General features: G+C 42.6%; 3 non-coding genes across 3 annotated transcripts; 2 read left to right on the top strand and 1 right to left on the bottom strand.

Moving 5' to 3' along the window:
- Positions 1–25,302: 25,302 nt before the first annotated feature.
- On the bottom strand, positions 25,303–25,416 carry LOC140288061 (U5 spliceosomal RNA). Its single transcript, XR_011911964.1, has one exon. It is a non-coding gene; the product is annotated as a U5 spliceosomal RNA (small nuclear RNA).
- Positions 25,417–49,592: 24,176 nt separating this feature from the next.
- LOC140288062 (U5 spliceosomal RNA) lies at positions 49,593–49,706 on the top strand. Its single transcript, XR_011911965.1, has one exon. It is a non-coding gene; the product is annotated as a U5 spliceosomal RNA (small nuclear RNA).
- A 316-nt stretch (positions 49,707–50,022) lies between these two features.
- On the top strand, positions 50,023–50,213 carry LOC140288060 (U2 spliceosomal RNA). Its single transcript, XR_011911963.1, has one exon. It is a non-coding gene; the product is annotated as a U2 spliceosomal RNA (small nuclear RNA).
- The last annotated feature ends 2,290 nt before the right edge of the window (positions 50,214–52,503 follow it).

Raw genomic sequence — 52,503 nt, 5'->3', positions numbered from 1 at the left:
TACTTCACTGTGGTTGTTAACTGTGTGGTGTGTCCTGAAATGTTATATGTTTGGGCTGTGTGGACATGCTTAATGCTTGTCAGTAGCTACCCCACTTATTCATATATAGCAACTGACAAACATAAGAAAGTCTGGACATACTTTGATAGTAGTTGTAGAAGTATCCTTATTGATAATAGATAAACTAATTCATAGTGATAGAACAGTAGATGAACAGGTGCCTGCACGTCTCACGAAAATAAAAATGGGTGTATGATTGCTGACGGCAGAGCAATACTGCCAAAACTTATGAGTTTCTTGTGGCAAACTTGATTCAGTGTCTTGACGTGTATACGCTGTTTTCGCTGACTTGATTGTCACAAGAAACAAAGTGTGTTTGATAAGATCCGACCATTTTATTACGGGAGGATCAGTATGTATGGATTCTGATGTGACTGATAAACCCATTCGTATCTTAAGCATAATCTCATACGTGGAGACAACGCCCCTGGCACACAATCAAAAAAAAAAAAGAGAGAGCGGTTTTTGTGTCCCCCACAGTCCCATAATGTAGAAAAGAGAGAAAAAAAGCCTTTTCCTGATTTTGGTGTGTGTGCTCATAGTGCAGAGTGTAGAGAAAAGAGAGAAAAGAAAAACCGTTTTTGGTGTCCACGGGGTGTTGTGACTTACACACACACATTTTCTGAATTGAGAAAAAGAATTTGTTGATAGGCATTCATTTATTTCTTCACTTCTGATGAAGTTTTCAACAATAAACAAACAAACTTTGTATTATGAGAAAGAAACCAGACTCATTTCTTCAGGAATCCGAAAATAAGCACGAATTCGGATTCTCCTATAAAAACGAATTAATTAACTCAAACCAAGTTTAAGACTGCTTTTGTCCCTTCATATTTATTCATGTCTAATCAAGTTTTCAACGATAAACAACGTTTGTACTTTGTAGAATGAGAAAAGAACTTTCTTCAGCAATAAGCATCTCTCGACATATGACGAAGTACAGATTTTTGCTATAAAATTAATTTCTTCTATCAGCGTGACTTAAAACTGTTTTGTCCTCCTTATTTATCCACTTCAAATCAAGTTTCAACAATTAAAAAAAAATTGTAGTTTGAGAAAGAAACAACTTAATCTTCAGCAATACGTATAAAAAGAGGGTAACAAAAGGTGCAAATGCCAACCATACATCACTAAAAGGTGGAGCGGAAGTATTCAGCTGCAAGTAGGTGTGAATGTTCGACCATAATTTGTAAAAAGTGGGTAAGAAAAGGTTCGAATGCCCGACTAAATATTAACAAAAGCGGGAGGAGAGGTCTTCAGATGAGAGTGGGTGAGAATTTCCTACCATACAAGTATGGTGGAGAGGAAGCTGTGATTGGCCGACAATAGTAAAAAGCAGGTGAGAAAAGGTGCGAATGTCAAAACATACATGATCAAAACAGGGAGCGGAGGTGTTTGGCTGCGACAAGGTGTGAATGTCCACCCATAATTAATGAAAAACGGGCAACAAGTAGGTTCGAATGCCCAACCATACATCATCAAAAGCAGGAGTGGATGTGTTCGGCTTCAAGAAGGTATGAATGTCCATCAATAATTGCTATAAAACATGAAAGAAAATTTTCGAATATCAAACCGCACATAATCATAAGCGGGAGAGGAGGTTTTCCGCTGCAAGAAGGTGTGAATATCCACCCATAATTACTGAAAAATGGGTAAGAAAAGGTGCGAATGCCCAACCATACATCATCAAAAGCAGGAGTGGATGTGTTCGGCTCCAAGAAGGTTTGAATGTCCGACCATACTTTGTAAAAAGCGGGTAAGAACAGGTTTGTATGCCCGACTGTACACAATCAAAAGAGGGAGCGGAGTTGTTCAGCTACAAGAAGGTGTGAAAGTCCGACCATGGTTTGTAAAAAGCGGGTAAGAACAGGTTCGTATGCCCGAATATACACCATCAAATGCGGGAGCGGAGGTGTTCGGCTGTGAGTAGGTGTGAATCTCCAACCATAATTGCTGAAAAATGTGTTAGAAAAGGTAAGAATGCCGGTCCATACATCATCAAAAGCGGGAGAGGTGGTGTTCGGCTGCAAGTAGGTGTGAATGTCCAGCCATAATTACTCACAAATGGGTAAGAAAAGGTAGTATTGCCAGACCATACATGATCAAAACAGGGAGCGGAGGTGGTTAAGCTGCAAGAAGGTGTTAATGTCCGACTAAGGTTTGTAAAAAGCGGGTAAGAAAAGGTGCGAATGCCCGACAATGTATGATCAAAAGAGGGAGCGGATGTTTTCGGCTGAAAGAAGGTCTGAATGTCCAACCATAATTTGTAAAAACCGGGGAAGAAAAGTCTCGAAAGCCCGACTATACACCATCAAAAGCTGGAGCGGAGGTGTTCAGCTGCAAGAAGGTCTGAATGTCCATCAATAATTGCTAGAAAACATGAAAGAGAATTTTCGAATATAAAACCGCACATGATAATAAGCGGGAGAGGAGGTGTTCAGCTGCAAGAAGGTGTGAATGTCCACCCATAATTACTGAAAAATGGGTAAGAAAAGGTGCGAATTCCCAACCATACATCATCAAATGCACGAGTGGATGTGTTCGGCTACAAGAAGGTTTGAATGTCCGACCATAGTTTGTAAAAAGCGGGTAAGAAAAGGTTCGAATGCCCAAACATACACCATCAAAAGAGGGAGCGGAGGTGTTCCGCTGTAAGAAGGTGTGAATGTCCGATCATAGTTGGTAAAAAGCGGGTAAGAAAAGGTTAAAATAACCGACTGTACACAATCAAAAGAGGGAGCGGAGTTGTTCAGCTAAGAGAAGGTGTGAAAGTCCGACCATGGTTTGTAAAAAGCGGGTAAGAAAAGGTTAAAATACCCGACTGTACACAATCAATAGCGGGAGCGGAGTTGTTCGGCTACTAAAAGGTGTGAAAGTCCGACCCTGGTTTTAAAAAGCGGGTAAGAAAAGGTTCGAATGCCCGAACATACACCATCAAAAGAGGTAGCGGAGGTGTTCCGCTGTAAGACGGTGTGAATGTCCGATCATAGTTGGTAAAAAGCGGGTAAGAAAAGGTTAAAATACCCGACTGTACACAATCAAAAGAGGGAAAGGAGTTGTTCAGCTAAGAGAAGGTGTGAAAGTCCGACCATGGTTTGTAAAAAGCGGGTAAGAAAAGGTTCGTATGCCCGAATATACACTATCAAAACCGGAAGCGTAGGTGTTCGGCTGCAAGAAGGTGTGAACGTCCGACCAAAGTTTGTGAAAAAGCAGTTAAGAAAAGGTTCGAATATCTAACCAAACATAATCAAAAGCGGGAGCAGAGCTGTTCGACTGCAACTAGGTGTGAATGTCAGAGAATAATTTGCAAAAAGCTGATGAGAAAGGGTGAGAAATCCCGACTATACACCATCAAATGCGGTAGCGGAGTTGTTCGGCTGTGAGTAGGTGTGATTCTCCAACCATAATTGCTGAAAAATGTGTTAGAAAAGGTAAGAATGCCAGTCCATACATCACCAAAAGCGGGAGAGGTGGTGTTCGGCTGCAAGTAGGTGTGAATGTCCATTAATAATTGCTTTAAAACATGAAAGAAAATTTTCGAATATCAAACCTTACATGATCATTAGCGGGAGAGGAGGTGTTCAGCTGCAAGAAGGTGTGAATATCCACCCATAATTACTGAAAAATGGGTAGGAAAAGATGCGAATGTCCAACCATAAATCATCAAAAGCAGGAGTGGAGTTGTTCAGCTACAAGAAGGTATGAAAGTCCAACCATGGTTTGTAAAAAGCGGGTAAGAGAAGGTTCGAATACCCGAATATATACCATCAGAAGCGGAGGTGTTCGGCTGCAAGAAGGTGTGAACGTCCGACCAAAGTTTGTAAAAAGCAGTTAAGAAAAGGTTTGAATATCCAACCGAACATAATCAAAAGCGGGAGCAGAGCTGTTCGACTGCAAGTAGGTGTGAATGTCAGATCATAATTGCTGAAAAATGTGATAGAAAAGACTAGAATGCCGGACAATACATCATCAAAAGTGGGAGAGGTGGTTTTTCGGCTGCAAGTAGGTGTGAATGTCCAGCCATAATTACTCACAAACGGGGGAAGAAAAGGTAGTATTTCCAGACAACACATGGTCAAAACAGGGAATGGAGGTGGTTCAGCTGCAAGGTGTGAATGTCTGACTAAAGTTTGTAAAAACCGTGTAAGACAAGGGGCGAATGCCCGACAATGTATGATCAAAAGAGGGAGCGGAGGTTTTCGGCTGCAAGGTCTGAATGTCCAACCACAATTTGTAAAAATCGGGGAAGAAAAGGCTCGAAAGCCCGACTATACACCATCAAAAGCGGGAGCAGAGGTGTTCAGGTGCAAGAAGGTCTGAATGTCCGACCAAAAATTACTGAAAAATGGGTAAGAAAAGGTGCGAATGCCAAATCATACATCATCAAAAGCAGGAGCGGATGTGTTCGGCTACAAGAAGGTTTGAATGTCCAACCATAGTAAGTAATAGGCGGGTAAGAAAAGGCTCGAATGCCCGACTATATACCATCAAAAGCGGAAGCGGAGGTGTTCGGCTGCAAGACGGTGTGAACGTCCGACCAAAGTTTGTAAAAAGCAGTTAAGAAAATGTTCGAATATCCAACCAAACATAATCAAAAGCGGGAGCAGAGCTGTTCGACTGCAAGTAGGTGTGAATATCAGATCATAATTTGTAAAAAGCGGGTAAGAAAAGGTAAGAATGCCCAACCATAAATTATCAAAAGCGGCAGCAGAGTTTCGGCTCGTATTTATCAATGTCTAGATAGATTTCAACAAAAAACAACGTTGTACTTTGCAGTAAAAGAAAGTGCAAATCAAAAGTTTTAGGAATCCGAGAATAAGCTTATTTTCATGAGTTCTGCACGATTTCGGATTTTATGTATAAAATGAATTCCTTCACGCAAACTAAGTTAACACTGCTTTGTCCTTCATATGTACCCATTTCTACATATATTTCAAGCATAAACTTTCTCATACTACCCTGAATGAGAAAGAGCCAAACTTGTGATTAAGCCATACGACCCTTTTGAGGAGTTCTGCATGGTTTGGGATTTTATCTATAAAATTAATTCCTTCACTCAAACTATGTTAAAACGGCTTTTACCTTCATATTTATCAATGTCTCGATAGATTTAAACAAAAAAACAACGTTTTACTTTGCAATAAAAGATAGAGCAAATCAAAAGTTTTAGGAATCCGAGAATAAGCTTATTTTCATGAGTTCTGCACGATTTCGGATTTTATGTATAAAATGAATTCATTCACTCAAACCAAGTTAAAACTGCTTTTTCCTTCATATTTATCAATGTCTAGATCGACTTCAACAAAGAACAACATTGTATTTTGCAGTAGAAGAAAGAGCAAAACTGAAGGATCAGGAATCCGAGAATAAGCTTCTTTTCATACGTTCTGCATGATTTGGGATTTTATGTATAAAATGAATTCCTTCACTCAAACTAAGTTAACACTGCTTTGTCCTTCATATGTACCCATTTCTACATATATTTCAAGCATAAACTTCCTCATACTACTCTGAATGAGAAAGAGCCACACTTGTGATTAAGCCATACGCCCCTTTTGAGGAGTTCTGCATGATTTGGGATTTTATCTATAAAATCAATTCCTTCACTCAAACTATGTTAAAACGGCTTTTACCTTCATATTTATCAATGTCTCGATAGATTTAAACAAAAAAAAAACAACGTTGTACTTTGCAGTAAAAGAAAGAGCCAATCAAAAGTTTTAGGAATCCGAGCATAAGCTTATTTTCATGAGTTCTGCACGATTTCGGATTTTATGTATAAAATGAATTCATTCACTCAAACCAAGTTAAAACTGCTTTTTCATTCATATTTATCAATGTCTAGATCGACTTCAACAAAGAAAAACATTGTATTTTGCAGTAGAAGATAGAGCAAAACTGAAGTTGCCTGAACTGATCAGGAATCCGAGAATAAGCTTATTTTCTTATGGGCAAGTGGGAACTGCTTTGTCCTTCATATTTATCAATGTGTAGATGGATTTCAACTTCTTCAAAGTCCAATGTTTTTCTTTGTTGAAGTCGATCTAGACATTGATGAATATGGAAGGACAAAGCAGTTTTAACTTGGTTTGAGCAAAGCAATTCATTTTATAGCAAAATCCGAAATCGTGCAGAACTCATGAAAGCAGGCTTATACTCGGATTCCTGAAACTTTAGATTTGCTCTTTCTTTTACTGCAAAGTACAACGTTGTTTTTTTGTTTAAATCTTTGTAGACATGGTAAATATGAAGGACAAATCAGTTTTAACATAGTTTGAGTGAAGTAATGCATTTTATAAGCAAAATCCCAAATCATGCAGAACTCACGAAAAGCTTTTTCTCGCTTTTCACTGCTTTTTACAAACTTTGGTCGGACGTTCACACCTTCTTGCATCCGAACACCTCCGCTTCCGCTTTTCATGATGTATATTCGGGCATTCGAACCTTTTATTACCCGCTTTTTACAAACCATTGTCGGACTTTCACACCTTCTTGCAGCCGAACACCACCTCTACCGCTTTTGATGATGTATGGTTCAGTATTCTTACCTTTTCTAACACATTTTTCAGCAATTATGGTCGGACATTCACACCTACTCACAGCTGGACACCTCCGCTCCCACTTTTGATCATACAATGTCGGGACATCGCTCCTTGTCTTACCAGCTTTTTACAAACTTTAGTCGAACATTCACACCTTCTTGCAGCTGAACACCTCCGCTCCCGCTTTTGATGATGTATAGTCGGGCTTTCAAGCCTTTTCTTAACCGGTTTTTACAAATTATGGTTGGACATTCAGACCTTGCAGCCGAACACCTCCGCTCTCTCTTTTGATCATACATTGTCGGGCATTCGCACCTTGTCTTACCCGCTTTTTACAAACTATAGTCAGACATTCACACCTTGCAGCTGAACCTCCGCTCCCTGTTTTGATCATGTATGGTCTGGCAATACTACCTTTTCTTCCCCCGTTTGTGAGTAATTATGGCTGGACATTCACACCTACTTGCAGTCGAACAGCTCTGCTCCCGCTTTTGATTACGTTTGGTTGGATATTCGAACCTTTTCTTAACTGCTTTTTACAAACCATGGTCGGACTTTCACACCTTCTTGTAGCCGAACAACTCCGCTCCCGCTATTGATTTTGTACAGTCGGGTATTTTAACCTTTTATTACCCGCTTTTTACCAACTATGGTCGGACATTCACACCATCTTACAGCGGAACACCTCCGCTCCCACTTTTTATGGTGTATAGTCGGGCATTCGAACCTTTTCTTACCCGCTATTTACAAACTATGGTAGGACATTCAAACTTTCGTGTATCCGAAAACCTCCGCTCTCTCTTTTGATCATACATTGTCGGACATTCAGACCTTTTCTTACCCGCTTTTTACAAACCATGGTCGGACTGTCACACCTTCTTGTAGCCGAACACATCCGCTCCCGCTATTGATTGTGTACAGTCGGGTATATTAACCTTTTCTTACCCGCTTTTTACCAAGTATGGTTGGACATTCACACCTTCGTACAGCGGAACACCTCCGCTCCCTCTTTTGATGGTGTATGTTCGGGCATTCAAACCTTTTCTTACCCGCTTTTTCCAAACTATGGTCGGCTATTCACAGCTTCCTCTCCACCATACTTGTATGGTGGGATATTCACACCCACTTGCATCCGAAGACCTCCGCCCCAAATTTTGTTGATATTTAGTCGGACATTCGCACCTTACCCGCTTTTGGCAAACTATGGCCTTCTTGCAGCCAAACAACTCTGATCTTGCTTTTGATGATGTAAGGTTGGGCATTCAGACCTTGCTTCACCTGCTTTTCACCAAATATAGTCGGACATTCACACCTTCTTGCAGCCGAACACTTCCGCTCCACCTTTTAGTGTTCTATCACACCTTTTTTTTCACCACATTTTATACATTATGGTTGGAAATTTTCAACCACTCTCATCCGAAGACCTCTCCTCCCGCTTTTGTTAATATATTTGAACTTTAGTTTTACATTCAAACCTTCTTGCAGCTGAACCACCTCCGCTCCCTGTTTTGATCATATATGGTCTGGCTACTACCTTTTCTTACCCGTTTGTGAGTAATTATGGCTGGACATTCACACCTACTTGCAGTCGAACACAACCTCTCTCGCTTTTGATGATGTATGGACCGGCATTTTTACCATTTCTAACACATTCTTCAGCAATTATGGTCGGACATTCACACCTACTCACAGCCGAACGACTCCGCTTCCGCATTTGATGATGTATAGTCGGGCATTCTCACCCTTTCTCATCAGCTTTTTGCAAATTATGATCTGACATTCACACCTACTTGCAGTCGAACAGCTCTGCTCCCGCTTTTGATGATGTATGGTCCAGCATTCTTACCTTTTATAACACATTCTTCAGCAATTATGGTCGGACATTCACACCTACTCAGAGCCGAACACCTCCGCTCCCGCATTTGATGGTGTATAGTCGGGCATTCTCACCCTTTCTCATCAGCTTTTTACAAATTATGATCTGACATTCACACCTGCTTTTGATAATGTATTGTTAGGCATTCGCACCTTTTTTTTTACCCATTTTTCATGAATTATGGGTGGACATTCACACCTTCCTGCAGCCGAACACCTCCTCTCCCGCTTATGATCATGTGCGGTTTGATATTCGAAAATTTACTTTCTTGTTTTAAAGCAATTATTGATGGACATTCAAACCTTCTTTTTGATGGTGTATAGTCGGGCTTTCGAGCCTTTTCTTCCCGGTTTTTACAAACCATGGTCGGACTTTCACACCTTCTTGTAGCCGAACAACTCCGCTCCCGCTATTGATTGTGTACAGTCGGGTATTTTAACCTTTTCTTACCCGCTTTTTACCAACTATGGTCGGACATTCACACCGTCTTACAGCGGAACACCTCTGCTCCCGCTTTTGATGGTGTATAGTCGGGCATTCGAACCTTTTCTTACCCGCTTTTTACAAACTATGGTGGGACATTCAAACCTTCTTGTATCCGAAAACCTCCGCTCTCTCTTTTGATCATACATTGTCGGACATTCGCACCTTTTCTTACCCGCTTTTTACAAACCATGGTCGGACTTTCACACCTTCTTGTAGCCGAACACATCCGCTCCCGCTATTGATTGTGTACAGTCGGGTATTTTAACCTTTTCTTACCCGCTTTTTACCAAGTATGGTCGGACATTCACACCTTCGTACAGCGGAACACCTCCGCTCCCTCTTTTGATGGTGTATGTTCGGGCATTCAAACCTTTTCTTACCCGCTTTTTACAAACTATGGTCAGCTATTCACAGCTTCCTCTCCACCATACTTGTATGGTGGGATATTCACACCCACTTGCATCCGAAGACCTCCGCCCCAAATTTTGTTGATATTTAGTCGGACATTCGAACCTTACCCGCTTTTGGCAAACTATGGCCTTCTTGCAGCCAAACAACTCTGATCTTGCTTTTGATGATGTAAGGTTGGGCATTCAGACCTTGCTTCACCTGCTTTTCACCAAATATAGTCGGACATTCACACCTTCTTGCAGCCGAACACTTCCGCTCCACCTTTTAGTGTTCTATCACACCTTTTTTTTCACCGCATTTTATACATTATGGTTGGAAATTTTCAACCACTCTCATCCGAAGACCTCTCCTCCCGCTTTTGTTAATATATTTGAACTTTAGTTTGACATTCAAACCTTCTTGCAGCTGAACCACCTCCGCTCCCTGTTTTGATCATATATGGTCTGGCTACTACCTTTTCTTACCCGTTTGTGAGTAATTATGGCTGGACATTCACACCTACTTGCAGTCGAACACAACCTCTCTCGCTTTTGATGATGTATGGACCGGCATTTTTACCTTTTCTAACACATTCTTCAGCAATTATGGTCGGACATTCACACCTACTCAGAGCCGAACACCTCCGCTCCCGCATTTGATGATGTATAGTCGGGCATTCTCACCCTTTCTCATCAGCTTTTTACAAATTATGATCTGACATTCACACCTGCTTTTGATAATGTATTGTTAGGCATTCGCACCTTTTTTTTTACCCATTTTTCATGAATTATGGGTGGACATTCACACCTTCTTGCAGCCGAACACCTCCTCTCCCGCTTATGATCATGTGCGGTTTGATATTCGAAAATTTACTTTCTTGTTTTAAAGCAATTATTGATGGACATTCAAACCTTCTTTTTGATGGTGTATAGTCGGGCTTTCGAGCCTTTTCTTCCCGGTTTTTACAAACCATGGTCGGACTTTCACACCTTCTTGTAGCCGAACAACTCCGCTCCCGCTATTGATTGTGTACAGTTGGGTATTTTAACCTTTTCTTACCCGCTTTTTACCAACTCTGGTTGGACATTCACACCGTCTTACAGCGGAACACCTCTGCTCCCGCTTTTGATGGTGTATAGTCGGGCATTCGAAGCTTTTCTTACCCGCTTTTTACAAACTATGGTGGGACATTCAAACCTTCTTGTATCCGAAAACCTCCGCTCTCTCTTTTGATCATACATTGTCGGACATTCGCACCTTTTCTTACCCGCTTTTTACAAACCATGGTCGGACTTTCACATCTTCTTGTAGCCGAACACATCCGCTCCCGCTATTGATTGTGTACAGTCGGGTATTTTAACCTTTTCTTTCCACTTTTTACCAAGTATGGTTGGACATTCACACCTTCGTACAGCGGAACACCTCCGCTCCCTCTTTTGATGGTGTATGTTCGGGCATTCAAACCTTTTCTTACCCGCTTTTTCCAAACTATGGTCGGCTATTCACAGCTTCCTCTCCACCATACTTGTATAGTGGGATATTCACACCCACTTGCATCCGAAGACCTCCGCCCCAAATTTTGTTGATATTTAGTCGGACATTCGCACCTTACCCGCTTTTGGCAAACTATGGCCTTCTTGCAGCCAAACACCTCTGATCTCGCTTTTGATGATGTAAGGTTGGGCATTCAGACCTTGCTTCACCTGCTTTTCACCAAATATAGTCGGACATTCACACCTTCTTGCAGCCGAACACTTCCGCTCCACCTTTTAGTGTTCTATCACACCTTTTTTTCACCGCATTTTATACATTATGGTCGGAAATTTTCAACCACTCTCATCCGAAGACCTCTCCTCCCGCTTTTGTTAATATATTTGAACTTTAGTCGGACATTCAAACCTTCTTGCAGCTGAACCACCTCCGCTCCCTGTTTTGATCATATATGGTCTGGCAATACTACCTTTTCTTACCCGTTTGTGAGTAATTATAGCTGGACATTCACACCTACTTGCAGCCGAACACAACCTCTCTCGCTTTTGATGATGTATGGACCGGCATTCTTACCTTTTCTCACACATTTTTCAGCAATTATGGTCGGAGATTCACACCTACTCACAGCCGAACAACTCCGCTCCCGCATTTGATGGTGTATAGTCAGGCATTCTCACCCTTTCTCATCAGCTTTTTGCAAATTATGATCTGACATTCACACCTACTTGCAGTCGAACAGCTCTGCTCCCGCTTTTGATTATGTATGGTTGGATATTCGAACCTTTTCTTAACTTCTTTTTACATATTTTGGTTGGACGTTCACACCTTCTTGTAGCTGAACACTTCCACTCCTGCTTTTGATGATGTATGGTTGGGCATTCACACCTTTTTTTTGCCCATTTTTCAGGAATTATGGGTGGACATTCACACCTTGCAGCTGAACACCTCCTATCCCACTTATGATCATGTGCGGTTTGATTTTCGAAAAGTTTCTTTCATGTTTTCTAGCAATTATTGATGGACATGTAGACCTTCTTGCAGCTGAACACCTCCGCTCCCGCTTTTGATCATACATTGTCAGGCATTCGCACCTTGTCTTACCCACTTTTTACAAACTTTAGTCGAACAGTCACACCTTTTTGCAGCCGAACACCACCTCTCCCGCTTTTGATGATGTATGGTCCAGCATTCTTACCTTTTCTAACACATTCTTCAGCAATTATGGTCGGACATTCACACCTACTCAGAGCCGAACACCTCCGCTCCCGCATTTGATGGTGTATAGTCGGGCATTCTCACCCTTTCTCATCAGCTTTTTACAAATTATGATCTGACATTCACACCTGCTTTTGATAATGTATTGTTAGGCATTCGCACCTTTTTTTTACCCATTTTTCATAAATTATGGGTGGACATTCACACCTTCCTGCAGCCGAACACCTCCTCTCCCGCTTATGATCATGTGCGGTTTGATATTCGAAAATTTACTTTCTTGTTTTAAAGCAATTATTGATGGACATTCAAACCTTCATTTTGATGGTGTATAGTCGGGCTTTCGAGCCTTTTCTTCCCGGTTTTTACAAACCATGGTCGGACTGTCACACCTTCTTGTAGCCGAACACATCCGCTCCCGCAATTGATTGTGTACAGTCGGGTATATTAACCTTTTCTTACCCGCTTTTTACCAAGTATGGTTGGACATTCACACCTTCGTACAGCGGAACACCTCCGCTCCCTATTTTGATGGTGTATGTTCGGGCATTCAAACCTTTTCTTACCCGCTTTTTCCAAACTATGGTCGGCTATTCACAGCTTCCTCTCCACCATACTTGTATGGTGGGATATTCACACCCACTTGCATCCGAAGACCTCCGCCCCAAATTTTGTTGATATTTAGTCGGACATTCGCACCTTACCCGCTTTTGGCAAACTATGGCCTTCTTGCAGCCAAACAACTCTGATCTTGCTTTTGATGATGTAAGGTTGGGCATTCAGACCTTGCTTCACCTGCTTTTCACCAAATATAGTCGGATATTCACACCTTCTTGCAGCCGAACACTTCCGCTCCACCTTTTAGTGTTCTATCACACCTTTTTTTTCACCGCATTTTCTACATTATGGTTGGAAATTTTCAACCACTCTCATCCGAAGACCTCTCCTCCCGCTTTTGTTAATATATTTGAACTTTAGTTTGACATTCAAACCTTCTTGCAGCTGAACCACCTCCGCTCCCTGTTTTGATCATATATGGTCTGGCTACTACCTTTTCTTACCCGTTTGTGAGTAATTATGGCTGGACATTCACACCTACTTGCAGTCGAACACAACCTCTCTCGCTTTTGATGATGTATGGACCGGCATTTTTACCTTTTCTAACACATTTTTCAGCAATTATGGTCGGAGATTCACACCTACTCACAGCCGAACAACTCCGCTCCCGCATTTGATGATGTATAGTCGGGCATTCTCACCCTTTCTCATCAGCTTTTTGCAAATTATGATCTGACATTCACACCTACTTGCAGTCGAACAGCTCTGCTCCCGCTTTTGATTATGTTTGGTTGGATATTCGAACCTTTTCTTAACTTCTTTTTACATATTTTGGTTGGACGTTCACACCTTCTTGTAGCCGAACACTTCCACTCCTGCTTTTGATGATGTATGGTTGGGCATTCACACCTTTTTTTTGCCCATTTTTCAGGAATTATGGGTGGACATTCACACCTTGCAGCTGAACACCTCCTATCCCACTTATGATCATGAGCGGTTTGATTTTCGAAAAGTTTCTTTCATGTTTTCTAGCAATTATTGATGGACATGTAGACCTTCTTGCAGCTGAACCACCTCCGCTCCCGCTTTTGATCATACACTGTCAGGCATTCGCACCTTGTCTTACCCTCTTTTTACAAACTTTAGTCGAACAGTCACACCTTTTTGCAGCCGAACACCACCTCTCCCGCTTTTGATGATGTATGGTCCAGCATTCTTACCTTTTCTAACACATTCTTCAGCAATTATGGTCGGAGATTCACACCTACTCAGAGCCGAACACCTCCGCTCCCGCATTTGATGGTGTATAGTCGGGCATTCTCACCCTTTCTCATCAGCTTTTTACAAATAATGATCTGACATTCACACCTGCTTTTGATAATGTATTGTTAGGCATTCGCACCTTTTTTTTTACCCATTTTTCATGAATTATGGGTGGACATTCACACCTTCTTGCAGCCGAACACCTCCTCTCCCGCTTATGATCATGTGCGGTTTGATATTCGAAAATTTACTTTCTTGTTTTAAAGCAATTATTGATGGACATTCAAACCTTCTTTTTGATGGTGTATAGTCGGGCTTTCGAGCCTTTTCTTCCCGGTTTTTACAAACCATGGTCGGACTTTCACACCTTCTTGTAGCCGAACAACTCCGCTCCCGCTATTGATTGTGTACAGTCGGGTATTTTAACCTTTTCTTACCCGCTTTTTACCAACTATGGTCGGACATTCACACCGTCTTACAGCGGAACACCTCTGCTCCCGCTTTTGATGGTGTATAGTCGGGCATTCGAAGCTTTTCTTACCCGCTTTTTACAAACTATGGTGGGACATTCAAACCTTCTTGTATCCGAAAACCTCCGCTCTCTCTTTTGATCATACATTGTCGGACATTCGCACCTTTTCTTACCCGCTTTTTACAAACCATGGTCGGACTTTCACATCTTCTTGTAGCCGAACACATCCGCTCCCGCTATTGATTGTGTACAGTCGGGTATTTTAACCTTTTCTTACCCGCTTTTTACCAAGTATGGTCGGACATTCACACCTTCGTACAGCGGAACACCTCCGCTCCCTCTTTTGATGGTGTATGTTCGGGCATTCAAACCTTTTCTTACCCGCTTTTTCCAAACTATGGTCGGCTATTCACAGCTTCCTCTCCACCATACTTGTATGCTGGGATATTTACACCCACTTGCATCCGAAGACCTCCGCCCCAAATTTTGTTGATATTTAGTCGGACATTCGCACCTTACCCGCTTTTGGCAAACTATGGCCTTCTTGCAGCCAAACACCTCTGATCTCGCTTTTGATGATGTAAGGTTGGGCATTCAGACCTTGCTTCACCTGCTTTTCACCAAATATAGTCGGACATTCACACCTTCTTGCAGCCGAACACTTCCGCTCCACCTTTTAGTGTTCTATCACACCTTTTTTTCACCGCATTTTATACATTATGGTCGGAAATTTTCAACCACTCTCATCCGAAGACCTCTCCTCCCGCTTTTGTTAATATATTTGAACTTTAGTCGGACATTCAAACCTTCTTGCAGCTGAACCACCTCCGCTCCCTGTTTTGATCATATATGGTCTGGCAATACTACCTTTTCTTACCCGTTTGTGAGTAATTATGGCTGGACATTCACACCTACTTGCAGCCGAACACAACCTCTCTCGCTTTTGATGATGTACGGACCGGCATTCTTACCTTTTCTAACACATTTTTCAGCAATTATGGTCGGAGATTCACACCTACTCACAGCCGAACAACTCCGCTCCCGCATTTGATGGTGTATAGTCGGGCATTCTCACCCTTTCTCATCAGCTTTTTGCAAATTATGATCTGACATTCACACCTACTTGCAGTTGAACAGCTCTGCTCCCGCTTTTGATTATGTTTGGTTGGATATTCGAACCTTTTCTTAACTTCTTTTTACATATTTTGGTTGGACGTTCACACCTTCTTGTAGCCGAACACTTCCACTCCTGCTTTTGATGATGTATGGTTGGGCATTCACACCTTTTTTTTGCCCATTTTTCAGGAATTATGGGTGGACATTCACACCTTGCAGCTGAACACCTCCTATCCCACTTATGATCATGTGCGGTTTGATTTTCGAAAAGTTTCTTTCATGTTTTCTAGCAATTATTGATGGACATGTAGACCTTCTTGCAGCTGAACACCTCCGCTCCCGCTTTTGATCATACATTGTCAGGCATTCGCACCTTGTCTTACCCACTTTTTACAAACTTTAGTCGAACAGTCACACCTTTTTGCAGCCGAACACCACCTCTCCCGCTTTTGATGATGTATGGTCCAGCATTCTTACCTTTTCTAACACATTCTTCAGCAATTATGGTCGGACATTCACACCTACTCAGAGCCGAACACCTCCGCTCCCGCATTTGATGGTGTATAGTCGGGCATTCTCACCCTTTCTCATCAGCTTTTTACAAATTATGATCTGACATTCACACCTGCTTTTGTTAATGTATTGTTAGGCATTCGCACATTTTTTTTACCCATTTTTCATGAATTATGGGTGGACATTCACACCTTCTTGCAGCCGAACACCTCCTCTCCCGCTTATGATCATGTGCGGTTTGATATTCGAAAATTTACTTTCTTGTTTTAAAGCAATTATTGATGGACATTCAAACCTTCTTTTTGATGGTGTATAGTCAGGCTTTCGAGCCTTTTCTTCCCGGTTTTTACAAACCACGGTCGGACTTTCACACCTTCTTGTAGCCGAACAACTCCGCTCCCGCTATTGATTGTGTACAGTCGGGTATTTTAACCTTTTCTTACCCGCTTTTTACCAACTATGGTCGGACATTCACACCTTCGTACAGCGGAACACCTCCGCTCCCTCTTTTGATGGTGTATGTTCGGGCATTCAAACCTTTTCTTACCCGCTTTTTCCAAACTATGGTCGGCTATTCACAGCTTCCTCTCCACCATACTTGTATGGTGGAATATTCACACCCACTTGCATCCGAAGACCTCCGCCCCAAATTTTCTTGATATTTAGTCGGACATTCGCACCTTACCCGCTTTTGGCAAACTATGGCCTTCTTGCAGCCCAACACCTCTGATCTCGCTTTTGATGATGTAAGGTTGGGCATTCAGACCTTGCTTCACCTGCTTTTCACCAAATATAGTCGGACATTCACACCCACTTGCATCCGAAGACCTCCGCCCCAAATTTTGTTGATATTTAGTCGGACATTCGCACCTTACCCGCTTTTGGCAAACTATGGCCTTCTTGCAGCCAAACACCTCTGATCTCGCTTTTGATGATGTAAGGTTGGGCATTCAGACCTTGCTTCACCTGCTTTTCACCAAATATAGTCGGACATTCACACCTTCTTGCAGCCGAACACTTCCGCTCCACCTTTTAGTGTTCTATCACACCTTTTTTTCACCGCATTTTATACATTATGGTCGGAAATTTTCAACCACTCTCATCCGAAGACCTCTCCTCCCGCTTTTGTTAATATATTTGAACTTTAGTCGGACATTCAAACCTTCTTGCAGCTGAACCACCTCCGCTCCCTGTTTTGATCATATATGGTCTGGCAATACTACCTTTTCTTACCCGTTTGTGAGTAATTATGGCTGGACATTCACACCTACTTGCAGCCGAACACAACCTCTCTCGCTTTTGATGATGTACGGACCGGCATTCTTACCTTTTCTAACACATTTTTCAGCAATTATGGTCGGAGATTCACACCTACTCACAGCCGAACAACTCAGCTCCCACATTTGATGGTGTATAGTCGGGCATTCTCACCCTTTCTCATCAGCTTTTTGCAAATTATGATCTGACATTCACACCTACTTGCAGTTGAACAGCTCTGCTCCCGCTTTTGATTATGTTTGGTTGGATATTCGAACCTTTTCTTAACTTCTTTTTACATATTTTGGTTGGACGTTCACACCTTCTTGTAGCCGAACACTTCCACTCCTGCTTTTGATGATGTATGGTTGGGCATTCACACCTTTTTTTTGCCCATTTTTCAGGAATTATGGGTGGACATTCACACCTTGCAGCTGAACACCTCCTATCCCACTTATGATCATGTGCGGTTTGATTTTCGAAAAGTTTCTTTCATGTTTTCTAGCAATTATTGATGGACATGTAGACCTTCTTGCAGCTGAACACCTCCGCTCCCGCTTTTGATCATACATTGTCAGGCATTCGCACCTTGTCTTACCCACTTTTTACAAACTTTAGTCGAACAGTCACACCTTTTTGCAGCCGAACACCACCTCTCCCGCTTTTGATGATGTATGGTCCAGCATTCTTACCTTTTCTAACACATTCTTCAGCAATTATGGTCGGACATTCACACCTACTCAGAGCCGAACACCTCCGCTCCCGCATTTGATGGTGTATAGTCGGGCATTCTCACCCTTTCTCATCAGCTTTTTACAAATTATGATCTGACATTCACACCTGCTTTTGATAATGTATTGTTAGGCATTCGCACATTTTTTTTACCCATTTTTCATGAATTATGGGTGGACATTCACACCTTCTTGCAGCCGAACACCTCCTCTCCCGCTTATGATCATGTGCGGTTTGATATTCGAAAATTTACTTTCTTGTTTTAAAGCAATTATTGATGGACATTCAAACCTTCTTTTTGATGGTGTATAGTCAGGCTTTCGAGCCTTTTCTTCCCGGTTTTTACAAACCATGGTCGGACTTTCACACCTTCTTGTAGCCGAACAACTCCGCTCCCGCTATTGATTGTGTACAGTCGGGTATTTTAACCTTTTCTTACCCGCTTTTTACCAACTATGGTCGGACATTCACACCTTCGTACAGCGGAACACCTCCGCTCCCTCTTTTGATGGTGTATGTTCGGGCATTCAAACCTTTTCTTACCCGCTTTTTCCAAACTATGGTCGGCTATTCACAGCTTCCTCTCCACCATACTTGTATGGTGGAATATTCACACCCACTTGCATCCGAAGACCTCCGCCCCAAATTTTGTTGATATTTAGTCGGACATTCGCACCTTACCCGCTTTTGGCAAACTATGGCCTTCTTGCAGCCAAACACCTCTGATCTCGCTTTTGATGATGTAAGGTTGGGCATTCAGACCTTGCTTCACCTGCTTTTCACCAAATATAGTCGGACATTCACACCTTCTTGCAGCCGAACACTTCCGCTCCACCTTTTAGTGTTCTATCACACCTTTTTTTCACCGCATTTTATACATTATGGTCGGAAATTTTCAACCACTCTCATCCGAAGACCTCTCCTCCCGCTTTTGTTAATATATTTGAACTTTAGTCGGACATTCAAACCTTCTTGCAGCTGAACCACCTCCGCTCCCTGTTTTGATCATATATGGTCTGGCAATACTACCTTTTCTTACCCGTTTGTGAGTAATTATGGCTGGACATTCACACCTACTTGCAGCCGAACACAACCTCTCTCGCTTTTGATGATGTACGGACCGGCATTCTTACCTTTTCTAACACATTTTTCAGCAATTATGGTCGGAGATTCACACCTACTCACAGCCGAATAACTCAGCTCCCACATTTGATGGTGTATAGTCGGGCATTCTCACCCTTTCTCATCAGCTTTTTGCAAATTATGATCTGACATTCACACCTACTTGCAGTTGAACAGCTCTGCTCCCGCTTTTGATTATGTTTGGTTGGATATTCGAACCTTTTCTTAACTTCTTTTTACATATTTTGGTTGGACGTTCACACCTTCTTGTAGCCGAACACTTCCACTCCTGCTTTTGATGATGTATGGTTGGGCATTCACACCTTTTTTTTGCCCATTTTTCAGGAATTATGGGTGGACATTCACACCTTGCAGCTGAACACCTCCTATCCCACTTATGATCATGTGCGGTTTGATTTTCGAAAAGTTTCTTTCATGTTTTCTAGCAATTATTGATGGACATGTAGACCTTCTTGCAGCTGAACACCTCCGCTCCCGCTTTTGATCATACATTGTCAGGCATTCGCACCTTGTCTTACCCACTTTTTACAAACTTTAGTCGAACAGTCACACCTTTTTGCAGCCGAACACCACCTCTCCCGCTTTTGATGATGTATGGTCCAGCATTCTTACCTTTTCTAACACATTCTTCAGCAATTATGGTCGGACATTCACACCTAGTCAGAGCCGAACACCTCCGCTCCCGCATTTGATGGTGTATAGTCGGGCATTCTCACCCTTTCTCATCAGCTTTTTACAAATTATGATCTGACATTCACACCTGCTTTTGATGGTGTATAGTCAGGCTTTCGAGCCTTTTCTTCCCGGTTTTTACAAACCATGGTCGGACTTTCACACCTTCTTGTAGCCGAACAACTCCGCTCCCGCTATTGATTGTGTACAGTCGGGTATTTTAACCTTTTCTTACCCGCTTTTTACCAACTATGGTCGGACATTCACACCTTCGTACAGCGGAACACCTCCGCTCCCTCTTTTGATGGTGTATGTTCGGGCATTCAAACCTTTTCTTACCCGCTTTTTCCAAACTATGGTCGGCTATTCACAGCTTCCTCTCCACCATACTTGTATGGTGGAATATTCACACCCACTTGCATCCGAAGACCTCCGCCCCAAATTTTGTTGATATTTAGTCGGACATTCGCACCTTACCCGCTTTTGGAAAACTATGGCCTTCTTGCAGCCAAACACCTCTGATCTCGCTTTTGATGATGTAAGGTTGGGCATTCAGACCTTGCTTCACCTGCTTTTCACCAAATATAGTCGGACATTCACACCTTCTTGCAGCCGAACACTTCCGCTTTTAGTGTTCTATGAGGCATTCACATATTTTTTTTCACCGTATTTTATAGATTATGGTTGGAAATTCTCACCCACTCTCATCCGAAGACCTCTCCTCCCGCTTTTGTTAATATTCGAACCTTTTCTTACCCGCTTTTTACAAATTATAGTCGAACATTCACACCTACTTGCAGCTGAATACTTCCGCTCCACCTTTTAGGTATGTATGGTTGGCATTTGCACCTCTTTTTATACTGATTGCTGAAGATTAAGTTGTACTTTCTCAAACTACAACATTTTTTTATTTGTTGAAACTTGATTTGAAGTGGATAAATAAGGAGGACAAACAGTTTTAAGTCAGGCTGATAGAAGGAATTAATTTTATAGCAAAATCTGTATTTCGTCATATGTCGAGAGATGCTTATTGCTGAAGAAGTTCTTTCTCATTCTACAAAGTACAACGTTGTTTATCGTTGAAACTTGATTAGACATGAATAAATATGAAGGACAAAGCAGTCTTAACTTGGTTTGAGTTAAGGAATTCGTTTTATAGGAGAATCCGAATTCGTGCATAACTCATAAAATAGAGCTTATTTTCGGATTCCTGAAGAATGATTCTGGTTCTTTCTCATAATATAAAGTTTGTTCTTTATTGTTGAAACTTCATCAGAAGTGAAGAAATAAATGAATGCCTATCAACAAATGTGGGATCTAAACTCTAGTGCTTCCTCTAAAATAATTTCCTTTCTCAATTTAGAAATGTGTGTGTGTAAGTCACAACACCCGTGACACCAAAACGGCTTTCTTTTCTCTACACTCTGCACTATGAGCACACACACCAAATCAGAAAGGCTTTTTTCTCTCTTTTCTACATTATGGACTGTGGGGACATAAAACCGCTCTCTCTTTTTTTTTTTATCGTGTGCCAGGGCGTTGTCTCACGTATTAGATTGTGCTGAAGATACGAATGGGTTTATCAGTCACATCAGAATCCATACATACTGATCCTCCCGTAATAAAATGGTCGGATCTTATCAAACACACTTTGTTTCTTGTGACAATCAAGTCAGCAAAACAGCGTATACACGTCAAGACACTGAATCAAGTTTGCCACAAGAACTCATAAGTTTGGCAGTATTGCTCTGCCATCAGCAATGATACACCCATTTTATTTTCGTGAGACATGTGCAAGCACCTGTTCATCTACTGTTCTATCACTATGAATTAGTGATCTATTATCAATAAGGATACTTCTACAACTACTATCAAAGTATGTCCGGACTTCTTATGTTGTCAGTTGCTATATATGAATAAGTGGGTAGCTACTGACAAGCATTAAGCATGTCACACAGCCCAAACATATAACATTTCAGGACACACCACACAGTTAACAACCACAGTGAAGCGTGTCAAAGCCCAAACATGTAACATTCAACAGGACACTTACACAACACATTCAAATCAAACAGTCAGACAACATACAAGAACATATACCCCAGCCGGCATTGCTCCCTGCCTATTTTCGTACAGCACACTATGTGTGCGCACACCTTTATTCACAAACTCTTCAACTTATACTCTTTTACCGAAGCTGCTACAGCTCGATTGGCCAAATACCCTTAGATCCTATTTCGGTGAATTTGACATCTGCCTTGTATGTAACAGATTAGCGGTTTAGCAGTTTTAATTTAGTTTGAGTGAAGGAATTCATTTTATAGCAAAATCCGAAATCGTGAAGAACTAAGCTTATTCTCGGATTCCTGAATCTTTAGATTTGCTCTTTCTTTTACTGCAAAGTACAATGTTGAGCAGCACTAATGAGTTGTTTCTATTTTTGGCAGGCTTTACCTTTGCGGGTGAAGCCCTTTCTGTCTGTGCAAAAGAAATCTTCTTACTGTGCAGAGTGACTTCTCTGAGTAGAGTCGCCTTACTTGTTGCGACTGTGCCGATGTTCGAAGCTGGAGTGCAAAGTTGTTGCTTGAATGGTGCTTGCTGGAGCGTGCGGGAGTGCAAAGTTATACCATTTAAAAGGGCTGAAGAGTGCTCAGTGCAGCGGGTGGGCGACACTCTGGCCACCTTGAAAACCGAGGTTACATCCACTACCAGGGGCAGCCCAAGTTCTGCCGCAAGTGTGGTGAGCATGGGCACCTGGTTGAGGCTTGTACCAATGTGGGAAGAGCAGAGAAATTGGGCAAACTTTTGGAGAGTGTCCAAATGGCAGGAAATGTAATCTCTGTGGAGAATTAAATCACCTCTTCAGAGATTGCCCTAAATCTTTTGCCAACAAATTAAAGACGGTAAAGCCACAGTCAAACCAACAAAGAGAAGGACCAAAGGTGACAGTTGGTGAACAAAGTGAAGAGGTTGACCCAATAAATTCAAACTTCCCGCCAAAAGCTTGGATTGGAAGTGAGGAGCAAAAAGGGGAGGGGCCTGTAGAGGCCTCACCACTCAGTGTTGAAGTCTGTGAGAATTCACAGGCAGAGGGTGGAGCTACGCTAAATGAGGAGGAAGAGCAGACAGGTGAGTCTACTGAAGATACTCACCTCCCCGAAGGTCAACAGCCGAAGAGGACGGCATCTGAGCCTCTGATTCCCCAGTGGTATCAGAGAAGAGGGGAAGGGTTAGGTCCCTTTCAGACAGTTCTTCAGTGGAAGAACCTAGAGTCTTCCCCTCCGACTCACCAAATGAGGTCTCCTTTTTAACTTCAGCTCTGCACTCGACCCCCAGGGACTCAAAGTTAAATGCAACATTGCGTCAGAGGCCAACACCGAGAGTCCGAAAAGGAAATATAGATCACCCTACTCACTTTTCACCTAAAGAAATGAAGGAAGAGCTAGTTTCCCAAGAAATAACCTGTGTGTAATTTGTTTTGATAACTTAGAAAAACGAAAATGACATACCTACTTTCCTTTATGCTTTTAATGGTTCTCACCTTCTCAACACTAAATGTGAGAAGTGTGAAATCAAAGACAAGAGCCCAGAGTATTTTATCCTTCTTAGACTCCATAAAATCAGATGTGTTTTTAATACAAGAATGTGGACTACCTTTTTTAAAAAACCATAGACAATGGGAGGAAATGTGGCCCCATTTATCGATATGGAGTGGCTCAAATCAAAATAAAAATGATGGTGTGGCCATTCTAATTAAAAATCCGCATGTTCTGGTGAAAGGTAGCACAGTGGTGAGAGACGGACGGGCACTTTTAGCACACTTGAATTTTATGGGGCAAGACTTTAACCTCTTAAATATTTATGGTTTCAATGGAAAAAATGAAAGGTATGACCTTTTAGAAGATATACAGCTTTACATGCTAGGGCAAGTACCTTTAGTTGTAGGAGGGGATTTTAACTGTATCTTGAGCAGGAAAGATAGGAAAAGAGCAGGGGTAGATTTTAAAGTGGATAAGACTTCGATTTTACTTCAGGGCATATGCAGGGATTTTAAGCTTACTGACTGTTTTAAAACCATGCATCCCAGAGAGGAGGGCTTCACCTGGTTTAGTCATGATGGCACAAGAGCCTCTCGCATTGATTATTTCTTTACTAGAGATTGCCCACCCACTGATGTTAGATTAACCCCTGTTTTCTTTTCAGACCACCTTATGCTCTCCTGCACCCTTTCACCCCCTTCTGGTGTGACGGTAGGAAGTGGTCTGTGGAAACTCAACTGTTCCCTGTTGGAGGATGAAATCATAGTCAGTCAGTACAGGGAATGTTATAAAGAGTGGCAGACCCTTCAAGACCTCTACGAAACACATGCACAATGGTGGGAAATGGTGAAGGAAACGACCCAGACTTTTTTTAAACAGCAAGGTAAACGTAAAAAAAGGAAAGAGAATAGATGTATGATGGGACTACATAAACGCTTACAGCGCTACTTTAAACTAAATCAGTGTGGCATAGACTTTAAAGAAGAAATCAAAGATGTCAAAAAGGAAATGTCAGTTTTAGCAGAAATAAAGAGTAAAGGAATTTTTGTAAGAAGCAGGGAGCAGGAAATTGAGGAAGGTGAAAAAGAAAGAAAGTTATAAATAAAAAGGAGTGTATTCAAAATCTAAAAAGAGAAGATGGGTTTTTAACAAAATCCACACAAGAGATGATTGAAACTGTACATACCTTTTATAGTAACATGTACAAAGAGAAACCAGTGCACTTGGAAACATCGGCAGAAATCTTAAAATTCGTTGACAAAACCGTAAAAGAGAATGCACACTTGACACAGAATTTTACTGCTTTAGAGTTAAAAAAAATGCCTAACAGGTTTTAAGAGAAGTCGAGCTCCGGGTTTAGACGGGCTTCCTGCAGAATTCTATCTGACCTATTGGGACCTTTTATCATCAGACATTTTAGATGTTTTTAAAGATTTTGAAAAACTCGACCGACTGCCTGACAGTTTTAGAATGGGAATAGTGACTCTACTTTATAAAAAAAATGATAAGACTGACCTAAAGAATTGGAGGCCCATCACACTTTTAAACTTTGACTGTAAACTTTTTAGCAAGGTTTTAGCGACACGGATGTCCTCTGTTTTAGAGGAGGTAATTCACCCAGACCAAGCTTGTGCCATCTCAGGGAGACAACTCACCGACAGCCTCGTACTGATTCGAGACATCATTGATTACGCTAGAGACAGAAACACCCGGCTTGTCATCTTAAATTTAGACTTTGAAAAAGCATTTGATCGGGTCTCGCATCAATATCTCTTTCAGGTGTTGCAGCCATCGAAAAGGGCCCGATTGTTCCTACTTGGTGAGCTTTGCTTGGTTGAGACGCTTGCCCCCCCCCCTGCTCCTCGGCTGACCAAGTAGAAACAATCTATTCGATGGCTGCCTTGTCTTGTAAGGCGACTCTACTCAGAGAAGTCACTCTGCAAAGTAGCAAGATTTCTTTTGCACAGACAGAAAGGGCTTCACCCGCAAAGGTAAAGCCTGCCAATAATAGAAACAACTCATTAGTGCTGCTCTCCACGGAAGTCTTTAGTAAAAGGCGAAAGACTTGTATGTTATGAAGAGAAACCAGAGTATGATTATCCGTCACTGCGGGAGCAGGGCATCAGGCTAGTTGGTATAGCCACCTTCCCCATGGTGAGCTTTGCTTGGTTGAGACGCTTGCCCCCCCCCCCCTTGCTCCTCGGCTGACCAAGTAGGAACAATCGGGCCCTATTCGATGGCTGCCTTGTCTTTTACTCTATGCAAAAGACAAGGCAGCAACAAAAACACCACGAGAATCCCGTATTGAGGCTTTGTTCTGACCGCTCATTCGGTGTCGCGTTTCTTTCAAGCAATTCTCCCGGTTAGCCGACACTCGGCTCGCTCCCATAGCCGTGTTAAAGTCTACTTCGCATTCACTCTCTTTTCTCTGCAGACTCTTGGGATTTTATCTATAAAATGAATTCCTTCACTCAAACTATGTTAAAACTGCTTTGTCGTTCATATTTACCATGTCTAGAAAGATTTAAACAAAAAAAACAACGTTGTACTTTGCAGTAAAAGAAAGAGCAAATCTAAAGTTTCAGGAATCCGAGAATAAGCTTACTTTCATGAGTGCTTCACGATTTCGGATTTTGCTATAAAATGAATTCCTTCACTCAAACTAAATTAAAACTGCTAAACCGCTAATCTGTTACATGTAAGGCAGATGTCAAATTCACCGAAATAGGATCTAAGGGTATTCGGCCAATCGAGCTGTAGCAGCTTCGGTAAAAGAGTATAAGTTGAAGAGTTTGTGAATAAAGGTGTGCGCACACATAGTGTGCTGTACGAAAATAGGCAGGGAGCAAGGCCGGCTGGGGTATATGTTCTTGTATGTTGTCTGACTGTTTGATTTGAATGTGTTGTGTAAGTGTCCTGTTGAATGTTACATGTTTGGGCTTTGACACGCTTCACTGTGGTTGTTAACTGTGTGGTGTGTCCTGAAATGTTATATGTTTGGGCTGTGTGACATGCTTAATGCCTGTCAGTAGCTACCCACTTATTCATATATAGCAACTGACAACATAAGAAGTCCGGACATACTTTGATAGTAGTTGTAGAAGTATCCTTATTGATAATAGATCACTAATTCATAGTGATAGAACAGTAGATGAACAGGTGCTTGCACATGTCTCACGAAAATAAAATGGGTGTATCATTGCTGATGGCAGAGCAATACTGCCAAACTGCCAAAGTTCTTGTGGCAAACTTGATTCAGTGTCTTGACGTGTATACGCTGTTTCGCTGACTTGATTGTCACAAGAAACAAAGTGTGTTTGATAAGATCCGACCATTTTATTACGGGAGGATCAGTATGTATGGATTCTGATGTGACTGATAAACCCATTCGTATCTTCAGCACAATCTAATACGTGAGACAACGCCCTGGCACACGATAAAAAAAAAAAGAGAGAGCGGTTTTATGTCCCCACAGTCCATAATGTAGAAAAGAGAGAAAAAAGCCTTTCTGATTTGGTGTGTGTGCTCATAGTGCAGAGTGTAGAGAAAAGAAAGCCGTTTTGGTGTCACGGGTGTTGTGACTTACACACACACATTTCTAAATTGAGAAAGGAAATTATTTTAGAGGAAGCACTAGAGTTTAGATCCCACATTTGTTGATAGGCATTCATTTATTTCTTCACTTCTGATGAAGTTTCAACAATAAACAACAAACTTTATATTATGAGAAAGAACCAGAATCATTCTTCAGGAATCCGAAAATAAGCTCTATTTTATGAGTTATGCACGAATTCGGATTCTCCTATAAAACGAATTCCTTAACTCAAACCAAGTTAAGACTGCTTTGTCCTTCATATTTATTCATGTCTAATCAAGTTTCAACGATAAACAACGTTGTACTTTGTAGAATGAGAAAGAACTTCTTCAGCAATAAGCATCTCTCGACCGACTAAATATCAACAAAAGTGGGGGCGGAGGTCTTCGGATGCAAGTGGGTGTGAATATCCCACCATACAAGTATGGTGGAGAGGAAGCTGTGAATGGCCGACCATAGTAAAAGGCGGGTGAGAGAAGGTGCGAATGTCAAACCATACATAATCAAAAGAAGGAGCGGAGGTGTTCTGCTGTAAGACTTTCTGAATGTCCATCAATAATTGCTAGAAAACATGAAAGAAAATTTTCGAAAATCAAACCACACATGATCATAAGTGGGAGAGGAGGTGTTCAGCTGCAAGAAGGTGTGAATGTCCACCCATAATACCTGAAAAATGGGTAAAAAAAAAGGTGCGAATGCCCAACCATACATCATCAAAAGCAGGAGTGGAAGTGTTCGGCTACAAGAAGGTGTGAACGTCCAACCAAAGTTTGTAAAAAGCAGTTAAGAAAAGGTTCGAATATCCAACCAAACATAATCAAAAGCAGGAGCAGAGCTGTTCGACTGCAAGTAGGTGTGAATGTCAGATCATAATTTGCAAAAAGCTGATAAGAAAGGGTGAGAATGCCCGACTATACACCATCAAATGCGGGAGCGGAGTTGTTCGGCTGTGAGTAGGTGTGAATCTCCGACCATAATTGCTGAAAAATGTGTTAGAAAAGGTAAGAATGCCGGTCCATACATCATCAAAAGCGAGAGAGGTTGTGTTCGGCTGCAAGTAGGTGTGAATGTCCAGCCATAATTACTCACAAACGGGTAAGAAAAGGTAGTATTGCCAGACCATATATGATCAAAACAGGGAGCGGAGGTGGTTCAGCTGCAAGAAGGTTTGAATGTCCGACTAAAGTTCAAATATATTAACAAAAGCGGGAGGAGAGGTCTTCGGAGGAGAGTGGTTGAAAATTTCCAACCATAATGTATAAAATGCGGTGAAAAAAAGGTGTGATAGAACACTAAAAGGTGGAGCGGAAGTGTTCGGCTGCAAGAAGGTGTGAATGTCCGACTATATTTGGTGAAAAGCAGGTGAAGCAAGGTCTGAATGCCCAACCTTACATCATCAAAAGCGAGATCAGAGGTGTTTGGCTGCAAGAAGGCCATAGTTTGCCAAAAGCGGGTAAGGTGCGAATGTCCGACTAAATATCAACAAAATTTGGGGCGGAGGTCTTCGGATGCAAGTGGGTGTGAATGTCCGACTATATTTGGTGAAAAGCAGGTGAAGCAAGGTCTGAATGCCCAACCTTACATCATCAAAAGCGAGATCAGAGGTGTTGGGCTGCAAGAAGGCCATAGTTTGCCAAAAGCGGGTAAGGTGCGAATGACCGACTAAATATCAACAAAAGTGGGGGCGGAGGTCTTCGGATGCAGGTGGGTGTGAATATCCCACCATACAAGTATGGTGGAGAGGAAGCTGTGAATGGCCGACCATAGTAAAAGGCGGGTGAGAGAAGGTGCGAATGTCAAACCATACATAATCAAAACAGGGAGCGGAGGTGTTCTGCTGTAAGACGGTGTGAATGTCCAACCATAGTTGGTAAAAAGCGGGTAAGAAAAGGTTAAAATACCCGACTGTACACAATCAATAGCGGGAGCGGAGTTGTTCGGCTACTAAAAGGTGTGAAAGTCCGACCATGGTTTGTAAAAAGCGGGTAAGAAAAGGTGCGAATGCCCGACAATGTATGATCAAAAGAGGGAGTGGAGGTTTTCGGCTGCAAGAAGGTCTGAATGTCCAACCATAATTTGTAAAAACCGGGGAAGAAAAGGCTCGAAAGCCCGACTATACACCATCAAAAGTGGGAGCGGAGGTGTTCAGCTGCAAGACGGTCTGAATGTCCATCAATAATTGCTAGAAAACATGAAAGAAAATTTTCGAATATCAAACTGCACATGATCATAAGCGGGAGAGGAGGTGTTCAGCTGCAAGAAGGTGTGAATTTCTACCCATAATTACTGAAAAATGGGTAAAAAAAAAGGTGCGAATGCCCAACCATACATCATCAAAAGCAGGAGTGGAAGTGTTCGGCTACAAGAAGGTGTGAACGTCCAACCAAAGTTTGTAAAAAGCAGTTAAGAAAAGGTTCGAATATCCAACCATACATAATCAAAAGCGGGAGCAGAGCTGTTCAACTGCAAATAGGTGTGAATGTCAGATCATAATTTGCAAAAAGCTGATGAGAAAGGGTGAGAATGCCCGACTATACACCATCAAATGCGGGAGCGGAGTTGTTCGGCTGTGAGTAGGTGTGAATCTCCGACCAGAATTGCTGAAAAATGTGTTAGAAAAGGTAAAAATGCCGGTCCATACATAATCAAAATCGGGAGAGGTGGTGTTCAGCTGCAAGGTCTAAATGTCCATCAATAATTGCTAGAAAACATGAAAGAAAATTTTCGAAAATCAAACCACACATGATCATAAGTGGGAGAGGAGGTGTTCAGCTGCAAGAAGGTGTGAATGTCCACCCATAATACCTGAAAAATGGGTAAAAAAAAAGGTGCGAAAGCCCAACCATACATTATCAAAAGCAGGAGTGCATGTGTTCGGCTACAAGAAGGTGTGAACGTCCAACCAAAGTTTGTAAAAAGCAGTTAAGAAAAGGTTCGTATATCCAACCATACATAATCAAAAGCGGGAGCAGAGCTGTTCAACTGCAAGTAGGTGTGAATGTCAGATCATAATTTGCAAAAAGCTGATGAGAAAGGGTGAGAATGCCCGACTATACACCATCAAATGCGGGAGCGGAGTTGTTCGGCTGTGAGTAGGTGTGAATCTCCGACCATAATTGCTGAAAAATGTGTTAGAAAAGGTAAGAATGCCGGTCCATACATCATCAAAAGCGAGAGAGGTTGTGTTCGGCTGCAAGTAGGTGTGAATGTCCAGCCATAATTACTCACAAACGGGTAAGAAAAGGTAGTATTGCCAGACCATATATGATCAAAACAGGGAGCGGAGGTGGTTCAGCTGCAAGAAGGTTTGAATGTCCGAATAAAGTTCAAATATATTAACAAAAGCGGGAGGAGAGGTCTTCGGATGAGAGTGGTTGAAAATTTCCAACCATAATGTATAAAATGCGGTGAAAAAAAGGTGTGATAGAACACTAAAAGGTGGAGCGGAAGTGTTCGGCTGCAAGAAGGTGTGAATGTCCGACTATATTTGGTGAAAAGCAGGTGAAGCAAGGTCTGAATGCCCAACCTTACATCATCAAAAGCGAGATCAGAGGTGTTTGGCTGCAAGAAGGCCATAGTTTGCCAAAAGCGGGTAAGGTGCGAATGTCCGACTAAATATCAACAAAATTTGGGGCGGAGGTCTTCGGATGCAAGTGGGTGTGAATGTCCGACTATATTTGGTGAAAAGCAGGTGAAGCAAGGTCTGAATGCCCAACCTTACATCATCAAAAGCGAGATCAGAGGTGTTGGGCTGCAAGAAGGCCATAGTTTGCCAAAAGCGGGTAAGGTGCGAATGACCGACTAAATATCAACAAAAGTGGGGGCGGAGGTCTTCGGATGCAGGTGGGTGTGAATATCCCACCATACAAGTATGGTGGAGAGGAAGCTGTGAATGGCCGACCATAGTAAAAGGCGGGTGAGAGAAGGTGCGAATGTCAAACCATACATAATCAAAACAGGGAGCGGAGGTGTTCTGCTGTAAGAAGGTGTGAATGTCCAACCATAGTTGGTAAAAAGCGGGTAAGAAAAGGTTAAAATACCCGACTGTACACAATCAATAGCGGGAGCGGAGTTGTTCGGCTACTAAAAGGTGTGAAAGTCCGACCATGGTTTGTAAAAAGCGGGTAAGAAAAGGTGCGAATGCCCGACAATGTATGATCAAAAGAGGGAGTGGAGGTTTTCGGCTGCAAGAAGGTCTGAATGTCCAACCATAATTTGTAAAAACCGGGGAAGAAAAGGCTCGAAAGCCCGACTATACACCATCAAAAGTGGGAGCGGAGGTGTTCAGCTGCAACACGGTCTGAATGTCCATCAATAATTGCTAGAAAACATGAAAGAAAATTTTCGAATATCAAACTGCACATGATCATAAGCGGGAGAGGAGGTGTTCAGCTGCAAGAAGGTGTGAATGTCTACCCATAATTACTGAAAAATAGGTAAGAAAAGGTGCGAATGCCTAACCATACATCATCAAAAGAGGGAGCGGAGGTGTTCCGCTGTAAGACGGTGTGAATGTCCGACCATAGATGGTAAAAAGCGGGTAAGAAAAGGTTAAATTACCCGACTGTACACAATCAAAAGAGGGAGCGGAGTTGTTCAGCTAAGTGAAGGTGTGAAAGTCCGACCTTGGTTTGTAAAAAGCGGGTAAGAAAAGGTTTGTATGACCGAATATATACACCATCAAAAGCGGAAGCGGAGGTGTTCGGCTGCAAGATATTGTGAACGTCCGACCAAAGTTTGTAAAAAGCAGTTAAGAAAAGGTTCGAATATCTAACCAAACATAATCAAAAGCGGGAGCAGAGCTGTTCAACTGGAAGTAGGTGTGAATGTCAGATCATAATTTGCAAAAAGCTGATGAGAAAGGGTGAGAATGCCCGACTATACATCATCAAATTGCGGTAGGGGATTATTCGGCTGTGAGTAGGTGTGAATCTCCAACCATAATTGCTGAAAAATGTGTTAGAAAAGGTAAAAATGCCGGTCCATACATAATCAAAATCGGGAGAGGTGGTGTTCAGCTGCAAGAAGGTCTAAATGTCCATCAATAATTGCTAGAAAACATGAAAGAAAATTTCCGAAAATCAAACCACACATGATCATAAGTGGGAGAGGAGGTGTTCAGCTGCAGGATTGTGTGAATGTCCACCCATAATACCTGAAAAATGGGTGAAAAAAAGGTGCGAATGCCCAACCATACATCATCAAAAGCAGGAGTGCATGTGTTCGGCTACAAGAAGGTGTGAACGTCCAACCAAAGTTTGTAAAAAGCAGTTAAGAAAAGGTTTGAATATCCAACCATACATAATCAAAAGCGGGAGCAGAGCTGTTCGACTGCAAGTAGGTGTGAATGTCAGATCATAATTTGCAAAAAGCTGATGAGAAAGGGTGAGAATGCCCGACTATACACCATCAAATGCGGTAGCGGAGTTGTTCGGCTGTCAGTAGGTGTGAATCTCCAACCATAATTGCTGAAAAATGTGTTAGAAAAGGTAAAAATGCCGGTCCATACATAATCAAAATCGGGAGAGGTGGTGTTCAGCTGCAAGGTCTAAATGTCCATCAATAATTGCTAGAAAACATGAAAGAAAATTTTCGAAAATCAAACCACACATGATCATAAGTGGGAGAGGAGGTGTTCAGCTGCAAGAAGGTGTGAATGTCCACCCATAATACCTGAAAAATGGGTAAAAAAAAAGGTGCGAATGCCCAACCATACATTATCAAAAGCAGGAGTGCATGTGTTGGGCTACAAGAAGGTGTGAACGTCCAACCAAAGTTTGTAAAAAGCAGTTAAGAAAAGGTTCGAATATCCAACCATACATAATCAAAAGCGGGAGCAGAGCTGTTCGACTGCAAGTAGGTGTGAATGTCAGATCATAATTTGCAAAAAGCTGATGAGAAAGGGTGAGAATGCCCGACTATACACCATCAAATGCGGTAGCGGAGTTGTTCGGCTGTCAGTAGGTGTGAATCTCCAACCATAATTGCTGAAAAATGTGTTAGAAAAGGTAAAAATGCCGGTCCATACATAATCAAAATCGGGAGAGGTGGTGTTCAGCTGCAAGGTCTAAATGTCCATCAATAATTGCTAGAAAACATGAAAGAAAATTTTCGAAAATCAAACCACACATGATCATAAGTGGGAGAGGAGGTGTTCAGCTGCAAGAAGGTGTGAATGTCCACCCATAATACCTGAAAAATGGGTAAAAAAAAAGGTGCGAAAGCCCAACCATACATTATCAAAAGCAGGAGTGCATGTGTTCGGCTACAAGAAGGTGTGAACGTCCAACCAAAGTTTGTAAAAAGCAGTTAAGAAAAGGTTCGTATATCCAACCATACATAATCAAAAGCGGGAGCAGAGCTGTTCAACTGCAAGTAGGTGTGAATGTCAGATCATAATTTGCAAAAAGCTGATGAGAAAGGGTGAGAATGCCCGACTATACACCATCAAATGCGGGAGCGGAGTTGTTCGGCTGTGAGTAGGTGTGAATCTCCGACCATAATTGCTGAAAAATGTGTTAGAAAAGGTAAGAATGCCGGTCCATACATCATCAAAAGCGAGAGAGGTTGTGTTCGGCTGCAAGTAGGTGTGAATGTCCAGCCATAATTACTCACAAACGGGTAAGAAAAGGTAGTATTGCCAGACCATATATGATCAAAACAGGGAGCGGAGGTGGTTCAGCTGCAAGAAGGTTTGAATGTCCGAATAAAGTTCAAATATATTAACAAAAGCGGGAGGAGAGGTCTTCGGATGAGAGTGGTTGAAAATTTCCAACCATAATGTATAAAATGCGGTGAAAAAAAGGTGTGATAGAACACTAAAAGGTGGAGCGGAAGTGTTCGGCTGCAAGAAGGTGTGAATGTCCGACTATATTTGGTGAAAAGCAGGTGAAGCAAGGTCTGAATGCCCAACCTTACATCATCAAAAGCGAGATCAGAGGTGTTTGGCTGCAAGAAGGCCATAGTTTGCCAAAAGCGGGTAAGGTGCGAATGTCCGACTAAATATCAACAAAATTTGGGGCGGAGGTCTTCGGATGCAAGTGGGTGTGAATGTCCGACTATATTTGGTGAAAAGCAGGTGAAGCAAGGTCTGAATGCCCAACCTTACATCATCAAAAGCGAGATCAGAGGTGTTGGGCTGCAAGAAGGCCATAGTTTGCCAAAAGCGGGTAAGGTGCGAATGACCGACTAAATATCAACAAAAGTGGGGGCGGAGGTCTTCGGATGCAGGTGGGTGTGAATATCCCACCATACAAGTATGGTGGAGAGGAAGCTGTGAATGGCCGACCATAGTAAAAGGCGGGTGAGAGAAGGTGCGAATGTCAAACCATACATAATCAAAACAGGGAGCGGAGGTGTTCTGCTGTAAGAAGGTGTGAATGTCCAACCATAGTTGGTAAAAAGCGGGTAAGAAAAGGTTAAAATACCCGACTGTACACAATCAATAGCGGGAGCGGAGTTGTTCGGCTACTAAAAGGTGTGAAAGTCCGACCATGGTTTGTAAAAAGCGGGTAAGAAAAGGTGCGAATGCCCGACAATGTATGATCAAAAGAGGGAGTGGAGGTTTTCGGCTGCAAGAAGGTCTGAATGTCCAACCATAATTTGTAAAAACCGGGGAAGAAAAGGCTCGAAAGCCCGACTATACACCATCAAAAGTGGGAGCGGAGGTGTTCAGCTGCAACACGGTCTGAATGTCCATCAATAATTGCTAGAAAACATGAAAGAAAATTTTCGAATATCAAACTGCACATGATCATAAGCGGGAGAGGAGGTGTTCAGCTGCAAGAAGGTGTGAATGTCTACCCATAATTACTGAAAAATAGGTAAGAAAAGGTGCGAATGCCTAACCATACATCATCAAAAGAGGGAGCGGAGGTGTTCCGCTGTAAGACGGTGTGAATGTCCGACCATAGATGGTAAAAAGCGGGTAAGAAAAGGTTAAATTACCCGACTGTACACAATCAAAAGAGGGAGCGGAGTTGTTCAGCTAAGTGAAGGTGTGAAAGTCCGACCTTGGTTTGTAAAAAGCGGGTAAGAAAAGGTTCGTATGACCGAATATATACACCATCAAAAGCGGAAGCGGAGGTGTTCGGCTGCAAGATATTGTGAACGTCCGACCAAAGTTTGTAAAAAGCAGTTAAGAAAAGGTTCGAATATCTAACCAAACATAATCAAAAGCGGGAGCAGAGCTGTTCAACTGGAAGTAGGTGTGAATGTCAGATCATAATTTGCAAAAAGCTGATGAGAAAGGGTGAGAATGCCCGACTATACATCATCAAATTGCGGTAGGGGATTATTCGGCTGTGAGTAGGTGTGAATCTCCAACCATAATTGCTGAAAAATGTGTTAGAAAAGGTAAAAATGCCGGTCCATACATAATCAAAATCGGGAGAGGTGGTGTTCAGCTGCAAGAAGGTCTAAATGTCCATCAATAATTGCTAGAAAACATGAAAGAAAATTTCCGAAAATCAAACCACACATGATCATAAGTGGGAGAGGAGGTGTTCAGCTGCAGGATTGTGTGAATGTCCACCCATAATACCTGAAAAATGGGTGAAAAAAAGGTGCGAATGCCCAACCATACATCATCAAAAGCAGGAGTGCATGTGTTCGGCTACAAGAAGGTGTGAACGTCCAACCAAAGTTTGTAAAAAGCAGTTAAGAAAAGGTTTGAATATCCAACCATACATAATCAAAAGCGGGAGCAGAGCTGTTCGACTGCAAGTAGGTGTGAATGTCAGATCATAATTTGCAAAAAGCTGATGAGAAAGGGTGAGAATGCCCGACTATACACCATCAAATGCGGTAGCGGAGTTGTTCGGCTGTCAGTAGGTGTGAATCTCCAACCATAATTGCTGAAAAATGTGTTAGAAAAGGTAAAAATGCCGGTCCATACATAATCAAAATCGGGAGAGGTGGTGTTCAGCTGCAAGGTCTAAATGTCCATCAATAATTGCTAGAAAACATGAAAGAAAATTTTCGAAAATCAAACCACACATGATCATAAGTGGGAGAGGAGGTGTTCAGCTGCAAGAAGGTGTGAATGTCCACCCATAATACCTGAAAAATGGGTAAAAAAAAAGGTGCGAAAGCCCAACCATACATTATCAAAAGCAGGAGTGCATGTGTTCGGCTACAAGAAGGTGTGAACGTCCAACCAAAGTTTGTAAAAAGCAGTTAAGAAAAGGTTTGAATATCCAACCATAAATAATCAAAAGCGGGAGCAGAGCTGTTCAACTGCAAGTAGGTGTGAATGTCAGATCATAATTTGCAAAAAGCTGATGAGAAAGGGTGAGAATGCCCAACTATACACCATCAAATGCGGTAGCGGAGTTGTTCGGCTGTGAGTAGGTGTGAATCTCCAACCATAATTGCTGAAAAATGTGTTAGAAAAGGTAAAAATGCCGGTCCATACATAATCAAAATCGGGAGAGGTGGTGTTCAGCTGCAAGGTCTAAATGTCCATCAATAATTGCTAGAAAACATGAAAGAAAATTTTCGAAAATCAAACCACACATGATCATAAGTGGGAGAGGAGGTGTTCAGCTGCAAGAAGGTGTGAATGTCCACCCATAATACCTGAAAAATGGGTAAAAAAAAAGGTGCGAAAGCCCAACCATACATTATCAAAAGCAGGAGTGCATGTGTTCGGCTACAAGAAGGTGTGAACGTCCAACCAAAGTTTGTAAAAAGCAGTTAAGAAAAGGTTTGAATATCCAACCATACATAATCAAAAGCGGGAGCAGAGCTGTTCAACTGCAAGTAGGTGTGAATGTCAGATCATAATTTGCAAAAAGCTGATGAGAAAGGTTGAGAATACCCGACTATACACCATCAAATGCGGGAGCGGAGTTGTTCGGCTGTGAGTAGGTGTGAATCTCCGACCATAATTGCTGAAAAATGTGTTAGAAAAGGTAAGAATGCCGGTCCATACATCATCAAAAGCGAGAGAGGTTGTGTTCGGCTGCAAGTAGGTGTGAATGTCCAGCCATAATTACTCACAAACGGGTAAGAAAAGGTAGTATTGCCAGACCATATATGATCAAAACAGGGAGCGGAGGTGGTTCAGCTGCAAGAAGGTTTGAATGTCCGAATAAAGTTCAAATATATTAACAAAAGCGGGAGGAGAGGTCTTCGGATGAGAGTGGTTGAAAATTTCCAACCATAATGTATAAAATGCGGTGAAAAAAAGGTGTGATAGAACACTAAAAGGTGGAGCGGAAGTGTTCGGCTGCAAGAAGGTGTGAATGTCCGACTATATTTGGTGAAAAGCAGGTGAAGCAAGGTCTGAATGCCCAACCTTACATCATCAAAAGCGAGATCAGAGGTGTTTGGCTGCAAGAAGGCCATAGTTTGCCAAAAGCGGGTAAGGTGCGAATGTCCGACTAAATATCAACAAAATTTGGGGCGGAGGTCTTCGGATGCAAGTGGGTGTGAATGTCCGACTATATTTGGTGAAAAGCAGGTGAAGCAAGGTCTGAATGCCCAACCTTACATCATCAAAAGCGAGATCAGAGGTGTTGGGCTGCAAGAAGGCCATAGTTTGCCAAAAGCGTGTAAGGTGCGAATGACCGACTAAATATCAACAAAAGTGGGGGCGGAGGTCTTCGGATGCAGGTGGGTGTGAATATCCCACCATACAAGTATGGTGGAGAGGAAGCTGTGAATGGCCGACCATAGTAAAAGGCGGGTGAGAGAAGGTGCGAATGTCAAACCATACATAATCAAAACAGGGAGCGGAGGTGTTCTGCTGTAAGAAGGTGTGAATGTCCAACCATAGTTGGTAAAAAGCGGGTAAGAAAAGGTTAAAATACCCGACTGTACACAATCAATAGCGGGAGCGGAGTTGTTCGGCTACTAAAAGGTGTGAAAGTCCGACCATGGTTTGTAAAAAGCGGGTAAGAAAAGGTGCGAATGCCCGACAATGTATGATCAAAAGAGGGAGTGGAGGTTTTCGGCTGCAAGAAGGTCTGAATGTCCAACCATAATTTGTAAAAACCGGGGAAGAAAAGGCTCGAAAGCCCGACTATACACCATCAAAAGTGGGAGCGGAGGTGTTCAGCTGCAAGACGGTCTGAATGTCCATCAATAATTGCTAGAAAACATGAAAGAAAATTTTCGAATATCAAACTGCACATGATCATAAGCAGGAGAGGAGGTGTTCAGCTGCAAGAAGGTGTGAATGTCTACCGATAATTACTGAAAAATGGGTAAGAAAAGGTGCGAAAGCCCAACCGCACATGATCATAAGTGGATGAGAAGGTGTTCGACTGCAAGTAGGTGTGAATGTAAGATCATAATTTGTAAAAAGCGGGTAAGAAAAGGTAAGAATGCCCAACCATAAATTATCAAAAGCGGCAGCAGAGTTTCGGCTGGTATTTATCAATGTCTAGATAGATTTCAACAAAAAACAACGTTGTACTTTGCAGTAAAAGAAAGTGCAAATCAAAAGTTTTAGGAATCCGAGAATAAGCTTATTTTCATGAGTTCTGCACGATTTCGGATTTTATGTATAAAATGAATTCCTTCACGCAAACTAAGTTAACACTGCTTTGTCCTTCATATGTACCCATTTCTACATATATTTCAATCATAAACTTCCTCATACTACCCTGAATGAGAAAGAGCCACACTTGTGATTAAGCCATACGCCCCTTTTGAGGAGTTCTGCATGGTTTGGGATTTTATCTTTAAAATTAATTCCTTCACTCAAACTATGTTAAAACGGCTTTTACCTTCATATTTATCAATGTCTCGATAGATTTAAACAAAAAAACAACGTTGTACTTTGCAATAAAAGAAAGAGCAAATCAAAAGTTTTAGGAATCCGAGAATAAGCTTATTTTCATGAGTTCTGCACGATTTCGGATTTTATGTATAAAATGAATTCATTCACTCAAACCAAGTTAAAACTGCTTTTTCCTTCATATTTATCAATGTCTAGATCGACTTCAACAAAGAACAACATTGTATTTTGCAGTAGAAGAAAGAGCAAAACTGAAGGATCAGGAATCCGAGAATCAGCTTCTTTTCATACGTTCTGCATGATTTGGGATTTTATGTATAAAATGAATTCCTTCACTCAAACTAAGTTAACACTGCTTTGTCCTTCATATGTACCCATTTCTACATATATTTCAAGCATAAACTTCCTCATACTACCCTGAATGAGAAAGAGCCACACTTGTGATTAAGCCATACGCCCCTTTTGAGGAGTTCTGAATGATTTGGGATTTTATCTATAAAATCAATTCCTTCACTCAAACTATGTTAAAACGGCTTTTACCTTCATATTTATCAATGTCTCGATAGATTTAAACAAAAAAACAACGTTGTACTTTGCAGTAAAAGAAAGAGCCAATCAAAAGTTTTAGGAATCCGAGAATAAGCTTATTTTCATGAGTTCTGCACGATTTTGGATTTTATGTATAGAATGAATTCATTCACTCAAACCAAGTTAAAACTGCTTTTTCCTTCATATTTATCAATGTCTAGATCGACTTCAACAAAGAACAACGTTGTATTTTGCAGTAGAAGAAAGAGCAAAACTGAAGGATCAGGAATCCGAGAATAAGCTTATTTTCTTATGGGCAAGTGGGAACTGCTTTGTCCTTCATATTTATCAATGTGTAGATGGATTTCAACTTCTTCTACTGCAAAGTCCAATGTTTTTCTTTGTTGAAGTCGATCTAGACATTGATGAATATGGAAGGACAAAGCAGTTTTAACTTGGTTTGAGCAAATCAATTCATTTTATAGCAAAATCCGAAATCGTGCAGAACTCATGAAAGCAGGCTTATACTCGGATTCCTGAAACTTTAGATTTGCTCTTTCTTTTACTGCAAAGTACAACGTTGTTTTTTTGTTTAAATCTTTCTAGACATGGTAAATATGAAGGACAAATCAGTTTTAACATAGTTTGAGTGAAGTAATGCATTTTATAAGCAAAATCCCAAATCATGCTGAACTCACGAAAAGCTTTTTCTCGCTTTTCACTGCTTTTTACAAACTTTGGTCGGACGTTCACACCTTCTTGCATCCGAACAACTCCGCTTCCGTTTTTGATTATGTATATTCGGGCATTCGAACCTTTTATTACCCGCTTTTTACAAACCATTGTCGGACTTTCACACCTTCTTGCAGCCGAACACCACCTCTCCCGCTTTTGATGATGTATGGTCCAGTATTCTTACCTTTTCTAACACATTTTTCAGCAATTATGGTCGGACATTCACACCTACTCACAGCTGGACACCTCCGCTCCCGCTTTTGATCATACAATGTCGGGACATCGCTCCTTGTCTTACCAGATTTTTACAAACTTTAGTCGAACATTCACACCTTCTTGCAGCTGAACACCTCCGCTCCCGCTTTTGATGATGTATAGTCGGGCTTTCGAGCCTTTTCTTACCCGGTTTTTACAAATTATGGTTGGACATTCAGACCTTGCAGCCAAACACCTCCGTTCTCTCTTTTGATTATACATTGTCGGGCATTCGCACCTTGTCTTACCCGCTTTTTACAAACTATAGTCAGACATTCACACCTTGCAGCTGAACCTCCGCTCCCTGTTTTGATCATGTATGGTCTGGCAATACTACCTTTTCTTCCCCCGTTTGTGAGTAATTATGGCTGGACATTCACACCTACTTGCAGTCGAACAGCTCTGCTCCCGCTTTTGATTATGTTTGGTTGGATATTCGAACCTTTTCTTAACTGCTTTTTACAAACCATGGTCGGACTTTCACACCTTCTTGTAGCCGAACAACTCCGCTCCCGCTATTGATTGTGTACAGTCGGGTATTTTAACCTTTTCTTACCCGCTTTTTACCAACTATGGTCGGACATTCACACCGTCTTACAGCGGAACACCTCCGCTCCCGCTTTTGATGGTGTATAGTCGGGCATTCGAACCTTTTCTTACCCGCTTTTTACAAACTATGGTGGGACATTCAAACCTTCTTGTATCCGAAAACCTCCGCTCTCTCTTTTGATCATACATTATCGGACATTCGCACCTTTTCTTACCCGCTTTTTACAAACCATGGTCGGACTTTCACATCTTCCTCTTAGCCGAACACATCCGCTCCCGCTATTTATTGTGTACAGTCGGGTATTTTAACCTTTTCTTACCCGCTTTTTACCAAGTATGGTCGGACATTCACACCTTCGTACAGCGGAACACCTCCGCTCCCTCTTTTGATGGTGTATGTTCGGGCATTCAAACCTTTTCTTACCCGCTTTTTCCAAACTATGGTCTGCTATTCACAGCTTCCTCTCCACCATACTTGTATGGTGGGATATTCACACCCACTTGCATCCGAAGACCTCTGCCCCAAATTTTGTTGATATTTAGTCGGACATTCGCACCTTACCCGCTTTTGTCAAACTATGGCCTTCTTGCAGCCAAACACCTCTGATCTCGCTTTTGATGATGTAAGGTTGGGCATTCAGACCTTGCTTCACCTGCTTTTCACCAAATATAGTCGGACATTCACACCTTCTTGCAGCCGAACAATTCCGCTCCACCTTTTAGTGTTCTATCACACCTTTTTTTCACCGCATTTTATACATTATGGTCGGAAATTTTCAACCACTCTCATCCGAAGACCTCTCCTCCCGCTTTTGTTAATATATTTGAACTTTAGTCGGACATTCAAACCTTCTTGCAGCTGAACCACCTCCGCTCCCTGTTTTGATCATATATGGTCTGGCAATACTACCTTTTCTTACCCGTTTGTGAGTAATTATGGCTGGACATTCACACCTACTTGCAGCCGAACACAACCTCTCTCGCTTTTGATGATGTATGGACCGGCATTCTTACCTTTTCTAACACATTTTTCAGCAATTATGGTCGGAGATTCACACCTACTCACAGCCGAACAACTCCGCTCCCGCATTTGATGGTGTATAGTCGGGCATTCTCACCCTTTCTCATCAGCTTTTTGCAAATTATGATCTGACATTCACACCTACTTGCAGTCGAACAGCTCTGCTCCCGCGTTTGATTATGTTTGGTTGGATATTCGAACCTTTTCTTAACTTCTTTTTACATATTTTGGTTGGACGTTCACACCTTCTTGTAGCCGAACACTTCCACTCCTGCTTTTGATGATGTATGGTTGGGCATTCACACCTTTTTTTTGCCCATTTTTCAGGAATTATGGGTGGACATTCACACCTTGCAGCTGAACACCTCCTATCCCACTTATGATCATGTGCGGTTTGATTTTCGAAAAGTTTTTTTCATGTTTTCTAGCAATTATTGATGGATATGTAGACCTTCTTGCAGCTGAACACCTCCGCTCCCGCTTTTGATCATACATTGTCAGGCATTCGCACCTTGTCTTACCCACTTTTTACAAACTTTAGTCGAACAGTCACACCTTTTTGCAGCCGAACACCACCTCTCCCGCTTTTGATGATGTATGGTCCAGCATTCTTACCTTTTCTAACACATTCTTCAGCAATTATGGTCGGACATTCACACCTACTCAGAGCTGAACACCTCCGCTCCCGCATTTGATGGTGTATAGTCGGGCATTCTCACCCTTTCTCATCAGCTTTTTACAAATTATGATATGACATTCACACCTGCTTTTGATAATGTATTGTTAGGCATTCGCACCTTTTTTTTTACCCATTTTTCATGAATTATGGGTGGACATTCACACCTTCTTGCAGCCGAACACCTCCTCTCCCGCTTATGATCATGTGCGGTTTGATATTCGAAAATTTACTTTCTTGTTTTAAAGCAATTATTGATGGACATTCAAACCTTCTTTTTGATGGTGTATAGTCGGGCTTTCGAGCCTTTTCTTCCCGGTTTTTACAAACCATGGTCGGACTTTCACACCTTCTTGTAGCCGAACAACTCCGCTCCCGCTATTGATTGTGTACAGTCGGGTATTTTAACCTTTTCTTACCCGCTTTTTACCAACTATGGTCGGACATTCACACCGTCTTACAGCGGAACACCTCTGCTCCCGCTTTTGATGGTGTATAGTCGGGCATTCGAACCTTTTCTTACGCGCTTTTTACAAACTATGACGGGACATTCAAACCTTCTTGTATCCGAAAACCTCCGCTCTCTCTTTTGATCATACATTGTCGGACATTCGCACCTTTTCTTACCCGCTTTTTACAAACCATGGTCGGACTTTCACATCTTCTTGTAGCGGAACACATCCGCTCCCGCTATTGATTGTGTACAGTCGGGTATTTTAACCTTTTCTTACCCGCTTTTTACCAAGTATGGTCGGACATTCACACCTTCGTACAGCGGAACACCTCCGCTCCCTCTTTTGATGGTGTATGTTCGGGCATTCAAACCTTTTCTTACCCGCTTTTTCCAAACTATGGTCGGCTATTCACAGCTTCCTCTCCACCATACTTGTATGGTGGGATATTCACACCCACTTGCATCCGAAGCCCTCTGCCCCAAATTTTGTTGATATTTAGTCGGATATTCGCACCTTACCCGCTTTTGGCAAACTATGGCCTTCTTGCAGCCAAACACCTCTGATCTCGCTTTTGATGATTTAAGGTTGGGCATTCAGACCTTGCTTCACCTGCTTTTCACCAAATATAGTCGGACATTCACACCTTCTTGCAGCCGAACACTTCCGCTCCACCTTTTAGTGTTCTATCACACCTTTTTTTCACCGCATTTTATACATTATGGTCGGAAATTTTCAACCACTCTCATCCGAAGACCTCTCCTCCCGCTTTTGTTAATATATTTGAACTTTAGTCGGACATTCAAACCTTCTTGCAGCTGAACCACCTCCGCTCCCTGTTTTGATCATATATGGTCTGGCAATACTACCTTTTCTTACCCGTTTGTGAGTAATTATGGCTGGACATTCACACCTACTTGCAGCCGAACACAACCTCTCTCGCTTTTGATGATGTATGGACCGGCATTCTTACCTTTTCTAACACATTTTTCAGCAATTATGGTCGGAGATTCACACCTACTCACAGCCGAACAACTCCGTTCCCGCATTTGATGGTGTATAGTCGGGCATTCTCACCCTTTCTCATCAGCTTTTTGCAAATTATGATCTGACATTCACACCTACTTGCAGTCGAACAGCTCTGCTCCCGCTTTTGATTATGTTTGGTTGGATATTCGAACATTTTCTTAACTGCTTTTTACAAACTTTGGTCGGACGTTCACACCGTCTTGCAGCCGAACACCTCCGCTTCCGCTTTTGATGGTATATAGTCGGGCATTCGAGCCTTTTCTTACCTGCCTATTACTTACTATGGTTGGACATTCAAACCTTCTTGTAGCCGAACACATCCGCTCCTGCTTTTGATGATGTATGATTTGGCATTCGCACCTTTTCTTACCCATTTTTCAGTAATTTTTGGTCGGACATTCAGACCTTCTTGCACCTGAACACCTCTGCTCCCGCTTTTGATGGTGTATAGTCGGGCTTTCGAGCCTTTTCTTCCCCGATTTTTACAAATTGTGGTTGGACATTCAGACCTTGCAGCCGAAAACCTCCGCTCCCTCTTTTGATCATACATATTCGGGCATTCGCCCCTTGTCTTACACGGTTTTTACAAACTTTAGTCAGACATTCACACCTTGCAGCTGAACCACCTCCATTCCCTGTTTTGATCATGTGTGGTCTGGAAATACTACCTTTTCTTCCCCCGTTTGTGAGTAATTATGGCTGGACATTCACACCTACTTGCAGCCGAAAAACCACCTCTCCCGCTTTTGATGATGTATTGTCCGGCATTCTAGTCTTTTCTATCACATTTTTCAGCAATTATGATCTGACATTCACACCTACTTGCAGTCGAACAGCTCTGCTCCCGCTTTTGATTATGTTCGGTTGGATATTCAAACCTTTTCTTAACTGCTTTTTACAAACTTTGGTCGGACGTTCACACCTTCTTGCAGCCGAACACCTCCGCTTCCGCTTTTGATGGTATATATTCGGGTATTCGAACCTTCTCTTACCCGCTTTTTACAAACCATGGTTGGACTTTCATACCTTCTTGTAGCTGAACAACTCCACTCCTGCTTTTGATGATTTATGGTTGGACATTCGCATCTTTTCCTACCCATTTTTCAGTAATTATGGGTGGATATTCACACCTTCTTGCAGCTGAACACCTCCTCTCCTGCTAATGATCATGTAAGGTTTGATATTCGAAAATTTTCTTTCATGTTTTAAAGCAATTATTAATGGACATTCACACCTACTTGCAGCCGAACACCACCTCTCCCGCTTTTGATGATGTATGGACCGGCATTCTTACCTTTTCTAACACATTTTTCAGCAATTATGGTTGGAGAATCACACCTACTCACAGCCGAACAACTCCGCTACCGCATTTGATGGTGTATAGTCGAGATTTCTCACCCTTTCTCATCAGCTTTATGCAAATTATTCTCTGACATTCACACCTACTTGCAGTCGAACAGCTCTGCTCCCGCTTTTGATTATATTTGGTTAGATATTCGAACCTTTTCTTAACTGCTTTTTCACAAACTTTGGTCGGACGTTCACACCTTCTTGCAGCGGAACACCTCCGCTACCTCTTTTGATGGTGTATGTTCGGGCATTCGAACCTTTTCTTACCCGCTTTTTAAAACCAGGGTCGGACTTTCACACCTTTTAGTAGCCGAACAACTCCGCTCCCGCTATTGATTGTGTACAGTCGGGTATTTTAACCTTTTCTTACCCGCTTTTTACCAACTATGGTCGGACATTCACACCTTCTTACAGCGGAACACCTCCGCTCCCTCTTTTGATGGTGTATGTTTGGGCATTCGAACCTTTTCTTACCCGCTTTTTACAAACTATGGTCGGACATTCAAACCTTCTTGTAGCCGAACACATCCACTCGTGCATTTGATGATGTATGGTTGGGAATTCGCACCTTTTCTTACCCATTTTTCAGTAATTATGGGTGGACATTCACACCTTCTTGCAGCTGAACACCTCCTCTCCCGCTTATTATCATGTGCGGTTTGATATTCGAAAATTCTCTTTCATGTTTTCTAGCAATTATTGATGGACATTCAGACCTTCTTGCAGCTGAACACCTCCGCTCCAGCTTTTGATGGTGTATAGTCGGGCTTTCGAGCCTTTTCTTCCCCGGTTTTTACAAATTATGGTTGGACATTCAGACCTTCTTTCAGCCGAAAACCTCCGCTCCCTCTTTTGATCATACATTGTCGGGCATTCGCACCTTTTCTTACCCGCTTTTTACAAACCTTAGTCGGACATTAACACCTTCTTGCAGCTTAACCACCTCCGCTCCCTGTTTTGATCATGTATGGTCTGGCAATACTACCTTTTCTTACCCATTTGTGAGTAATTATGGCTGGACATTCACACCTACTTGCAGCCGAACACCACCTCTCCCGCTTTTGATGATGTATGGACCGGCATTCTTACCTTTTCTAACACATTTTTCAGCAATTATGGTTGGAGATTCACACCTACTCACAGCCGAACACCTCCGCTCCCGCATTTGATGGTGTATATTCGGGCATACGAACCTGTTCTTACCCGCTTTTTACAAACCATGGTCGGACTTTCACACCTTCTTGTAGCTGAACAACTCCGCTCCCTCTTTTGATTGTGTACAGTCGGGCATACAAACCTGTTCTTACCCGCTTTTTACAAACTATGGTCGGACATTCAAACCTTCTTGTAGCCGAACACATCCACTCCTGCTTTTGATGATGTATGGTTGGGCATTCGCACCTTTTCTTACCCATTTTTCAGTAATTATGGGTGGATTTTCACACCTTCTTGCAGCGGAACACCTCCTCTCCCGCTTATGATTATGTGCGGTTTGATATTCGAAAATTTTCTTTCATGTTTTATAGCAATTATTGATGGACATTCATACCTTCTTGAAGCCGAACACATCCACTCCTGCTTTTGATGATGTATGGTTGGGCATTCGAACCTACTTGTTGCCCGTTTTTCATTAATTATGGGTGGACATTCACACCTTGTCGCAGCCAAACACCTCCGCTCCCTGTTTTGATCATGTATGTTTTGACATTCGCACCTTTTCTCACCTGCTTTTTACTATTGTCGGCCAATCACAGCTTCCTCTCCACCATACTTGTATGGTAGGAAATTCTCACCCACTCTCATCCGAAGACCTCTCCTCCCGCTTTTGTTAATATTTAGTCGGGCATTCGAACCTTTTCTTACCCACTTTTTACAAATTATGGTCGAACATTCACACCTACTTGCAGCTGAATACTTCCGCTCCACCTTTTAGTGATGTATGGTTGGCATTTGCACCTTTTGTTACCCTCTTTTTATACTTATTGCTGAAGATTAAGTTGTTCTTTCTCAAACTACAATTTTTTTTTAATTGTTGAAACTTGATTTGAAGTGGATAAATAAGGACGACAAACAGTTTTACGTCACGCTGATAGAAGAAATTAATTTTATAGCAAAATCTGTATTTCGTCATATGTCGAGAGATGCTTATTGCTGAAGAAGTTCTTTCTCATTCTACAAAGTACAACGTTGTTTATCGTTGAAACTTGATTAGACATGAATAAATATGAAGGACAAAGCAGTCTTAACTTGGTTTGAGTTAATTAATTCGTTTTATAGGAGAATCCGAATTCGTGCTTATTTTCGGATTCCTGAAGAATGAGTCTGGTTCTTTCTCATAATACAAAGTTGGTTGTTTATTCTTGAAACTTCCTCAGAAGTGAAGAAATAAATGAATGCCTATCAACAAATGTGTGATCTAAACTCTAGTGCTTCCTCTAAAATAATTTCTTTTCTCAATTCAGAAATGTGTGTGTGTAAGTCACAACACCCGTGACACCAAAACGGCTTTCTTTTCTCTCTTTTCTCTACACTCTGCACTATGAGCACACACACCAAATCAGAAAGGGTTTTTTCTCTCTTTTCTACATTATGGACTGTGGGGACACAAAACCGCTCTCTCTTTTTTTTTTTGAATGTGTGCCAGGGCGTTGTCTCACGTATGAGATTGTGCTTAAGATACGAATGGGTTTATCAGTCACATCAGAATCCATACATACTGATCCTCCCGTAATAAAATGGTCGGATCTTATCAAACACACTTTGTTTCTTGTGACAATCAAGTCAGCGAAACAGCGTATACACGTCAAGACACTGAATCAAGTTTGCCACAAGAACTCATAAGTTTGGCAGTATTGCTCTGCCGTCAGCAATCATACACCCATTTTATTTTCGTGAGACGTGCAGGCACCTGTTCATCTACTGTTCTATCACTATGAATTAGTTTATCTATTATCAATAAGGATACTTCTACAACTACTATCAAAGTATGTCCAGACTTCTTATGTTGTCAGTGTCTATATATGAATAAGTGGGTAGCTACTGACAAGCATTAAGCATGTCACACAGCCCAAACATATAACATTTCAGGACACACCACACAGTTAACAACCACAGTGAAGTGTCAAAGCCCAAACATTCAACAGGACACTTACACAACACATTCAAATCAAACAGTCAGACAACATACAAGAACATATACCCCAGCCGGCATTGCTCCCTGCCTATTTTCCTACAGCTCACTATGTGTGCGCACAAATTTATTCACAAACTCTTCAACTTATACTCTTTTACCAAAGCTGCTACAGCTCGATTGGCCGAATACCCTTAGATCCTATTTCGTTGAATTTGACATCTGCCTTACATGTAACAGATTAGCGGTTTAGCAGTTTTAATTTAGTTTGAGTGAAGGAATTCATTTTATAGCAAAATCCGAAATCGTGAAGAACTCATGAAAGTAAGCTTATTCTCGGATTCCTGAAACTTTAGATTTGCTCTTTCTTTTACTGCAAAGTCATGGTAAGACATGGTAAATATGAAGGACAAAGCAGTTTTAACATAGTTTGAGTGAAGGAATTCATTTTATAGATAAAATCCCAAGAGTCTGCTGAGAAAAGAGAGTGAATGCGAAGTAGACTTTAACACGGCTCTGGGAGCGAGCCGAGTGTGGGCTAACCGGGAGAATTGCTTGAAAGAAACGCGACACAGAATGAGCGGTCAGAACAAAGCCTCAATACGGTGTTCCCGTGGTGTTTTTGTTGCTGCCTTGTCGATTGCACAGGGGCAAGCGTTTCAACCAAGCAACGCTCACCATGGGGAAGGTGGCTATGGCAACTAGCCTGATGCCCTGCTCCCGCAGTGACGGATAATCGTACTCTGGTTTCTCTTCATAACAAGCTGCTACAGCTCGATTGGCCGAATACCGAATAATCCTAATTCGGTGAATTTGACATCTGCCTTACATGTAACAGATTAGCGGTTTAGCAGTTTTAATTTAGTTTGAGTGAAGGAATTCATTTTATAGCAAAATCCGAAATCGTGAAGAACTCATGAAAGTAAGCTTATTCTCGGATTCCTGAAACTTTAGATTTGCTATTTCTTTTACTGCAAAGTACAACGTTGGTTTTTTTGTTTAAATCTTTAAAGACATGGTAAATATGAAGGACAAAGCAGTTTTAACATAGTTTGAGTGAAGGAATTCATTTATTTATAAAATCCCAAGAGTCTGCTGAGAAAAGAGGGGGGGGGGGCAAGCGTCTCAACCAAGCAAAGCTCACCATGGGGAAGGTGGCTATGCCAACTAGCCTGATGCCCTGCTCCCGCAGTGACGGATAATCGTACTCTGGTTTCTCTTCATAACGTACAAGTCTTTCGCCTTTTACTAAAGGCTTCTGTGGAGAGCAGCACTAATGTGTTGTTTCTATTTTTGGCAGGCTTTACCTTTGCGGGTGAAGCCCTTTCTGTCTGTGCAAAAGAAATCTTGTTACTGTGCAGAGTGACTTCTCTGAGTAGAGTCGCCTTACTTGTTGCGACTGTGCCGATGTTCGAAGCTGGAGTGCAAAGTTGTTGCTTGAATGGTGCTTGCTGGAGCGTGCGGGAGTGCAAAGTTATACCATTTAAAAGGGCTGAAGAGTGCTCAGTGCAGCAGGTGGGCGGAGGTGCAAAGTGACACTCTGGCCACCTATGGCCATAAAAAGAACAGGGGTGTTAGCGGACAAGTGCGCATTGTGCCAGGAAGGGCCCTCGGACGTTAACCAGTGGACAGTTGTCGCTTCTCGGCCTTTTGGCTAAGATCAAGTGTACTATCTGTTCTTATCAGTTTAATATCTGATATGTCCTCTATACGAGAACTACATATTAAATGGATTTTTAGCAATAGGAGTTGAAAAAGTAGCTTGCTCCGTTCACTCCAAGCATTAACCCCGTACTGCAGTGCCGCTGGGAACGGTGCGCTCTTCTCTACTCTTGTGAAAAAGCAAACAGCGGTGCAGGATGCAAGTTTCAGGGAGCCCAAGATGAAACTTTCTTTTTGTCTGCTGAGAAAAGAGAGTGAATGCGAAGTAGACTTTAACACGGCTCTGGGAGCGAGCCGAGTGCGGGCTAACCGGGAGAATTGCTTGAAAGAAACGCCATACCAAATGAGCGGTCAGAACAAAGCCTCAATACGGTGTTCCCATTGTGTTTTTGTTGCTGCCGCTGTTTGCTTTTTCACAAGAGCGCACCTGTTGAGAGGGGGCCTGGGGGGGCCTGGGTGATGGTGGGTCTCAGGCCCGGGCTGCTGCGACTGGTGTGACCGGGTGGTTTGTTTGTTTGTTGTTGTTTGTTTGTTTTTTGTAGAGGTCCTCCGGAGTGGGGTTGGGTTGAGTGGGGTGGGGCGGGATGGGTACCTTCTGGGGGTACAGTAGCTCCCAGAATATGGTCGCTGCAGGCCCCGAGCCTGGTGGACATCAGGCCCTCCTGTCCTGTGTTGGCTCCCTTTTAAAAAGTACAGAACTTAGAACAGGTCTAGTCCCTGGCTTTCGGCAGAACTGTCTTCTTTACTTTTCTTTTTTTTCCCCTTATTGTGTTCAGCATTATGGCAGCAGAATTGTAGTCTGAATACCTTTGATGCCAAACAGATTTGCTTTGCCAAGGGAAGTTTTATAAATGTAAAGCTCCCCTTGATTCCCATTTATTTATTTCTGTTTACAATATATGACATGTAATAGAACTGAACCGGACCGGGGGACAAGGAAAGAAGAAGAGGAAAGAAGAGAAAAACAGAACATACATCGCATACAACACAGCTGTGGATATAGATGACCTGAGACGACATGATAATACATCAACTGCTTAGCGACCATGCTACTGGACTAATGAATGTGGTTGTGTGTGTGTGAGAACATGCAACACCCATGGCACAGGACCTACATGATAACCGTGCTTAGATATGAGTGTATAAGCGTACAGGGCCACAATCCACAGCCCCCCCAAGCAATCAGAAGCAGGCAGAGAGGGCCACAAGACCCAGGCCACCAGCAGCCCCCACAGAGCACAGAACCCAGGAAGCCCACCGCAGGGGCAACCACGCATCCACCCAGAAGACTGCAGAGGAAGCCCCCGGAAAGAGCCCCCATAAGCATAGGGCAGAGGCCCTCCGGGAGCCAGGGGCAACAGCCCACCGAAGTCGCCAGGCCCCAGCCGCCCAGACATGGGCCGTGCACTGGATCCGGGCCCCAGGAGCCCGAGCGCCCCCAAACCCCAAGGCAGAGGCCCCACCCAATACCCAGGAGGGCCAAGCGCCCCAGACAGCCACACAGTGGGTCAGCGCCTGCCCCAGCACCCCTGGCCAAGTGCCCTGGGAGACAAGACGTGCCCACAGGTGGGTGAAGTCGCGAGCAGCGGAGAGAGGCCACGCCGCCCCCCCCATCGGGAGAAGCACAGGCAGGCCAGGCGACAGCAAGTCCAAGATCCAGGCCCAATCATTACCACACACACTTTCATGTCCCATACATCCACACGTCCTCCCTCCCTCGACTCCGCTGGGGTGTAGTGCAGCGGGCACACCAGGGGGCCAGCAGCCCCCCAGCCACCACAGACCCCAAACCAGCAGAACAATTAATTAATCCTCCTGGCCCCTCCCGCCCCGAGCAGCAACCAGGAAGCAGGGGTGTGCGAAGAAGACCCCTCCCCTCACCCTTCTGGCTCTTCAATATTTTCTAATAGTGAGCAATTAAAATTGAGGGGCAGCCAAACTTGTAGAACTGGGAGCGTGGCCCTCTGGGCAGCCTACATACCCAAAGAGCCCCGCCCACCAGATGCCACTCAGTGTAACCACCCCCCAAGACCTAATGTGTGTGTGTGAGTGTGTTTGATAAGTAGTAATGTCTAAGGTGTAATTAAAACAGGGGTGGGAACTGCAGAGTGCAACTACTGCAGAGTCCACTACACCCCACCGAACACACACGCCCCCAAAACCCTTCATGTGTGAGTGTGTGCTGTGTACAGGAGCCAGAAGGGAGAGAGGTATGGGGATATACACTGGGGGCAGCCAGGGACTGGCTGCAATAGGCATCCCCGCTACCAGGGAGCCAACACAGGACAGGAGGGCCTGATGTCCACCAGGCTCGGGGCCTGCAGCGACCATATTCTGGGAGCTACTGTACCCCCAGAAGGTACCCATCCCGCCCCACCCCACTCAACCCAACCCCACTCCGGAGGACCTCTACAAAAAACAAACAAACAACAACAAAATACAAACAAACAAAC

This window comes from Leuresthes tenuis, unplaced genomic scaffold (genome assembly GCF_036924035.1).
Source record: "Leuresthes tenuis unplaced genomic scaffold, fLeuTen1.0.hap1 SCAF_212, whole genome shotgun sequence".
In the NCBI taxonomy this organism is placed as follows: domain Eukaryota; kingdom Metazoa; phylum Chordata; class Actinopteri; order Atheriniformes; family Atherinopsidae; genus Leuresthes; species Leuresthes tenuis.
This window is presented reverse-complemented; position numbering and strand designations above follow the sequence as displayed.